The 56,452-nt window shown below is 40.3% G+C and overlaps 2 protein-coding genes across 3 annotated transcripts; both read right to left on the bottom strand.

The window, feature by feature from the left end:
* Window positions 1-20,097: 20,097 nt before the first annotated feature.
* Window positions 20,098-25,206, bottom strand: en2a (engrailed homeobox 2a). The gene is made up of 2 exons (XM_029457342.1): window positions 24,682-25,206; window positions 20,098-22,777 (listed from the first exon to the last, which is right to left on the bottom strand). The coding sequence occupies exons 1-2, from the start codon at window positions 25,166-25,168 to the stop codon at window positions 22,455-22,457; spliced, it is 810 nt and encodes a 269-aa protein (XP_029313202.1). The 5' UTR covers window positions 25,169-25,206; the 3' UTR covers window positions 20,098-22,454.
* A 13,619-nt stretch (window positions 25,207-38,825) lies between these two features.
* On the bottom strand, window positions 38,826-44,241 carry insig1 (insulin induced gene 1). Of its 2 annotated transcripts, XR_003834191.1 has the most exons (7): window positions 43,984-44,241; window positions 43,476-43,823; window positions 42,117-42,241; window positions 41,750-41,916; window positions 41,067-41,166; window positions 39,376-39,545; window positions 38,826-39,287 (listed from the first exon to the last, which is right to left on the bottom strand). XR_003834191.1 is itself a non-coding variant. In XM_029457343.1 (6 exons), the coding sequence occupies exons 2-6, from the start codon at window positions 43,807-43,809 to the stop codon at window positions 39,258-39,260; spliced, it is 756 nt and encodes a 251-aa protein (XP_029313203.1). In that variant the 5' UTR covers window positions 43,810-43,823; window positions 43,984-44,227; the 3' UTR covers window positions 38,827-39,257. The 2 variants fall into 2 exon arrangements, 1 of the variants encoding a protein (XP_029313203.1); XM_029457343.1 differs by lacking the exon at window positions 39,376-39,545 and having other exon boundaries at window positions 38,827-39,287; window positions 43,984-44,227.
* Window positions 44,242-56,452: the final 12,211 nt, after the last annotated feature.

Genomic DNA, 56,452 nt, shown 5'->3' with positions numbered 1-56,452 from the left:
GGCCATTGTGATTGGATGCTAGATTCTGCTCCTCTTCGCCATTGGCTGCTCGCGCTGCCACTCTGGATCTGTTATCACCGCTTTGCTTTCCGCGCCATTCGGCGTGCACGCGCAAGACAAGCAGGCACGTGCCCGCTTGGAGACTGTCTGGAGTCTGTCTGAAATTGATAAAATTGGAGATGGAGTTTTACATCTGTTTGCACATGTACAAGGAACTCGCCTGGTGGAAATGGATTTTGTTGCTCTCCTCCTCGCCCAAGAGTCGCCACGTTTAGCCAAAAATATTTTTTAGATAAACGCTGTGAAAGTTTTTTTCTTCTGCAGTCTATCAGCAGACTGTCCTTTATGCACAGGTATGTAAGACAAGCTACTGAGTGCAAGTTGGCACAAAAAAAACCAGTGGATATTGCAGCATTATATATTCCTCAAAAATGTTTATTTGTGAACGCTAGCTGTGCGTTTTTGTTGAAAAAAAAAAACGATTGGCTAGCTAAAAAAATGTAATTACAGTGTTCTACCGTAACAAATTGGAAGTGACCTGATTATTTTTTGCCATTAAAACACGGCGTTTACTTATTTCTTACGAGTTTCACACTGTAGGCTAGCTATTTTGTTTTGGAGACTTGACTGCATTCACACTACTTCAGGAGGATGCGCAGGTGACGCACCTTTGCTGACGTGAGGTTGTTGATGAACCCCACGCGCACTTAAGCTCCGTGTAACTCAGCACCTGATGGGGGGACACCTGTCTTCTGTGGACTCATCAATTCTCCTTTTAACCCTTTCAGCAATACCACCTTAATTTATGATGAATAAGCAACGAACAATGGCGATCTATTTCAGTCACAGGTGCAGACAGCCTAACTAATCTAAACTAATCTATGTGGCCCCGACGTGAGGTAATATGAATCCTGTATGACATGTTTCTTTCCCCCCCCCCTGCTCTTGTTTATGCTCTGCAGGGGATCAGCCATCAGCCCTGGAGTTCAAGAGGAGTGCACCATCCAAAAGGCAGCCTGTACAGGCTCAGAAAGGTTGGTTGAGACTGGGGTCACTTTAAAGGGTTAGAGTGATGTGACTGCATAGATCTAATAGAGTTGATCAGACCATCACATTTATTCATTTGTCATGATTACAACACTTTTAAAAAACATTCTTGGACTCCAAATGCTTTCAGTTTTGCCTTAAACTTCCCACAAGTAGCTTCAAAGTACAATAGCATCACATGAAGTAGGCTATATTTGTCTTTCACACTATATTCAAATCTATAGCTATGACACAAATACATCTGGCTGCATCATCTCTTTAAATACACAATTCTACGTGTTTGTATTTGTTTTTACACATTCTCTCTGATTGAGCCTGGCATATTTGATATATTTTGAAATGCTGCGATGTTCACCAGAATTCAGTTCGAACAAGGCTTGTTCACACTATTTCCTCCCCAAATTTCGGAGCTTTTGTATCTCGTTGTGCAGAAATGAAAAGAGGGTAAATATGCGTTTAACTTGTGTAAGTAAGTTGTGTGTGACACATGCATGTGTGTCTGTTCTGATGCGGCCTCAGACTTGTCTAGAGGCTTTTGCTCTGTCACTGCAGTTGACAGAATACAGTGCAGTCATATGACTTGGGAGCCTTCCTCCCTCCTCCCTGTGTCTGCTATTTTAGGGCAAGATGGCTGCTATAGCATTGTTGTTATCTATGACGTATATGAATTGGTGCGAGCAGAAAAAACATGGGAAACATGGTGGTACATTATAATTCAATGAAACCGAACACGGCTGCTCGAACATATATATTAACATGAATGTTAACTCTTTAAGGTTTTTTTAACCTACATGTTTTGCGTTTAGTCGATTTTAGATGATTATTTAATTACCAGATTTCATCCTTGCATCAAAGCAGCCCAGTAACTGGACAATTCCAATATTTTTATGTAATTCTCGACTTGATGGACGTTTATTCCTTACTTGCTATTTACCACAGCGTATCGGTCTGTTATTGAGACGCTTGGTAGCCATTTTGTCTGATTCATCTCTGCCAATTGGTGCCAAAGGCTTCCAGGGTATCCAACATGTGTTGTGAGCAACCATAATGTCTCAGCATATTACATAAATGTCAGTGGTTGCTTCTGATTTTGAAATATTTGCATGCTGTTGAATACAGTATCTTACAACTAAACATACTTACCATAGAAATCTCTAACATGCTAACAACAGGATCTCACAGGCGGTTTGAAAAAAAAATATATATATATATATTACCCGTAATTACTGCATTTTTAAACACGTGTCTCTGGCGAAGCAAATTGTAAAAATCACAAGTATCATTTTATGCAATGTGAAATAATGTATGAATGTTGTTGATAATGAATTAGCAACTGTAAAAAGATTTTATTTATTTATTTTTGAATAAATGATCCTATTCGGTGGATTTTGGACTTATTACTGGCAGTCACTGAATCTAGGTTGCATATCTCAAAAGATAGAAGGGAAACATTTTAGGTATTAATATAGTTATAGTTGTTGCTTTAGACTTAATGAACCGCTATAATAATAGCCAGTGAAACTTATCTTTAATGTCATCATTTCTATGGTGTGCACGATGATAGAAGATAAGCCTCCATTGTTCACGGTTGCGTTTTATGGACATCAACCTGCCCTTTAGTGGATTTGTTGAAGCACTTCTTCACTTTTTTAGAAACATTTTTACAGCTTTTTAAAGTCATATACTGCACCAAGCACAGTTTGTGTTTTTAAAAAGTACTTTTTTTCCACAGTCCACTTCTTCAGTGAGGGTTAGGGTACAGGCAGTATTCACTTTGACTTCTGAAAGTGCTCCTAGCAGTGTGCCATTACATGTTACTTTCACTCAGTGAGCCTTGTGATGTTTATCTGTTTGTCAGTGACCAGCCTGGACAGATCTCTTCATTAACAACTGCATACTCGTCTGCTGTCAGGCAGCTCCCTTCGTCTCGTCTTGTCATATTCCTTAATGGTTTTTAAGTGCTTGTTGATTATGTTTGCACTGGAGAGTAGAGAAACATTTAAAGCATGCAGTGTCTTCGCAGGCCTGTCCCAAACCTGATCCAGGGTCTGACAAAAATGATTGGAATTGCAATTAGGAAGGTAAGAAAATGTGGGAAGCTGAGTTTTAGATATGCCTTTTTAACGTAGGCTTTTAATATTGTTTTATATGTTTTATACTGTTGGTGATCATTTGTTGCAGTGACCACAATACTGAGTGGATGAGGGTTTGTGCACTTCCTGTATGCACATTATACATTAAGTGATGCATCGCTTAATAAATTCCTATTCCTAATATATACGGCTTGAATTAAATATCTACTACAGCTCATGCTTTTATTATATTATACTGTTATTATTTGCTTTAAAATCGTTTAATCATTCTTGTGACCTCTGCAACATAGTATTTATTTATATGTATTTTTAACTTTGTGACTGCACATTTAGCTTGAATGTGTTTCAAACCAAATCTACAAAACAACAAATTAAAAAGTTTTAATTTAATGAGTGTCCTTTAGTTTCCTGTCTGAGCTTCCTTCACCCCGTCTGTGATAACATAATGTGCATCTCGACTATTGCCACGCCACAGTTGTTTGATGATGTTTTCTCTTTCGTTCTTCGCAGGAGCTCCATGGTTTCTTGCAGCCTGTCATGCCTTCCTGCCTTCCACGCTGCAGCGTGACCACCCAAATGGTAAGATCTGTGTTGACCTGTTCATTAAAGCACATTTGGGCACGCTAAAAGTTGAGAAAAGCTATTCCGGGAATGCTTTAAGAATGCGAGTGTGAGTGAATGTGATTGCCTGAGGGAAATCAGTCAGCTGCACAGACCAGTATTTACCGAGGTGGAGCTCTGGCTTGCAATGCCAATTCTACATGATATGATGATGAGAAATGTCCAATCAAATTCAGTGCTGTCATTCACTCGTCAGCAGCAATCATTTTTTATGAACACTGATTTGTGATCTCTTCATAAGATAATCATGGATATGGATTTCGTAACTTTCACTTGAGGCTTAGCCAGAAAATGCTGATGCAAGAAGGGCTCTGATTCTCCATCCTGTTTTTCTATTGGCTCATTGTCTCCACCCACAGTGCAGTCACGAGGTCTAACATCATGATGATGTCTGGAGAAAACAGGCTTTCATCTAGGCTCTAATGCTGCCTCTGAGCTATAATGAAAAGATTTCTTGGGTTATTTCTGTGCACATACAGAGTACAATTTGAGCTTGTTTCAAAGCATTGCTCTGTGCGACAGCAGCACCTGCCATTGTCTGTTGTAAAAACGGTGGGTTGTTTATCTCACCAGCCTCTGCTGCGTAATGACGCAGTTTCCTTTGACATTGGTGTGGCATATTTTAAATTAAGGCCTTCACTGTATTTTAAGGAGTCTCCTGGCAGCCTGCCAAAACATGGATCAATTTGCCTGTTCCCTCCTAAGAGCACAACTGCACAGCTGTGACTCTTAGCTGGTCCTAGCCATCGATAACTCAAAGCCAGCGGCGTCCATTTTAGATTTAGGCAGTGGCGAAAGAGATGAAGTATAATGTGGCTTTTAGAAAAAGACAATCTGAACTCGCAGCAGAAATCCAGTTAGGAAACGGCACGACTTTTGTGGAGTAAACTAACTTTTCTGTGGAACAGATCTGAAAATGAACAAACGGGTACCTGTGGAAAAATACTTGCACTGAATTGCGTTTTATGATTTATAGATTTACTTTTTGCCAAGTGCTGCGCGAGTCATTTTTATTTGGATAATTTAGATTTTGGCATCAAATTTCTTATTTTATTTTCATTCTTTTTAAACTATCATACAAAAATCTTTAGATGGAATATTTACAATTGCTAAAAATGCACGTTGGTAAAGACTCAAATTAAAGCCGTAATAAAATGTATTATAATATTCAACTGATACCTAATATTAACAGTATAAAGTCAAATTATTTTCTCTGAAAATGTTGTGTGCGATTTACAGTTTGTGTTGCTTATTTATATTTTTCATTGCAAAAATGATGTAAGCTTCATATGAAACACAAGGTGACGAGTAAGACATGCAATGCATCTGAATAAAAAAGTATTTTCTAAAGCAATCAAAAGATAATTAATTTCATACGTTGGATGAATTGATCTTGTGAGTTGATATTTTCACCATCTGAATATTACAGGCATTAGTGCTAAATGTTGTTAAATTGTGTATTACAGAATTTAGACAAAGCTCACATCAATATATACGCATTAAATAAAATGCTGTTTTATTTAAGCAAGTCGGGCATCGTCAACATTATTTATTGCAAAGTATAATTTTCCGGTACTGGGTTATAAACAACATTAAACTGTTAAGGAGCTATTTTGTGTGTGATTTGTACGATCACATTATGCATTTATTATGAAATTATTTCAGTTTGCAAATATTGCGATGCCATTTTTGTTGTATTAACCTAGCTTTATGCATATATATTAAATTACATTTCACTTTTTATGTATATTACGCTAACATTTTTTTTAAGCGACGCATAAAGCTGTTTTATTTGTATGTTATTTTGCCTTAGTTGAAAATTCTTAGTCCTAAAAGTATCTTTATTATAAAGTTGTATATGCAAACATCAAATTTAAAATCAGCCCATTGCAACATTTATTTAGAAGTACTGTACATTGTGGTGCAGAGCTGCTAACCTGACTCTCTAAAAGGTTTAGGTGACCTTTAGCCTCTTGAATACTTGTTTTCGTCCAGTGTTAAGACCTCGTGTGAAAGCCAGACTGTGTCCTGATGCCACGTAGCACAACAGTGACTGTCAGTAACATATTAAGCTGGGCCTCTGCTCTGTTTCCATCAACACAGAGAGAGGAAAGGCACTTTGGGTTAATGCAGGCAGGTCGGAATTAACAAACCTATAAATTATTGTCAGATTAAATTTTTTAAATTGTATTTATTGTTTTGCACACTCAGACCTGTTGGCCTTCTTAGAGTCACCATACAAGCAGGCAGCTTAGACACTCAAACTATTTCAGCTGTTGTCCGACAGAATAATATCCTGATTGTATTAAATAGTTACTCATATGAATACTTCAGCTCACCACAAATCCTTTTAATAATATGCTATATTTCTGCTGATAATTTACAGTTGATTTGTTTCCTTCTTACTGTATTAATGATTCCCTAATATTGGAATAACAACTTGTTTTATAGAGTGGATTTAGCTAACTCTCTTGTTCTCCGCTCAAACACACTGTGCTTCAGCAATGTTGCAATCCGTGTTTTAATTTGACTGCAAATCCAAGAGTGACTTTGAAATGGAGTGTGCTCATCTATAACACCCTCATAAACGGCACAAAGAAGGCTGTAGGCCTGGGTGATCACTGTTTGACTACGGTGCAAGGCTGCATGCCTGCTTAAACTGAACAGCAGTCTGAACAAGTACTTACTTTCTGGGAGGAAACCTTTGGCCTGAGATGAACTTCTGCTTTTTTACTTAACTCTTAACTTTCACTAAGTTCTCCACACACACACACACACACACACACACACACACACACACACACACACACACACACACACACACACACCGCTGGATGGAGGCCATGCATACAAAGAGACGTGGTTCAAGTTGCCATTTTCTTACAAAACAGATGCATATAAGCATTTAACATATGCATGTTACTAAATTGTGAACTAAAAGATTTTAATGTGTTTATTTATTTATTTTATTTTGACCATTTTTACACAATGGCTGGTTGCCTTTGGTGAGAATGGGTTTTATCACTGTCAGTTATCCAACACTACCTTTCTCTCAGCCGGGGCTTCATGCAGGCCAGACCCTGTTCAGCTCTGCTATGAACCGTTGAATGTAAAGAACATAGTGTCCTTGTAATCCTATAGATTACTATATAGAGCTTGACCAATGCTGGATTTTAGAGCCTGATATCGATATTTAGGAGTATAAAAACAACATAAATCAGAAGATATTTGGTTACTTTCTACACATTTCTATCAAGGATCAATCCAATCCAGTTATCAAAGTCATGGTACTTCATGAACTCAAGTGTTACATGTTGAATTAACTTTTATATACTGAATTAAGAGAGAAACTATAACACGACGCATGTTTTTTCTAAGCTCTCGGTTGCATCTCAGGTTTAAAAATATATATATTGATGCCAGAACCCTGTTTACCTGGTACAATCTAAAAGTTGTGCACTTGGTCTTGTGTAAAAGCAGATCCCCCACTATTAATGTGACCGTATTCGTACAAGGGGATTCTGTGTAAAAGTTATTTCTATCGTTCTAATTTTTCTCTCTATGCAACAAATATGTAAAAAAAAAGTGCCACAGCAGTATAATTGCCTCAGTTTAGGAGCTTTGCTGAAACTTTCCTTCCATGTTGGATATGTGAGACTTGAGGGTGTGCTTGCATTTTTCCCTAATTGGGGCTTATTTTAACACACCTGGACACACCTTCCACTTTGCCATTTGACCTTTGTGATTAGACGGACAAAGCAGAGTTTGAGTTCGTCAACCCTGCGGTACATCACAGCGAGGGCAGGCTGCACCATGACTAATTAGTAAATCTCACTTCTCTCTAAGGTGAACAAAAAATAAAAAGATTTCCTTTGCAGGCTTGATGAGTAAATACCCACCTGCTCTAAGTTGCAGAAACCTAATAGGTCTCCCTGGACTTTGAAAGTGAATATTTCATATTTCCACTGATCTCTAACAGCTTTTCTGCATGTGTCATATTTGACTCTCCTTAAGTCATTTAAGATGGGTAAAGGGGAAACACAGACTGCAGGGTCTCTTCCCTGCCACACAATGGTGTGCAAAGGTCAGGCCTAATGAAGTCGGGGGTGTGACCTCTAGTATTCAGTGACTTTGCATGGGCCTCCATCCTACCGCTGCAACCATGCCGGTTAATCCCTTTTTGATCCTAATTGATAGGCATTAACATGATCCTTATCCAGGAGCTGTGTTTTGTCTTCCACAGCCCTACTCTCTTGGTGTCAGTGACACAAAGTGTGAAAGCGTTAAACCAAATGTGAAATTGATATTTTTCATGTTTGTGTGCTTAAAATCTGGCTGTGTTTCTAAACACTCACACAAAAGTGCCCGACGTTCAGCGTTTGCCCTTTGAGGCTCTTAACAGGACTTAGCACATGACCCCTAGAATCCGGCTGTGATGTGAATGGTACCAGCCCATTTCCAGTTTGTTTTTCCTTTGAGTCCTTTTTATCTTCATCACAAGGTGATTACCGCCTTGAACTGTTAACTAATTACCCTCTTCAAAATGCCACATCACTTTTATGAAAGCGCTGACACTGCATGATCTATAGAGCAGGAGCTATATTAGTTCCCAAGAGCTTTATCTGAGGAACTTCTTCTGTTTACATTCTGCAAACCCCAATAAAGCCGTATTCGAATGAGCTATTTATATTAATTATCTGTGTTTACCGGTAGTCACTAGACCCTGAGGAAACGGTTTCATTGCTTCTTTATGAAAGTATATCTTTCATGTTGCACTAATGTTTTAAATTATTCTCACACTTTTGTTTGAAATGCACATTGTAGCCAGCAATTGTGGTAATTTTTCACTTGGATCTCTATCAAAAGAAATTGTTCTTTTATTGACTTTAACATTATTTCAGTATGAAACGCCTGAAACTGAAGTCTGAGTGATTGAAAAATAATGCAAGAGATAAATAATGAATAAATGTGATGTACTTTTTGCAAACCAGTGACATATAAATCGTTAGATTTGTTAGCACATGACTTCTGCTTCTTTTGGTACAAGATGAAGGACTCTCGAGATAAACACAATGAGGTTTTTTGAGCAGTGCTGGAGTTTGATTCTCTGATCAGTTTGTTTGATCTATCAGTTTTGTAAAGTAAAGTGTGAAAGTGTTTCGTGCCTCAGTACACCTTCAACCAGTTTTCATTCATTTACAAAGAAAGTAACAGTGACTTGCTGACACCCTGCACCGGATGGCAGCTTGTTGAGATTTCTCCCCATACTTCCAAGATCCCATGCAGGCAGGTTGTTTGTAGTAAGAATACAGTATTAGAAAGTGTTGCCTCAAATAGATAAAAATAATCTTCTTATAAAGCAAGCATATGAGAGAAAAAGTAAAATTGTAACCTTTATATTCTTTACTTTTCTCAACGTGACTGAGCACACTAATTGACCCTGAATGGCTTTTACAATGACCTGTTCATTCTGTGGATGCGTTCCAAGAGCGGTTCACCATCTTTTAAACCTTTCGTTGCATCTGAGATTTCTGTTTAATTCTTCCTTTTTTCCTGATTTGATTTTTTTTCAGATGTTTTGAAAATATTTTCCTGCCATTGCATGCGGTGGGGGCATAACCTTAAAATGAGTAAATACTGTAGACAAACACTGGGGAGAGGAATAGGAATGATCCACACGGATGCTAAGCCACAGTAACGTTTGGTAAAAAGAAATTATGCCCAAAACATCGGTCATGTCAATTTCCTCATTAACACAGGTTTATAGAAAAAAAGCAGGTTTGTAAGTCTCTATATGGCCGACCATATGTGATCTTTTTTTCTCAGCACTCTCAAACCTGCACAATTAAGAAGCATGTCTTTCCATTGTGCTCAGCAGTGTGCAACAGCCCACTTTAGCTGGAAAATGCCAGGTGTCGTGTTGGTTCTTGTTGGTTTCACACAGCGACTCGAGTCCCTCCCTGGAACGCAGTTCTCAGGTCTCCATAGGATTGAATGTTATTTCCAGCTTGTTTGTTGCAATGAATAATGAGTACTGTGTAAGGCCTGATGATATAATTTGGCGACTGCTATGGAAAAATAACTAATTATGGAGCTAAGAAACTACAGATTGGGACTACGCTCGTGTACTTCACTTGACTGGCACCACCTGCCCTCTATATGTCACACTCACTTCACTTATCCCACAGTTGGGAAACCGAGCTGATGTCTGTCACTTATGTGCAACCCCCAGCAGACACATATGCAATGAATCAGAAGTGGGTTGGACTTGATGATGCCTTCTTCTATTTCGATTATATTTACCCGTAAACAAAAGAGTAGAAGTAGATGACGGTTTGGTGGAAGTAGGATTCAGTGATAGCGATAGAAAGAGAACTCCCTCCAGTGTTGCTGTCTTTACTGAGATCGGAGGAAAGTTGAGAAAAGTCAGCGCATTGGAGGGGAAGTTCTGAAGTTTCTCAGCAAGTAGCCGTACATATGGTTCACTGGACAGTATTTGTCAGATGTTGTGGATTGACCTTCTGCTGGAAGAGCTCTGGTTTTCTTAAATTATGTCTAAAATATTTCCATAAAATGTTGTGTGAATAGACATTGAGCAGGGCAGGAACATGGTGTATGATAATGCAGCACTGTGTGAGGAGTTGCTTCAGTTCTGGCTGTGGCTGTGAAATGTTTCCCACAGCATAATTATTTCCCCACACAACCTGCTTGACAAGTGTTGAAAGTAGTTCATGTATGAGCATTTATGCTAGCGTTGCACTGATATAACAAGTTCAAATACATTAAGTGATTTTCTAAATACAATTCAGATGTGTGTGTGTGTGTGTGTGTGTGTGTATAACAACAGATACCAACAGTGTGCGTCTTGGCTGCTGCACATTTAAAATCATATTAGATTTTTGCACAATTTACCAGTAATGTTTAATCTTGCAGCACGCTCACATATAGTCTGGCTTCAACTGCACTCAGATTGTGTATTCTCTTCTGGTTTACAAACCTTTTCTTTTTGCCTGACAGTTTTTTATCAATAATTGCAAGGCCAAAAAAGTACTTCTTGAGAAAACAAAGGAAAGAGAAAAGCAACATTGGCCACGTCACGTTGGAGTGTGCGAGTGTTAGAGGTTTGACTTTCTTTGCTGAAGGAACCAAAGCAAGTGCAACATCATTACAAAGAACAAGCAGTATGGTTGACAACTGACTGTCCAAACCCTGTTTATTCATGTCAAGTCTTGAGTGTACAGAGCAGTTATTTGTCTCATCTCTAAAGTTTGGAACTTGGTATTGAAAAAAAAAGCCTCTTATTTTCCTCTTGAGCTTCATCCCAAAAACAACAGACACAGCCTCACCTCACCTGCCTCCCTTTAATTTCCCCATATTGTTTTTATATGAACTGCTCTCTGAGAAATATGACACAGATGAAGAAATCAGATGTAAAGCACTTGAAGGATGTTGCTACATCTCAGCAGGGATGAGAACAGCTTGTTGGCATGTGTGAAGTAGGTCTTTTAAGACATTGAAGTCTACAGCAATTTCCACTCTTCTCAGGATGTAGCCTAGCTGTCAAAGATCATACCCATAGGCTGTCATTCAGTTCATTTTTTAAGAATGGGCTTATTTATCTGTGTCATTTGACCATTTTCAGCTACTTAGACGTGCATCCTTTAGTGTGTAACCACAGCTCGTTCGCTTATTTGTGTAGTTATTTGCTTTTATTTTAAGTTATTTATATTATGGATTAAAAACAGACAACTGAACGTTTCGGGCCTGGCTGTGATTTTATAATTAAGAATGAAGCAAGAGAAGTAGGTAAATAATTAGGACCTGTAGATAAAGTTAGAAGGTAAACGATTTCACTGAATTGTTGTACATAGAAAACGTGTCAGACCTGGGATATTCACATTTATGAAGATATTAAACTTGCATGAAAGTTCAGTACTTGAAATCAGATTTAAATAATGTCTCTGCAGTTTAAAGCTAATGAGAGGAAAATTGTCTTTAGGTGTATGAGTTTTTCCTTGGATATTTTCTTTTACCTAGTTCTACCAGTAATATGCATACATCTCATGATTCATTCAGAAATCAATTTGCTCTGGCAATACTTTTAGTTTGGGATTTCATAAACCCACCATATCTACAGGTCTATCTGGAACCTTGAACACGTGCATTCATTTACAGCCGGAGTTTGTGCTTTCCAAAGCTGTCCTAAAGAATTCACCACCGTTTGAGTAAAACGTTTCCGATTTCATCAGATTTGTTTGTTTTTGAGAATCGATACAGTGTCACGAAACATAATAACACGATACGATACACTGTTTCTGGGGTAGTTTTGTACTTGTTTCCACATTATCGCATCTAAAACTAGTTTTCAGAACAAAGATGGTCCCTCATGGGCAGGCTATTCAAACTGACTTAACTTCTCAATGCTGCACATTCACCTTCCTCCTGACAAAACCATTCAAGATCAAGGGCATCATCACCTTTGCTACTAATGAGGTTGTTTATTTCCCAAATTTCCTTGTGGACTGTGAGAGAAAGACAAGCCATGCATAGCAGAGCATATAATCAGCGTCAGCACAACAGATCTCCAAAAGCTCAGTTCTACGTTTGGTGACAGTGTAACGCCGTGTAGCTTACCTGAAGTACCTGCATGTTAAACATGCAAACCTTTCAAAGAGGCTGCTGAGGTGAACAGACCACATTATTATACCCTGACGTCGTGCTGGATTTTAAATTGGACATAATCTTCAAAAGAAAGAAATACAGACTTCCAGACTGGAGATTAGCACTTTAAGGGCTTTACTTAAAAATGTGCTTAATACCCATTTTGATAACGTTTACTACTTTTATGTTAGGGTTTCAAAAACCAAGATTGTGTCAAAATACCACAATAAAGATGTGCAGTCTTTTAAAACCAAGACTCTTCATTTGATGGGCTATTATTCTATAACGTCTCTCCACTAGTTACACAGAAGAGACACAAAACAGCGATAAACACAGGAGGCAAATCATCTCACCTCCTTGAAGTAACTCCATCACAATTGCAAACAATGTTAGAAATGCTAGTAATATTATGTGGAATGCCAGTTGGCAGCGTTTTGCGGTCTACTAATCAGCATTTGGATTTCTGGGAGTGTTCATGGCAACATGAGCTGCAATTAGGCCAAATAATTTGTGCCCAAACAGCAGCTGCATCGGTTGAAAAAAAAGAAAACAAAATTATTGGATTTGTGAAAGGACCAGTCAAAAGTCATGACACCATGTGCAAAACATTGCCACCCAGCTCTGACAAAGTGGACTGGTTACCAGGTGAAACTAACCGATAGGGATATGTATACTTGCTATTTGAGGTTGCCAATTGTGCTAATTGACAATCAACCTAATGTAACCGACACACCTGTGTAGCAGCAACGCGGATTTACTCAATTTAAAGTAAAAGAATCCTTTTGGCCACCACATACATTGGCTTTTTTAGCTGCGGTAATGCCTAATGTCAATTATTTACCTGTTTCTATCAACGGTATTGCATTAAAAACTCAAAACTATCACATTAAATTTGTGTTTTTCTTCTTATTTCCATCACAAATCTATCCACGGAGCCCACGATGCTACGACATATTATTGGTTTAATCTGATGAAGAACCTCAGGGCATTGATAGTTTGCAATAATAATGATGTGTGGCACAGTTCTCTATTTGGTTCACAGCGGAATTCCATTTCTGCTTAAATCCGTCAATGATTTGCAGACCTGCTCATCAGAGCCCATGTACACTGCTTTATTTGCTGATTTAGATTGGCTTCCAATCTCTGCAGAAATGTGCGAGGCTTTACTGTATGTTTGCTTATCTGTCCAGCCATCCCATCTATTCAAACAGCGTTCCTTTCATTTAAAGGCTGCGTGCTGGCTGGGCTTTTTCTTTTTTCTTTTTCTGGGACCTTTTCTGTTATTTTGGGACCAGATGGCGAGGGGCACGGAAGCGCCTCTTTTGTCCAGGCGCCCCAGTGAAAAGAGGCTGTCCTCCCTAATGTAATCAGCGGCACCGGAAGGGTCCATTTTGGGCTGTGAAAGAAGACAATTGGGTCTGGACACGTCTCGATTACAGAAACGCAGAGTTCATCTCCCGACCCTGCCCCCTTTGACCAAGGCCCTGGCATGGAGGATCCTCATCTTTGATCAGTGGAGGGTGGAGGTGCTGATCCGACCTCCGCCACCCCCTCCCTCTCCGCCCTGTTTACCCTGCACTTGGCTGCTGCTGACACCTCCTTCCGGAAAGAGCCAGGGGGTGGTGGGTTGGTTTGGGCATAGGGGGGGGGGGGATACCATGACCTGTCTAGACACCGTTGCTTGTTGCCCTGGTGTTGCTAAGGGGACATAATGAACTTTGACCTCAAATGTAGTTGGTTAGGAGCCACTCTGGTCATCCAAGGAAGACATTTTTCTTACATTCTTTTTAATTGTCAGGGTTGGGGGTGGGGAAATGAGGCGGGGGTACGGATGTGACCCACACAATACACAATCTGCTTTGAGGGACCACAAGCATGAATTTGTTGGCAAAACTTCCTTTTTTTAATTGTAATTATTGGGTGACATTTTCAGTTAGGTCACAGGACTTCAGGACAGCGAGAACAATATAGCTGACAAGTTCCTTCGTCTTTCAACTCGATCATATTACTTTCCTGAGAATGTTGTGTTAGTTTGCTTCAGTTCATCTGATCCCACAGTGATACACTTGGAAGGAGGACTGATTTAGATTTTTATTTTTTTATTTTATTTGTGACGTGTAAAGGAAGTCGTGCTGTTTTTGACAGCATTTAGATTTTGATACATTTTTGGGACATTTTATTTCACATGCGCAGTAAGTAATCTCTGAAATTCATATCTGTTTGATCTTAAACATTATGCTCAACAGGCAGTTTGTAGGTAAAACAAATACCAATATTATTACAGTTACATGTATTTCTTTTTTAACATTGCTGAGTAATGCTCGTCTCCCTGAGCTGTTTGTACGTTGTGGCTTGTTGAGCCAAGACAGTTCTCTACCTTGGGCAGACACAGTATTTTTGCGTTCTGATTTATTCTGTGTTATCTTTATGAAATTGTGATTTTATTTTTCAGTAGATAAAAGTAATGTGCAGCTCTGCTCAACAATGAATGTTCTCCTAATGTGTACTCCAACATGCATGATTTATTGAAAAAAAGATGAGAAAATATTGTACATTATAAATATAAGCTCAAAAGGTGCAGTGCAATAAACACAGAGTCTATTGTGCTATATGCTGTACTGCCCTACTGTTGATGTAGCATCTCATTTTGAACATATCCAAATGTCACAAATCAGATTAGTGTACAAGTTCGTGCAAATAATGAGGATGATATGTTCTCTAATTGTTTTCAGAATAACATAATTAGTATGTTTATTCTGTGATGGAAATGTTTCGCCGTGGATGGAGTTAGATGTTGGTATTATTCTTATTTATCACGTCATAAAGCTACTATACCTAGAGTCCCTGGTTTGGCCTTTGATGTTGAGCCTGTTCCTCAGGAGTGGGTGTAGTGATTCCACCATCATGGCCGCCACTACCAACCCCGCCTTCTTGCCTGCCACTCAGGAACAGTTAAAATGGCAGCATGCAGCAAAATGAGTGAGAGGGAGAAAGAGAGAGAGACGCCCACTGCTGTGAGCTAAGACACGGTCGACTGGGCCGCAGCTCGCCTTGTATGCCAACTCAAACTGAGATGATTATTTTTGGTGTATTTGGCCGTCTTGAGAACAATGTAGAATCTAAAGAAGTCTAGACAGGTAGATTGGGCGGAAATCAGCGAAGGGTTAACCTCTTTTGTCACCGCTTTATCCAAAAACAATAGTTCACAATAGTGCTCGATTTCCAGCCACAATTTGTCAGGATATAGAACCAAATGTTGCAATATATTCCTCTTTTGAATGTTTCAAAATGAAATCCATCCAAACACAATTGGCGAAACCCTGGCCACCCTTTTCATCGTACAAATGCAGCTAAATATAAAACCATTTATGCTCAATATGTTTGTTTTTTTTGGATCAAGTCCACCATAATAGCAAAATAATGGAAAGTGTTCACATTTTTTAACTCTTCACCCAGGTCTTTGGCCGGCTGCCATTTTATTCTCCAAATGATCGGTTGCATCCTGGCACGGGGAATGGGCACTCGCTGATTATCACAGGACTCCTGCTCTGTAGCATCTAATGTAAACACAAGCTATATTATTCATATAATGTCTTTAGTTTGGGTTGTCAGCGTTGGCCATAGCATCATTTGTATTCTGAACAGTACAGTATTTCAGTGACTATATTCATTTTTAATGTAGAAAGAACAAAGTGCTATCATCAGGGATCATCGAAACCCTTTGCTCTTATTCAAACCGCTCTATGCATGTGCTTATTATGTCATCTACTTAATACCAATTAAAGGCTATACGCTACACCAACCCAACGCTGTTTCAATGAGCTAGAGACCCATTTAGAATGGATCACGGAGCGTAGATGTGTGTGCCCAATAAACCTTCTTAAATTAAGTATTGCACCCAATCAATTGAAACCTTTGCAGGTCGAGCTGCCACTTCATAACAACTCCATTGCAAGACATCCAAACTGCAGTGTGGAGAATTTTAAGGTAAATGTCCAAATGTTTTATTTTTAGGTCTCCCTACTCACACTGAATGACATTCTATTATTGGCTCTTGGTGTGAATATGTTTTTTCCCCCCTTTCCTCCACAGTGTAGAGAGCTGGTGGAGGACTGCGAGGAAGATGTCATGCTAAGGATGGGTTTTGGTGATGATGTTGCTGCTGTTGATGCAGCGTCGAGCTCTCACTTTGTGCCTCTGTCAGTTATGATGCGTAACCACAAAGTGAGTGACAGGCCAGTCCCCGGGGGGAGCAGGGGGCCTGAGGTGAGTCAGATGTATCCTTGACCCTGTCTAGCTGTGTCAGCAAGCAACACAAACTCAGTAACAAAAGGCAGAAATGGCATGACTGTACATTGTACATCTTAATTTAGTATATAGAAGAAGAATGTAAGAAACAAAAACCAGCTTTCCGCTCAAGACGTCTTGTTTTCATTGCATAAACGCCCACTCATCTTATGAATTATAAAAAGAGAAAGAAGCATATCACTTTACAGCTTTTAGAATCCGTCTCTAACGTGAACGTGATTCTGCTTCTGGTAGATATTCAACATTGTTTACTTCAGTGCATTACGTAAGCACCCAATGCCACTTCAAGACAAACCATTGGCCAGAGAAAGGTCAGAACTTTCTTTTTAAAGCTTTATTCTGAAGGTTTTGTTTTGTCGCATATCTATCTTAGCTAAAGTTTAACTTACATTTTAAGTTGGAAGGCTTTCAGAGTTTCCAGTAGCAGGAAAGTAGTCGTCTAAAACTTCAAGTTCTAAGTTTACTTTGAGAAAACCTTCATGGCAAACAGCCAATGAACCTTTAGTGTTCAACTGCAAATCAACTGCAACCCTCGGTGTTACGATACCTGCAGATGTACCTTTATAGATAGTGCATTGTGACATTAGAATGAGAAACGTTTAGGAACACCTTATCTACGGCTGGAAATTGCTTTTTAAATGAATGGCTAATCAATGTTTAATAAAAACGTTCTTTCAATCGTAATGACAAAGACATTTGCAAAGAAACATCCGTTGTACTCATGCGTTACTCGTCTTGTTTTGGATTTAACATGTCGCTCATAATATCTGGGAAAGAACATGGATTAAGTGTGACGTCATTTACTTGTACCGGTTTACGGGTTCTAAAATGAGGATTTGCTGCTTTTCTCTGTTTTATTTCATCATAAATAAAATATCTTTGGATTTTTGACAAAGCAAGCAGTTTGAATATGCTCTGAAGATTTCTGATCGTCGTTTGAAAAAGAAATGTTTGTCAAACTAATCTGTAATGAGAATAATGGTTGCAGCCATTATTATGTTAAACATTCGGTTCTGTGTCATTTAAACAGAAAGTTATTCTGAACATCTGAAATGTAACATAAGATTTTTATATAAACAAATATCAGCTCTTTAATGTTATCTATTTATGAACAAATATTTCCAATAGTGTTCTCTCATTACTGTTTCCCCCCCCCAAAAAAAGAAAGAAGAGTCAGTGTCGACCAGAAGTACTGCTGGTCAAACCACATTATAAACAACTTTGTGAAATTAAATGCAAGATTTGGTGTTTTAATTCATTCCCCTGAGCAGAAAGCATCCCCTCCAGAAGCCACATCTGGTAGCTACATGGGAAAAAAGGAACATGGAGAGTGTGTTTTTTTTTCTGAATTTCGTTAAGTGAACAAAAAGAATCTTTATTGAAAAGTCTTGCATCTCTTTACAAGGGTCGCTCAAACACGGTGTGTGAAATGAGAGTTGCCTGGGTGTGACTTTTCCAGAAAGCATCCGCTTGCCATTGTCTGCCTAGTCAACTTCTGCAGGCCCCAGTGCCCTGACTGCCATACATGAGAGATCAAGGGTTACCAAGGTGCTTTTGAGAAAGAAGGGCTCAATGTGGGAGAGGACAAACCAGTCCACAAAATACTCATTTCCTCTGCATGTTAGATGCCCTAGTGGGGATTCAGACGGGGTCACTGACACGGCCACTGGGGTTGAATTTCTTCTCTCCGTTGTTCTTAATGAAAACTGTTGCTTGCCTTTTTATTGGCTTGCGACTGCGATCTGCTGCCCGTACAGTATGTGGCTTTATAATGTGCCGAGTTTGCCCTAAAGAAAGTTTGTTCAGACTCGGGCTGTTTATCCCGTGCCAGACAGAGGCACCTCCATGTAGAAAAGGTAAAAGTAATTCTGTCCACCTCTCATTCTTGCCAGAAAGTTCAGTCACTGAGCCACGGCATTAACTTGTATTCTAACAAGATTAAAATATATTCGTCCTGGGGATTAGCATAGTTAGGTGTCCTTTTGCCTCTTTTTTTCCAGCACTGGTGCGGTGACAGTGGGCTTTGATCTGTGTTGCGAGGCAAGAGTCCTGGCTTGGACCTAGCCATTCGAGTGCCAAGTGTGAAATTGGCCTGATGTCATCCCCATTCTTCACCTTTTACATCTTTCACCACTTTAATTATGTTTCCGCCACAAAGCCTAGGCACCTCTGAGCAGATTCCACTCTGGCCATAGGAAGCATTTAGAAACTGGGTAAATGACACAGTAGGGGAGGGGGAGGATGGTAGGAGAGGTCATAGCAGGATGGGGCCCTTTTGTGTTTAGAGGTAGACATTGATACTTTCCTGATGTATCCTGTGCTCACTTCCATTTTTTTTTCCAGCATGAGAACTTTGTGATCTTGTCAGCAGTACTCCAGAAAACAACTTTTTATTCCAGGCATTTTTTTTTTTTTTTTTTACAACTTCTGCATCCTCTTCCAAAAGAGATGTTTATTTCTCAGCGTGGATTATGGATGATTCACGCTGCCAAGTGTTATGTTTTCACAGCAATGTAAGACGTTTCTGTTTTGTGGAGCAGTTAGAGGCCAAAACAAAGACCACCTCTGGTCACTTGACCACCTGAGTCTCACTTTTGGTGATGAGAACAATTATTCTCAGATAAATGCTTTTTTTCCCCCCCCCAGGAGAATGTGCCCATGCAGCCTTACAGCTTCAGCTATTGTTCATGCATTGGTGTCCCTATCTGAACTTCAGGGAGTTTTTCTGCCGGGGAATATTTTGATGAAGGTTCCTATTGATGCGCTGAATGAAGGACCAGAACAACAGGGGTATGAGTGCATGTGAGGAGGAACAGAAAATGAATCAAGTGTATGGGGATGTGTGCGTGCCAGGCAAGAATAAAATAAAACCAAATGATAGTGATGCGTGTGCGTGTGTGTGTGTGTGTGTGTGTGTGCGTGTGTGTGTGTGTGTGTGTGTGTGCGTGTGTGTGTGTGCGTGTGTGTGTGTGTGCGTGTATGAGCTAGAGAGTATGAGTTAGTGAGAAAGCTGTGTGTGGAGAATGGGTTACTGAGGGGCGGGAGGAGGGGGGGGGAACCAGCCACCTGCAGCCATGACAGGCTTTGACCTTCATTGCTCTCTCTCTCTTTCTAGTGTGTGTCTCTCCTGCTCTCACCCCCTCCCTCCCCTCTCTCACTCTCTCCTTTCGACTCTCATTTCTGCCCTGTGATAGAAGCACAGGCTCTTTTCAGAAGCGGCGAGGAGGACTGACCGTCAAGAAGACAGTGCTGGGAGCAGTCCTATCTGCTCTAATGCTAGTCACTGGCCGTTAGACATGGCGTTCAAAGACTAGCGGTGCGAGCATGGAAATGCAGATAAGGCATTGTTGAGGAAACATGCCTGGGAATTGTTCAAGGCTTTCCCTTGCATAATGTTTGGATGCTTTCGCAAATGTTTTAATCTCAAAACCCGTGAATTTGATCCTCTATGAATGTGATGCAGAACCGCCCATTGAATGTGTGGGTGTTTGCATGGAAAGGATTGTCATGCTATAAGAAATTAATAATATTTGTGATTACATTTGTGAATATCTGTCATCTGGAAACATTTATTTATAACTATTTCTGTATGTATATTGTCTTTTAAACACAATTTAAGCTATACATGCATTTGTTTGTTTCTAGATTACAATGGCTGCAGAAGCTCAGCATTGATTGGAGGTCACACGTATTGCTTCAGCCAGGCCTCAGTTATTTATTTTTCTGTGTTTTAATGGCAATATTTATCCCATAAAGATGCTAGAAACTTGTTTGTGTATAATCTTCAAGGTTTATTTACTCTTCTTTTGCAGTTTTCGGGAGGCAGTTAATCACACAATTAATACATGATACAAATTATGTACATTTATACCAAAGAATACTTCCAACATAAAATAAAAAATAGCATTGTATTCTACAACTCTGTGTTGTAATTTTATTTAAACATGTTCATATATAGATAGATATACGCTGATGAGTAAATTCATAATGTCGTACCAGCAGTTTTCATAAAGGCATTAAACTTGAATAGTCTGCATTTGAAGTAATACTGCTTCTCTGATTCGGCACAGTTCTGTTTCATAAAAAGTTCACACTTGAACTTTAAGGCAAAGTGTGTTTCTGTTTGGTGGATTTTAATTCACACACACTTTTTGCAGATACACAACAAAAACACTTTGAAAGGCAAAAAGTCCACAATTTGGTATGGATACAGTCTAAAACTTAGCTCGATCATACTTCTGTCGATGAAGACCAAAGTTTATAAACACAGTTATTTGCCCAAGTACAACAAATTGCAGCTTTCATGCAAAAGGCCCCATAAACTATTTTCATTCACAAAAAAGGGAAACAAAAAGAAGTTATTGCAAGATAAACAAGCAGTGTAAACACCTCAGATATCTACTCTAAAGCAACACTGGTCATTGGATAGATTTTTTTTCTCAATATAATCTATATAAATACACATATGAAGTCCTTTCAACAACGATAAGAGATTTCCAACATTTGCAATACAGTCAATGACGGATTTGCCTTTTTATGATAAATGAATATGTAATAAAACTGTATATAGAGAAAGATTTAACAAGAACATCCAATAACCTGCTTGTATAGTCTATACTCAAGAGTGCGCAGAATGGTTGTCATCATTGTCTTTATGCTACAGAGTTGTTCTGTGACTTTATAGGCAGCATTATAGCCTTCAAATCAGTTAGCTACAAAAAAATGATTTATATTGCTGGTTAAAAACTATAATAGCTGCACTGATGCATTGGTATAACGAAGGGAATACGCACATACTATGTGTTTAAAGGCTATGAGACGACCACACACATATAGCCTAAGCAAGGCCTAACTTAGCATTTTAGTTAAGTGGCGTGTTAGAAAAGACTCGCTACCTTTCAGTCACTGATAATAATAAACTGTTCCTGTGATTTTTTTTTCTTTCTTTTAAAAAACGTATCAAAATTCATTGTCTGCCCAATTAGGTCTGCAACTGACACTCAAAAAACACCTTCCTCCTGTCCGTTTTTACATTAAAACACAACCAAGGAAACCCAACAAGCATGGAAATAAAACTCGTGTTAGCATTTATTTAAATTCACAGTAGCCTGGATGCAGCAGAAAAATATTCTTTGGACTTCAGTTTGCTCACTTCACTGACAGATCGAAACGTCAAGTGCCAGTTAGTTCAATGTAAAATGACGACAATCATGGATAGCAGTAGGCCTATAGAAAAATGATGGGTGTAAGCATGTGTACCTCCTGGGGGGGGGGGGGCGGGGACGACAAACAATGAAAACATACCTTTATACAACATCTTTTATAGACGTGATATTGCAGAAATATCTCTCTTCTTTTTTTTTTAAACAATTTATGCTGGTATACTCTACACTGGCCCTTTATTCGATGAAATTATTGCATTGTAGGCTTGACAAAACCTCCCATATAACGAAAAATCACTATAATATTCCTATAGGAACCTATAGAGACTTATGGTATCATTCAATAATCCTGTAGGGACTCTGAGTAGTCCAATCCTTATTATAATTATTTTTCCTGTAGTGGGTCAGCGTTATAGTGATAGAACTTTGTGGTATTTTATCTGCTGTGGTATCTTTAAATATTCCTGTAGGTAGAGTTTTGCAGTGATATCTCTATACAAATCTATCATAGGATTACTATAGGTTCTTTTTCGTCAGGAGGCTGCTGTGACTTCTCTGGAAATCAATCGCTGTCTGATTTTTCGTCTTTCGACGTGACGGTGGCGTGATTGTACAGTCCCTGTGCCATCAGGTGCAAGGCCAGAGAGTTTTTAGCGCCGGTGGCCTTCTTGATTTTGGCCCTCTTGTTCTGAAACCAGATCTTGATCTGGGACTCGTTCAAGCCCAGCTCCTGGGCCAAGTGCTGCCGCCTCTGCTCGGTCAGATAGCGATTTGTCTGAAACTCCGATTTTAGTCTTTGCAGCTGTTCTGCTGTGAAGGCCGTCCGTGGTCGCTTGTCCTCTTTGCTGCTGGTCATTTTCTTCTTTGGTTTGCGAGATCTTGGCCCTGTAGAGCGGGTAATAAAGGAGTGTGGGGGGTCACAGACACACACACATATTAGTTTGTCAGTATCCAAAACATGATCAGGAATTTGGGCAAAAAATAAAACGTGGACAATAATCAAGCAAACGGCTTAATAACAACATCAGAAATGATTATTTAAATTATTTTTAAAGGTTTTCTCATTAAATACTCAACCCATGTCTAATGAGTGTAGTAATTTACTACTTTACATGCAGGGTAGATGATGCACGTGCATCTAAAACAGGTGCGTAAAGTCTATCTTAAAAGAAAATGTGGATTTTTAAAACTTATTTTAATCTCTAAAATAGAGAAATAAGTAATGTCCAGGCATCTGTCGTCATTAGGAGTGTTTTCTTCTTCTCTAAAACAAATCCCAAAATAAGTTTTATTGATTCCCATTGTGGCAGACTTGTAGACAATGAGGAGGACTAGATTGTAAAATGTTGACATGTCCACTGAAAAAAAACACCCAAGAAGCAAAACCTCCCCTCCCTCCCTGTTTCTATCTCTCTTCTTCGCTTACACACATATACGTATACACACACACACACACACACACACACACACACACACACACACACACACACACACACACACACCATCACATACGCTGACACTGTCTGTAGTAATAAGGAATTATTAACCAATAGGAAAACACTATGAAAACATCACTTATACATATCAGCCACTGCTTACAGGATACAGTTCAATGCAGCTACTTTGCATTTTTTGTTTTTGTGGGCCACTTGAAAAGCTCCTCAATGGGCAAACGTGAATAGAATTTGAGCAGCACAAACTAGATACACGTTAATTTTCCATCTGGATAGAGGCCTATTTGGTGGAGCTTAGCACTTCGTGTTTGGTTCCCTCCTCCAAACTGTGGAAAACATTAATGAGACGACATAGTACAGGCCGAACCTTCATACTGATGAATCAGCGTGTGTGTGTGTGTGTGTGTGTGTGTGTCTTTTTATTCAAGCAGCCCATATACAAACTGTGCAGCTCTACAACTCGTAGTAGTCGCCTACGCTACTCCATACAGCGTTACATAATGCATGAGAACAAGTTGTACTCCACTTTTCATAGACGCTAAGAAAAATACACTACATATTAACTTTTCTGCAGGCTGACAAGTTGTATCCTGTGTTTTCTTGTAAATAAAGATTAGAAATAATACCAAGAAACTCACTACTGGCCAACATATACATGAGCTATGGGAGCGTCCATTGTGAAGAGATGCATATTTAATTCATCCCAAACACAACTCGTCTCACGCTTCTAAGGAGCAAAACAGCGAGAACAGGAGAAACACACATTATTTTGCAGAACTGCAGATTCTCTGGAAGACATGCAGCCTGTCAGCGCGCTAATGTTTAGTATTTGTAGGACCTCGGTATTATCATATTCATAACCCGAGGAAATATACAAGAGGACTGCCTACATGGGAACATTTAGTGAACAAAAAAATCTGTGCGTAATGGCTGAAAAGGCAGTTTCTTATGTTTTTATGTACTTTGGCGAGTAGTTAAAATATGAGGATTTAAGTTCAGTTTTACTGTTTAAAATAAATATTTTTGCATTTAAAACTGGCCTCCTCTCACCGAAAAGCACCATTTTTTATTTGTTTTTAATGTGGTAACATTTCCCCACATTTTCCCAGGGCATGTTGTTCGTGCAGTTTACCACGGGATTTTTGTTTCACATTAAATAATATCCCTAAAAATTCTAAATGGATTTATGTTTAGTAAATTCTCAGCTTGCGCTGCTCAGCGCGGTTCGCTACTCTACTCGGGAGAAGTCGGTCAAGGCATCCGGGGTCAGTGTTACGGGGTATTTCAGGTTGCCGAGAATACGGTATAGTAAAATGCATGCACGGTGCCACCAACCTGAAGAAGGCCTGTCCGAGTATCTGGTGCAGTAGACCCAGGCTGGCCACAGCATGGGTTTAGACTGGGATGGGGTTGAGCTGGCTTCGGAACTGTCAGAGTCTGAGCTTAGGCACTGGTCTTCACTCTCCCTGCGGGGTTTCAGGGGCTCCTCGGCGGCTATAGCGGGCTTCTTGCTCCCGGTAACTGTGTGTGGAGTGGAGGTCCCCTCCGCCGGCACCGTGTTCCCCACCGGCTCGGTCTGAGGGGCGTCGGGGCTGTTGTGGCTCTCCCGCAATGCCAGGCTACTCTCTTCGTGGTTTTCGCCCCCATCCTTTTTCCGTCCGAAATCCGGCCGCAGGATGTTGTCGATGAAGAAATTGGTGACCCGGTGAGGGATCTGCAGGTTCCCCGGCGCCTGTAACAGGGGAAGGATGGCTCTGTTTGATTCATCCGCCGACTCCTGCCGCTCCACCACGTCTCTGTTGCCGTGATCATTTTCTTCCATACTGATTCACTTTCCCCGCTTTACTCTCTTTAACCCCTTTATCGCTCTCTCCGCTGCAATACAATTCGCAAAGAACTTCGGGGAAATTAAATTGCAAAAAAAAAATTGCACGCGTGAAATATATAAAAAAATAAAACTCAAATTTTAGTGAGTGCCTTGGACACCATGCAAAGTCTTGCAGTAGTGTCCTCTGATAAAAGCATACTTTTTTGACATATATTCCCTCTATCTCGGGTTACAACTGATATTGCAGAGCTAAATGTGCCATTTGCGCACCATCCAATTTAGTGTTATCCGATTTCTGTGTGCTCAGGTAATGCCTACACCTAAACTAAACTAAGGGTAAATAAAGAGGCTCCTAAACTGATGCTCTAATACTCTCACTCTGGAGTTTTGTTCTTATTTTCAATACGAGCCCCCCGAGTGACGTTTTCCCACCGTCCTCCCAGACACGTGCCTTTGACCAATAGGACGGCAGAAACTAGGCCACGTGACGCAGACTCCAGAGCAGTCCACAAACGCCCATCCTCGCCTTAGTAAAGGGAAAGAGTCCTGGATTGACGAAGGAGGAAAACTAATTTAAATCCAGTGCATGCTCAGAGATACTCCCAATAATTAATCTGTTTATGAACCTGTATCTTATTTTTCTTGTTAGTTTGCAAAGGAAAACATGATGCACATCACATTGTTTGTGTTTATTAAAACAATGGGAGATTGAAGGGGGTTGTGGGGACCCCCGGGGTTTCTTGCTTGCAGGGCAGAAAGGGATTCCCAATAAAACGAGGAATAGAAAATGTTTACATATTCTAATGCACTATATCACATTTTAGGTGCAAATACATTTCATGATCGACACTTTTAGATACCCACAGTTCAATACAGGTTCATTTAAAAACAAAAACAACTAAAAATCTGCTCATTTGAAGGCAAATGAGAAATAATACTATTATCTAGGGTAAAATGGCCTAATGTGGATGTATTAGAGGATCCGTGACATGAACATCTTTGAGGCAACATGTGGTAAATTATCCGAAAGTACACGTATAAAACATTGAAAAGACTATAACCTGTTGGAAATATAATATTTATAAAAGGCTATTTCTGCAGTAAAGGTTATTATAACACCTGTAAGGTCAATTGGAGTAACTTAAAGTCGGATTGTCCTGGCCAAGGTTAGAGGCGGAAAACAATAGCTGCATGTCTGTATGCTCCCATTTGGAATTGAGGGTGTAGTAACGGTATTCTCTTGACATTTTAATGTAATTTCAAAAACATGTATCTCTTTTAAACATAAAGCAACAACACATTCTTGGTTATATCGTGAAATTTAACCACTTTATTTTTTTTTAGCTGAATGTGTCTATGGGACATGTTGCTTTCAGTCGCCTCATAATTGGCCACAAAATGCATCAAAACAGGAATTTTGACAGCCAAAGAGTGTCCCCCCTGTCTGATGGCAAAAGGCGCAGAGATGTGTGTTAAGTATTTTTGATGTTCTCATGTTCGCCTGTCGTGACGCTGCGGTCGACCAAGAACTGGGTCCATATCCCTTTAACAGAAATCAGTGATGCAAACAAACTGTTTTGTGCACGGTGCTCGGGATACTGAGTCGCGCCAAAGACAAAACTTTGAGTAACTTTGCTGACCGGCGTTAAGTTTGTGTTTCTCCTCCCAGGACGCCACCGGCCTGCAGGGATGGAGCAGCCGGTTCTCCGCTGGCGATTGAACCAGGGCTGCGCGTAAAAGAAAGGGGGCATCGAGGAGGACCAGAGGAGCAGCAAGACTGAGACTGAGTGAGGAGCCTTTGAACAATTCGGTTAGAAAGTCAGGCAGCTGCTTTCTTTCTTTTTTGTCTGTTCCTCTAGTTTTTTGCGAGTGTGAGTAACTTGGACCCACATTTCTAAAATGAACACAGGACGCACACTTTGTTGTAGCATATAATGTCAGTATTTGTAATCAGTCTGTCATTTGATTATTCAGGTTTATTTAAACTGTGGTGACGTCTTTCATAAAATATGTACTGTTATGTGAAGGTTATACAAATAACCTGCGGCTCGACACTGTTTTAATTTGTATTTGTACGTTGAACTCTGTAATTTAAACTCGAGTTTAAGCCTGGTATTGTCCTGCGGGAAACATGCTATCCTTGACTTTTCACTTGTTAAACACAGGCTGTGTGCTCATTGGAAAGCAATCAAGGTGAAGTCTTATTACCTAAAACATTTCTTTGGGTTTGGGTTAATCTGGGGTTTGCGTATTGACAGCACACACGTTCACAAAATGCCACGTCACAGGCTTTAGGGTGATCTTTTGATAGTATTTTTCTTGCCTTCTGATATTGCTTGCATTTTTAAAATTATTATCCCAAAAAAGACCTGCTCCCATCTCACATGGCCCATCCAAGCTCTCACGTCGGCTTCTGAAGTGAAAGTTGGGAGTGAAAGATGTAATTAGACAGGCCACTCTCATGCTGCGATTGTTTCTCACTTGTGAGGGGAAGCACAGATTATTGTTGAGCGCTAAATAAGCAGCAGACAATGGAGGCACAGACAGGCCGCTACCGCCTGGGCTTGGCCTCTAACCTCACAGCAAAACAGGGATGTCTGGAGGAAATGACACCATATCAAGGCTCTGAATTATAATAAGAGCCTGTGTGCCAACCAGGCTTTTAATAAGCCATAGAATCTCATTTTTCTTTATAAAAGTGCTATATATGGTACTTATTCCACTTGTTTCCATTCTGAAGCGGCGTTTTAATTGGGAATTGTGATTTTTACGCACAGGAACTACCTTTATATATATATATATATATATATATATATATATATATATATATATATATATATATATATATATATATATATATATATATATATATTAAAATATGAAATAGGTAAAATACTAGTGTGCAGAAGTCACCTGTATTGCAGTATTTAGAAGGAACATAAGCTTTTACTACTTAAAACTAGACTATATGTGTGTTTTTTGCAGTGTATATCGTACAAGCACATAATCCCACTATTGTGAAATTTTGATTCAGTATTGTCTGTTCAGTTTTGACTGGCTTCTTTTGGTCTGTGGTGATTAAAAAAGATAAAAATGTGTCCTGTTTGAGCTGATAATCAGGCATCATCGCTATGTTTGCTTTGCTTACTGAGGATTTCTATATTTTGACATATAATATTTTACTTTTCTGGTTGGGAATGAAAATTCTAGGACATCTTATCCTGGAGGATTAAGGGTTAAAATAGTGCTGCAGCATCCAATTGATTTGCATATTACGGTATTGTTGTTTTTAAGTGTTTTATTTCCAAGTTAAGTCGGGCATTGAACTACTGCTATATGAAGCTGTTAGTAATTCTGTTTGTCAAACCTGCTTTATGATTAGGCCATGTTAGGCTGTTTTGGTACCATGCTTGCTTTGTGGTTTTATTGTCGGCTATTGTGTTGCTTTAGAAAGTAAAGTCCCTTTATATTCAGTCTCTAGGGTGTTTGTTGTTTCTTCAAATATTGATTAATACAGTTAGAAAAACACACGTTTAAAAAGGAAGCTTATATGATGGTAGCTCACCCTTGAAATGTTTATTTGTTTATCTGTTGGTCTGTCTAAACGCGGTGAAAAGACATGAGTCCAAAGAAATAAATGTAATACTAGCGTTAACACGCGCATACACGAGTTTGTCCGTCGTTTGTATTATAGGCGCGTGTAGTTTTTATTTAATTTAAGACGTGCATGAGCACTTTTCCACATTTTGGTAAAACACTATCCTACAGCCTTTGCAGTCAGAGGCAGATAATCCTGAAATATTATCAAGCAGTTTCTAATGAACTCAAATGTGTGCAACAACCGCTCTTCACATGTTGAACACAAATGCACGTTTCAAGCGTTATTTGTTATAATTTGCTCCACAGCAGTCTGTCACACAACGTTCAAAAAGCCCAAGTCAAATCACGAGTCGGTGATGTGAAATTCTGCAACATTCTTGTTACCATTAGGCCTATTTTTGTAATTCACCAACATACGGTCATATTATCATATACGCAGCCTGTTGTTTTGACCCTTTTAAACGCTTATATTGCCTTATGGTAACAGCAGAGGTTGGATACAATTATTATTTAGCATGAATATATTCTGTTTTTGTTCAGGGAAGCAGGAAATATTGATTATGTACATGTCATGTCTGTCAGGTTCTACTAAATAAGTGAATGCCTCAGTGTTCTCTCTTTTCTCTTGTTTGTTTCAAAATCTTTTCTGCTTTGCATTGAATGGTTAACATTCACAGTTTTTAAAGGGAGGGGGGGGGGGGGGGGGACAAATCTGGTAGTTTGAACGTCTGATTTTGTTTCCATGCAGCAACTGAGTCTATTTCATATTCACTTATAGCTCTACACCCCCACTCCCTCCTCCTCCTCGCGCTCACACATATATACACACCCCTCCTACTACTATAATAAATCGCATGCATTGTGCGCATGTGCCCTGTCCTTGAGTTCCTATAACCTATTTTTTTTTTCCTCAGTATTTTCCTTGGTAGGATTGTCTCACACGTCACCAGCGCTCAGTACTATGGAGTACTACAAAAGGTGACGCGCAGAAGGAGGATTTGTGAATGGACGCCGTGATGTGTGCCAGCTCACAGATCAGAGGGTGGTGGGACCTCTGCAGATGCACCCTGAGCCCCCTCCACCCCACCCCTACCCCAGCACCCCCTCCCTCCCCCGGTCACCATCCCTCCCTCCAGATGAATGGGGGTCTCTAATATCAGCTCTGTCACCATGCAGGGGTCGGACCAAATCCTCCAGCTTCCTGCGCCTTTCAAAACCTGAAAGCAAGTCTCTCCTATTTGATGATCCTGTATGATTTTTTTTGTTGTGCTTTTGTGGGCCTGGAAGCTCCTTGCCCCGTTTTTCATCCCGGGTCAGCCAAGAGCATGGCAGCCAAATTAGAGAAGATTAGGAACGGGCCTAATTGCGTAAAGTCCACACTGCAAAAAGTCAATCAGTTTAGAGAGAAAATGAATTTAAAATACATTTGAAGGTTTTTGGAGGAATAGTTCCGCCTGTTTCAAATGCCCCATTGTTTCCCAGGAATGTTCCAGAACGTGTAGTGTGTCTAATATGGGAGAAATGGGAACATCAAAAATTAATTTATGTGGAAAAAAAAGATAAATTTAGATTAAAAACAGATGCAAATATTTGAATGCATTGGTACATTTTGTCACAAAATATGGATATTTTCTCATTGTAATACACGAACCTCTTTCTGCTTAGCGGGCTACTTTTTATTTCTAAAATAGGCTACTATAGCCTGGATATGTTAAGCTAATTTTTCAACTTCTACTAATTAAATTACGTATTGTTCTAAAAGTCATAACGTGACATAAAACTTAAGTTTCGCTTTGTTTTATTAGGGATAACAAGTAAGATAGTGCTTCTTAAAGTCTAATGTATTTATTTATTTTTCATCCTTTACTCCTATTTATTCCTCATACATCACAGTATGTCGATGATGTCTATATAATTTCCTATTGTGTGAACGTGTTTACAGAGAAATCCTCTGGAGTCGCCACGCAGCGGACTTTGGGGGCTGCTGGATCTTCATGGTTTCAGCCCTTTATAGGTTTTAATAACTCTTAATCCGTCTGATCGGTCTGGCGTAGATAAGTCTCATTTGAATTGGGATTGTTCTTAAGGAGCGGCTCGTATTTCTCCACAGAAGTCTCAAACAGAGCTTAGCACAAACAACTGCACCACCCTGAGCGCAATTAAGGCCTCAGCTAAATTGGATGAAGGCTAATTGAATGCAGCTGAGCTCCCATCAGCAGGCTCCTGAACGCCTCACTAATATGAGGAAAACGTTCGGGTGAGTAGTCAGATTTCTAAATATTTCTTAAAATGTCAAAGAAGTGAAGCAAAGCACTCCTGTCTGAATGTGCATCCTCCTCGAAGGTGAAATAAGATTTGATTTTTTTTTTTACATAGTTTTCTCATTTCTTATAAGAGACACACAAATGAAGTGAGGAAAAAGTTTGTGTAGCTGCGGATAATGAAGCTGTTGGATGCAGAGTGGCAGGGAACTTGTAGGCTAGACCAATATATAACTGTGGCAAGTTCATTTAATATTGATTTCTGGTCTTGGCCAAGTGAAAAAAATATAGTTACTTTTTTATGAAGCTAGTGATTAGTGTGTAAATCCTAAACAGGCTTATTGCGAGCCCACGTTTGGTGCCTGTGAGGCTAACATAGAAGATCACGAGGAGTCAGTTTTGTTCAATATTTTGAATCATTTATTGACAAATACGGAATTTTTAAATCGAACTTCAGGGAGAGCCCAGACTACAATAACACACCAGCTCTGACTTCAAAATAAAACCAAATATACTACATACCACAGAATAAATAAAAGTTACCGTAACACAAAAACTGACGGACATATTTGAATTTAATTTAAATTTTTGACAGAAACTACTGCTGATCCATTCACTTTTATACCCAAAGTTAAAGGAAATAAAGGGTTGAAAAAGAATTAGTTCAGGGAAGAGGAGACATTAGGTTGGTTCAGAATGAGGGGCAATACATTATGTTTCCTCTCTCTGACCACTAAAACATTAAAACTAGTACTTCACTATTATTTTCATGTCAGAATAAACGTGTAAAGCTCGTTTAATGAGTTGTTTCCTCAATAATTTCATCATAACTATTGTTAAAGTCCCCTACATGCATCAGGTAGTTGTAGTGATATCTGCTTGATGCAGGCCCACAGCCTGTTTTTCACATACTGTAGTTCTCCAGCTGGTCTGCAGGACTTTTCACGTCTTACTTGTGACAGCAAAGAATGAACTGCACGTGGGGGCTATTTCCGTAAGGTTAATGGGTTTACATTCTCTGTCATACAGAACAAATAGGCTACCATGAAACAGGAGGGGGGGGGGAGAGTGGGGGAAGTCGAGAGGAACAAGTGGGGGGGCATTTATGAATGAAAATGTGCCGCTAAACAGATCTCAAAGAAGAAAGAATGTAATGTAAAAACTACCTGATGTTCAGCGACCCCCAGCTCGGTGGGCCCCTGAAGTTTGTGGTCCTCGGTGCTCCAGGATGCTTTACGGGCTTTGGATCGTCCAAATGCCTCGTGCACCTGTCTCGAGGTCCTGCGTGCGTTTTATGAGCAGGGAGGAACAAGTGGGAGAGAGAGACAAGTGGGAGAGAGACAGGTGGAAAGCACTTGCTGCACAACAGCATGTGTTATCTGAGAGCAGGTTAAAGCATGCAGGCAGGGGCAGTGAAGTATCTGGGATTTTCTTTTTGTCTGGTCACTATACCAAAATATGGATTTGTATACTTCTTAGTGTTATTTCTTTTAAAGATCTTGCAAATCAAAGGAACGAACATGTGCACTCACTACATCTCTGCAAGGTGCATTTGTGCTGAACATGCATGTTAAAATAGACTTAGGGTATATTTTCCAAGTCGTCTTCAGTTTTAGTTGAAGCACATCTTAAAGTGGAGTCCTGCTGCCCTACAACCTGTAGCATGTCTCAGTGGGTGTTATGTACAGTGACACATATCAACCCTGTACATCACAGCTTAAAGTTTTGAAAGTTACACATTTAAAGAAAGGGGTAAAAAAACAATACAGCGTACACTTTTCTTTTCCCACGTTTATTTCCGTTTTCAGATCGGAGTTCATTCTAAATGTGAGAAACAATTCGTGTTATGTCTCAGTGTCCAGCTTGCCACTTTAATTATAGTGGAAGGAGGTCAGTCATGAGCTCTTTTTCGACCCCTCTCCCTGTGTGGCATCGCGCCCTGCGCCGTTTAACTCGCCAAAATAGTGCTGGACTCCCATGAAAGCGCCATGTGCGCCGGAGTCCCTTTCACCCCCGTGCGTGCACCTGAGTTGTTTTTACCCCCCAGCCGCGGATATGTTGTGAATTTGTCACTTATCAGGGGGCGGGCTGCCAAAGGCCATTTTAGGCGCAATAACTTTCCCAGATGGATTTAGCCTGCCAACTTTGTGCATCTCTCAGCAGCGAGATGAATAGACTGCGTGCCTGTTGCTTCCCAGAAATGTCTCTTACGCCTACTAATGAAGACTAATTAAAACATGACAAACATCGACCTTTAGTGCATCCTAAACAGGGCTGCGAGCATGACTTGGATTATGCAAATTAAGTTTGTATTTGACAATATTTAAGGAGGTGTGTGTGTGTGTGTGTGTGTGTGTGTGTGTGTGTGTGTGTGTGTGTGTGTGTGTGTGTGTGTGTGTGTGTGTGTGTGTGTGTGTCTTTTTTAGTTTGATATTTTGATAAATGTGTTGTTGTTTTTTTAACCCAATATAAAGCTCACACCCAGGCCTACAGAGCTAATCTTAAAACCAGTAAGTACATTTGTTGAATCCATATTGACAGAGCATCTCCTGATGTTTTATTATTTATTTATTAAGGAATAAGCGTGGTTATTTACCTGCAGTGTACCTTTTTTTAGCCATCTGCCTGTGAGTTTTCAACCAAAAAGTGGCGACTTTTTGCCTCTCAGGGTTTGATCATGCAGTGGAAATGCTCAGCTTGATTTATTCCATTACCTTTTATTCAGTTATTATTATTATTATTATTATTACCCTGGTCGATTTACAGACTCTGATCTGGGCTGTAAGATGCACTCAGTGTGTTTTTAATTTACACTGGGAAGGATTTGTTTGGATGGCGTGCATAATGTGGCATCACATGAGGTTTAGGCTGTCATTTTATTATTGTCCCGCGGAAGAAGAGGAGGAATCAACAGGAATGGCACACAAGGCTGAGCATGCTGACTGAACTGATACATCCCACTGAGACATGAACTGTTGTTTACTGTTAAAGATGATTCTGTATCTGTAGTCCATGCCCTGTATTTAGATGTTTTTACTTTTGATTCAAGCACTGGAAGAATGCCCCCCCCACCCCAAAAAAAAAAAAAATCTGGCTACTTAAATGAGTAAATGAAGAAAAGGTGTGAACGGATAATTAAACCCTCAGATAGGAATACGCAGGGAAGGCAGAGAGCAGCCTGAGACTGCCATTTGAATGGGATCTGAGAAGTAATTTGAGCTAAAATGGAGTCCACTCCACTCAGCCCCCCCATGGCATCCACTGTAATTCATTATGCCTGGCCGGCACTGGGAGAGGCAATGAGCGAGGGCAGAGGACAGGAGTGGACCCAGCTCTGGTGTAATGAAGACTCAGTAGACCTAAACCACTCTCACACACTCGCACACACACACACACACACACACACACACACACACACACACACACACACACACACACACACACACACACACATATAATCTTTCATTATATATCACAGAGGGCAGGACATTAATGCCACTGAAGACCTTTTTGGCAGAGAAATAAGAGTGTGCAATGATTTTCTCCACTCAATCCATTTCATTGACCTTTTCTATCATGCATGGGACTCTACCCCGCTCACTGCAGTGTGAGATAAATATTCCGAGAATAATCTCCCTGCCACTGTTTAATAAATGATCTTTTTGAATCTGAATTTTTATGTTCTGGTGGGTTTGAGGAAAATCTGTATTTAAAAAAACAAAGCAAAACATTTACTAGTATGACCGTCTAAAGTTTTCTCTCTTTCGTGTGCAACATTTTCATACATGAAGATACATTTTTAAACGTTCCGCTTGGCATCTCGGATCAATTCCATCTGTGTTCTGTCTTTAGACTCAGGAGATTTATAAATGTAGTCTTCAGAAAACGAGTTGGATGAATAGGTTTAACCTTCTGCATTGTGAGATCAGGCCCTGCAAGACCTTCGCTGTTCCTTGTCCCTCCACTAGGGGTGCATAGAGGTCATGGTAATAATGTCCAGACAAGCTAAGAGGATAAATACTGTCATCTGGTGGTAACAAAAGCCATCACTACTGAGTCACTGTAGTCTCATAGTATACTTTATATCTCCCCAACCCTCGGCTCTGCAACACGTCTGAATGCCACCTGCATGCCTGAAACACTTGATGTGAAACACCTGAGAGACTTTTAAATGTGTGTGTGTGACAGGCACAGTGAAGGGACAGGAGCCAAGACGTTCTCAGCAGAGACTTGTGTTCAGAGGGAGTCAGGCCACCTGCATCCACAGTCTGAAGCTGCAGAGGCCTGGAGGTGAGAAGGGATGAAACCAAATAAAAAGTAACTTAGAGTCAGAAACAGCTCGTATGAATGTATGACAGCTGGGTTTTAAGTGTTTGAGGTCTGGTACCATTTTTAATGTGGGGCTTTCAAGGTGAAGTGTGTTTGATTTTATTTGACCCAGATCATTTAAATGTTTTTGTGTTTACCGTTCCTCACTTTAATGTTATTTTTCTAAACCTATGAGCCATGAAATCTAAAGAGATTTCTTTACTTGTTTACCCGAGGTAACGCTGTCACATGGCTGTACAGGAATACTGACTTTGCATTGATGCGCTGAGGTTTTTTCTCCAGCTGTGTGAAATTGTAAATGTAAATGAAACTACAAAGAAAAAGTAACAACATATTTAAATCAGACAAAAAGTATTTTAGTCTGTTTTCCTCGTTTTATGAACAGCATACTTCTGAACCACAGAAATCAATAATGTATGCTCTTGTGGCATCAGCTTACGGTAAATCGTGTGATGTCCCCCTTCTTTGAGATATCGCCACATCAAGGACATTCTCAAAACATAATCCATCGGGAAACAAGCTGGAAAGAGACACAATTTTCCACTTATTTCATGAAAGACATGATTTCCCTTAAGTATCACATACACAATGTTCTGCCTCAGCCCACTCCATCCCTTCATTAAAGCTACACGACCTTCAAACCCAATACTTCATGTTTTTATGGCTGTGCCATCGCTTCAAATGGAAATAGTAGAGATGTTTTTTTACTAGAATTTACTACTAAAACAATGTTTGACTTTATACCGACTGACCCACTTTGGCCTCTGCTTGTTATCTTGGAGTGTCTTTTATATTGCAGCGCCTGTTTACATTTGAAGAGTTGTTAAACGTGAACGTCCCTGTCTTCATGTTTACTGGCAGTTGACTTGCTGCAACGAGTTAGAGACATAATCAAAACACAAAAGGTGCTGCAAGGAGATGAAATTGAACAGTCTAGCAGGAGAATCTATAGATGGTACAGATCGATAGATCAGATGGGCCCGGGCCTGTCTTCTGGCCTTGAAGGAAGGACAGAGACGGTAATATAATAGGGAGAGGAGGAGGAGGTGGGAGGGGGGGGTTATTTGGCAATAAGGAGGCGCTCTAATGGAGTCTTTGAGTTTGCTGTGGCTGGAAATGAAAGGAGGTTGAAGCCCGGCCAATTATTCTGCCTGAGAAGAGGAGCAGGCCGAAAGAGGAAGGGGAGAGAAGAAGTGGCGTGTGGCGCTGGATCGTTGGCGTGTCAGAGAGAGAGAGAGAGATAGATGGATAGATAAATAGATAGAGAACAGATACATAGATGTATAGAGAACCTCCCAGAACGAGGGGTTCATTCAGAATAGCCCACAGATATTGGCCCCACTCCCAGAAATTTCCCCCCAGAGCAAAAGGTTAACTGTCAGTCCCCCGCTAGGTATAAATAGAAGTCTGCCCTCCAGAAAGGCGTGTTCAGAGAGGGGGTAGACAGAGGAGGGAGGGAGAGGGGGGGGCAGTTACTGGTGATCCCACTGACACACAGGGGTGGGGGGTAGTTTCAGGGATTCTTCGGGGGGCAGGGAGTGGAGAGGAGAGGAAGAGGGAAGATGCAGCAGAAGACATTATAATGGCTCTGGAGACTGACGGAGACCCCGGAAACAAAAGAGTGTCCTCATCTATTCAATTTGGCCATGACAGCAGACACAACAAATGCCATCATCAGCACCCCAGAAAGCTCCGGTGCAATTGAGCTGCGGCTGCATTTGACACCCAGACAAAAAAAACTAAAAAATCAGAGCTCCATTGTTTTACTGAAGCTGCTGAGACTGAAATTAGTGTCTAGCAATCAAAGGCTGGAGCTCTGCTACATCATGTGTGTTGGTAGCAGGTTTATATCACTATACACCTCTTATAATAAACTCAATGCCTAATGCAGTCCCGTGTGTGAGTAATGATGCCCGGATATCCTTATCAGGTGTTTTTATTTGTCACTTAAATCCATGGTAGCAAAAAATGATACATCGCTGAAATATCAGACACACAGAAACGTCTAAAACATCAAAACAAAAAGGTGCTTCACCACCTCCAAAAAAATAAAGCTTCCTCTTCAGTTCAACACACCTGAATGTGAGCAGATTCAACCTGAAGTGATCTGCCACAAAAAAAAGTATTTAAAAAAATAAATCAGGTTTCCTTCGACGATGCATCTCAATGAGATTTTTTACAACAGTTTGACACTATATATATTTTTAATGTCGTCTCTGGTATTGACTCTGAAGGCATGTAATCTGACACAAATCTGGAAAAAACAAAGATGTTATTGCTTTTTTTTTTTAAGTATCCACACTGCATATACTTAAGTTATAATTTATTTATTTTTGCCAGTCAGAAATAATAAATAAGGAAAAGAAATAATCGGCTCATGTATACTCTGATTGCACTTAATCCTCTAGACCCCCAAACACTAACTAACATACTGTAGGTCTAGTATGGTAATACCTGTCTGATCACATAGGAAAGCCATTATACATAAGCAATAATGTCATGTTTGTACAAATGATGAAACTAAATGCTTATAGTGACAAAAGCACTACATTCTATAATAGACGGGCAATCACAGATTGCAAATCCTAAGTAATAAAGTCCTGCCCTGCCCTGTGCATGTTCCCAAACTATTATCGCTTCTTTGAATCCGAGTGGGAAAATGTGTATTTATCACAAAGACATTTAACACCCGCTCGCAAATTAAACAAAATCACTGGAAAGTGTTATAAACCTGTTTAACGGTGATGCTGGCAAAAGTAGTTGTACTGTACTCCTGGTACATTCTTTCAAAAAACACGGTCCACCACAGTGGCCTTCCTCGCTCCGCTGATTTAAAAAAAAAAAACCAACACACAAAATGTGCACATACTGGTATTTGTTTTCTACTGCTTTGACGTCTTACTCATCTCGTCTTCCTCACTTAACAATCTTATGTCTGATGTTGTACTGGCAGACGGCCGTGAATATGATGCCATTCACGTTTAAATGCCACTCATGTCCATCGAGGAGCTTAAATCGTGAGCATTTCCACTTGTAGTACGTCTCGTGTCGTCCTATGCACAAGGGAATATGGGCCAGTACAAACTAATTGGCACTCCTGTCCATATTTCTATCTTCCTCCCGTTTTCCAATGTATTTCATAGTCACTTTAAAAAAAGGAATAGTTTGACTTAGATGAGAAAATCGATACCAGAGAAATTTCCCAACTATTCCTTTCAAAACGGAAACATCATTCAATGTCAATCACACATTTGGTTTGGGGTCATTCAAAAACGTACAAAAATACTTAATTTGGTTTGAGTGGGAACATACATCTCCCCTGTGCCTTAGTGGTGCAACTGAGGCCGCTGAATACATTTCTATGTGAGAGTGAGGACATTTGGTTTGCCCACTCGTACAACATTTCCCTTTTTATGATTTTTATATATTTATATATATATATATATATATATATATATATATATATATATATATATATATTCAGGCTAAAAAACTAAACAAAACAAGTCTTCTCTGCTAAGACCAATACGCATCCACACTCGGGCACACGCTTCCACTCCATAAACGGCAGGAAGATCCTTCCGGCGTGGAAATAAAACCAGTTCACTTTAAAAAAAAAAGAAAGAAAAAAAGGCAAACACTGTCCTCCTGTCTATTGTGGAGGAAGCCTTAATGCTAATGGAGTAGAACAGAGGTGGGAGGGAGAAGTGGTTTGGCCACAAGGAGGTGCAGAGGACATGGCACGTTAGATGAGGGGCTCTTCTGACCCGCACTTTGTTATGAGAACAAAGGATGAAGTCAAAACAACGAGTCTTTTTTCTCCTGTTATTCTCCTCGTTCTTCACATAACTTGTCCATCTTTACTTCGGCTGTCCTTCGCCGGGGTTTTCTGTTCAGTCCATGTGGGGTTTCTCGACGCCGCCCTGAGGGGAGACAGAAGAATCCTGCTGTTAATAACATTACATCAAAGAAATGAAAAAAAATAACTTTAGAATATCTGGTGATGCTTACAGCTGGAAGAAAGGGGGTTCAGATTGAGCGTCTTTATTGTAGATTTATGATCCTTGCAATGATAAAAGTCTGTTTTGATGACAGGGAAGCTGATTGGTGGAAACTTAACAGCCTCAGGTGACTCAGTAGTTTCAGTTTCCTGTGAAATCGCAACTGCAGCCTGATCCCAACTGTGGAACATTCACAGCTTTTTAAAAAGCGGTTAGCAACTACTAGCTTTGAAGTAAATATGGACTTGTTGCTACTTCATATATACATAGAAAAAAAACTAAAACAAAGCTTTAAATGTCAAGAATCTGTTAAAAGATTGTAACGTTCGTCTTTCAGTTCCTCTTTTTATGGGGATGTTTTTTCCTTTCCTGTACAATAAAAAAGGGAAGAAAGGACGGCTAGCTCAACACAAGGAAACTCCATACTGCTTTTGTCATTGCATATTTTACACGTGCAAATCATTCTCAGACACAAGACCGTGAACTGCACTTTGTGCTCACAGATTCCAAAACTAAACGTCCGACTGTAACGTCAAATAAGATGGTCAAATGTAAAAGTAACTAAGAAGTAGGTCTTTACTCTGCACGCTTAATGCTGCAAAACTGTAACTGGCTTTAAACCAAAAGGAAGGGGGGGGGAAGCCCCAAAATCACTTCCGAGAAACAAAGTCCCATGTTCCTCCTGATCCGTCTCATAAATGACCCACTGGAGCGAAAGAGAGAAAAACAAAACCACGAGTGCCGACTTGTGCCAACATTCTTCAAGCCTGATCACAAACAAAAACAACAAGAAGCAAATGACCCTCTGGTCAGCCGAGTCCTGACTGGCTCTGTGTGTTGCCACGACTGTGAAAAACAACAGCCCTTAATCTGCTTTCACGCTTTCACTTGAGTCAAACTGAGGGAGTGACGGGACTCTTACTTTACAGACAGAATGAGGTGAGGCTTCTGGGCACAAGCTTAATGAAGACATCAAAGCTGACTTGATGGGATAATTATGAAAGAAGGGGGGGGGAGGGGGGCGTCCGATGCACTTTGCACAACTTTAAACCATTTTGACAATGTTATCAGCTGCCGTGGTTCAGCGTAACAGCCGAACCTTAAAAGCGCGTGCAGCGCAGAGGAGTCTTTTGAAGTCTGTTCCACAGTTTAAACCGAGTGCAGAGGAGTTCAACAGATTTTTGAAGGCGGACGCTGATTGAAAGGATATTTTTGTGCAAACATTCAAAACAGGTGTTTACTCAACAATTATAATCTTTGCATGAACATGAAAAGCCTCTATTAGTATTTTGTGACTGGAAAGAACCAAAGGAATAAATGCCAAAATGTGAAAGTGTCACCGTTTAAGCTAATATAACGTAGTGAAATACCAAATGCATAATGAATGCAAATGTTCTTCTTTTGCACATGGAGGGCAACACAATAAAAAAAGACAAAGTAGCAGCTGTGCTCACTCACTCACTCAGCTATACTCGTATGCAAAGTTGAGCAATGTCTCAAGTGTCTGACTGTAGAGGTCAAAACCACGATTAATATTTGAGTAGTAAAAAAAGTCCGATGTCATATAGGCTGATTGTGACCAAGATATGTACGGGGGATATTTAACAGTGATTGATTTTCACTTATAATAATGGAATCAGCTTTCAAGTTAGATCTCAAATATATATATTTGACCCTTAAGTGAATAGTCGCAGTCTTTACCATGGCAAGTTGCCGTCCGATGTTTCCCACAGTAACTCCACCGGAGAAGAATATGCACGGGAGCCAGGAGCGTACATACAGGAAGTCTGGAGACGTATACCTAAAGAGAGAGAAGAAACTATTTATTACAGTCATTCTGAGTAATGTAGAGCTGCTCTTCAGATGATCCCAATCTCATAAACCACATAAGATGTATGATAATCAAAGCACAGTGTCACAGAATAAAAAAGCACAAACACTTACGAACATAAAAGGCATCTTTAAAAGACACATCTGTGAAAACCTGTCATGCTCATTCTTTCCTCTGTCTTGTAAAGTCAGCATGAGCTGCAGTCCTTTTTTCCTTTTGTGTATTTTTGACGATTATGCCACTGAACCCGGTAGGGGGGGCCTGTTAATTGGGTTTCCAGACCTTCCAGAATATAACTTTGTACTTCAAGCGTTATCTGTCACGTCTTTTTGGATGGAATCATACAGGTGGGACTTTCAGACACTTGATCTTCTTCATTCCCTCCAGGGTGGGGTTCCCTCTCACAGCTATGTAATTAACACTTAAGCCAGCAGAGTTTGTGGTGTGAGTGTAACATGAAACCAGAAGGCAGCATCAGTTTTGTTTCCTCTAAAAGGGAATAAAGATAGTTCCTCTTGTTGCAATGAAAGCTAATGGCTAACTGGTTACTTACTGGTAGACTCCGTTGTAGACCAGCAGCTGTGTAAACACGGTAGCCAGGACAGCAGTGGTGATGCCCAAACCAAAGCCGCTCCTGGACCGGTCGAATGTCCACCACAGGCCCAAGGACAAGGCCGCCAGCGTTAGTGAGAGCTGCACGTTGTTGTCGAAGTCTAGTTTCTGTGTTACGGGACAGTTAAGGACAAAACCGAACCATATGACTCTAGCTCCCACTCAAATATTTACATGATCTGCAGAAGTTGCAGAATTCTTGATGGTAAAGCAGGACTTCCTGTTGCTTTAGTACTGTCCAAACTAGAGATGAAACATTGTTCTCACATTTTGACAAAACTCTACAAGGTGAGTCCTTGAAAGGATACAACACTGGCGTGATTGATGCCGACGAACACCGCGATGCACCTCATGACGCTGGCCCACTCCCGCTTGAATTTATGAGGCTCTCCCAAATGGCTGTCGAGGCAGGGATACAGCAGGCCGACAACAGCTGTGAAAATGAGCAAACAGACCCAAATTACACAAGATAAGCAGAAATTCTGTGAAACGCCGGTGGGAAAATCCTGTCATGGATCTGCTGTGTGGGATTATTTTATTTGCTGAACATGCACTTCCATAATTAGTCTCATTTAGATACCTGCATACACTTAAAAACATTTTGTTTTTAATTTAGTCTCCTGAACTTTTTCTTATATGTAAAGTCGAGCTCCTGTTTTCTTTTCCACACCCTATTCTTCATTGTCAATTAAGTAAAAAGCCCAAAGTAATGTCTTAAAATTGCTTGTTTTGTGCAGACGCCAATCCAAAACCCAAAGATATTAAGTTTACCATCACATAAGACAAAGGCAAGCAGCAAGTCCACACAATTTAGAAGATATAATGGTATTGTTTTGCATTTTTTCTTTTCAAATAACTAGATCAATGGGAAGGAAACATAATGTAGTTTATTCTAAACTAAGCACTGAAAGCCCATTGTTTACATTGTGCATACCATAATCAAGTTCTTACATGACAGAGATGCATTTATTTGGCGCAGACTAATGTCAACAGATTGTAAAAACAACCAGCTACACTTCTACTTTCATTTGTGTTCTGCCCTGCAGCACATGGGAGGAGGAGCCGACGATGTTTTTTTCTTCTTTCCCCCCACTTCCTGGTTCTTGGCTCTAAAAGTACCTCCCCCTCAGCTCACCCGTTATGACACAAGCCAATGAGCGCGCAGCTCACCTTGTATCCGGCAGTTGCAGCCAATCAGAGTTCGAGAATCCTTACCATCTGAACCAAGTCATTTATTTTTGTTTTTTTTTACAACTGACGGGCAGACATATCCACGTAGACCAGCATAGCATTAGAGAGGAAGGCTTGAATAATAGCCAACAATAACAAAGCCGAATGGTGATTTATTACCACATGATCATACAGTATACTGATAGCAGTGGTAATAATAGAAACGTAGTGTCTTATATTGTTTAAAACTGCACTAGTTCCAGACTTTCAGCACCCATAAATCATTCGTTAAGTACATTTTAATGGCTTTATTTTTCCTCTATCAGTTCTCTTTATATGGCAAAAGCTACTGCACTGTAGCCCCTCCCCTCTTGGCAATAATTTGTCTCAAATTTAGCAGCATACTGATAACCTATAGGTCAAACTGCTCGCCACATCTATTTATAACCCACTGAACATGTTTTTGCTCCAAAAAAAGCGTGCTTAGGCTTACTCACCGGCTCCTGTGCCGCAGCAAGGTGGGATCCACCAGGCAGACGAAAACAAAGTTGTCATCACCTCCTCGGGAAACAGGGTGACATTTCTTTGAATCTGCAATAAGTTGAGCACCAGGGCGAGGAACGCTCCGACGGTGAAGAGGACTAGACCCCGGCGGATGAGGTTGGCCGTCCGGACGTCATGCAGAGAGCCGTATGCATTGCTGAGCACCGAAGTGATGATGGACATCATCTCTTCAGCTTTGGATGCTAACCAGTTAGCTCCAGACGAGTGCTTAGTTTCAACGCTTGATGCACAGGAGCAGCTCCAGCAGTGGTCCTCTAGTCTGGGCATTTGGCACTTTTAAGCTGGAGGAGAATTGCATACACGTTTGTGACAACATGTATACATTTAGCTCACAACTAGAGGTATGTATTGTTGCAAGATGAAAGATACATTAAGTAACGGTTTTCCGGATTCTGCAACAACTGAATAAGTTAAGACTTGTAAGAAAATGCTGGTCCTTACCTTGATCTTCAGTGTCTGGTTCAAAGAGAAACCACTCCTGATCATTCGCGCCTCGGCAAATTATTGAGCCAGGGTCCCTTCGTTGTTTTCCTGCTCGTTACAACAAGGACTGCAATCACGTTGCTTGTTCACATTATCGTTAGCAGACACACGGAGAGAGAAAAAAAAACACAGCTCTCCATTCCACAGCACAGAGCTCATACCAGGGACAAGAGCTTCCTCTGCACAAAACAATCACAGCTGTGTCGGGTGAGAATCGGCAGCCAATCAGAGCGCGGCGGCTGATATGACGTGGCGCCACCCCACCGCCCCCTCGTCCGGGACAGACGCACAAACTAGCAGGCTGGAGAGCAAGTGAAAGTGGAAACAGAACTACTTCAAATGTCAGCCAAACATATGCAGCTCGTACTGTAAAGAGCATTTGAAGAGCTTCAACATAAAGCAGGGATGGTTATATATTACAAGATCAAAATTGCAAACATACAGTAAAGCTAGCCCAATAAATCATGATACTACTGCAATAGAGATCCATGATGAACTGTTGTGAGAGTAGGCTACTAGTTTTTATTTTTATTTATTATATATATATATATATATATATATATATATATATATATATATATATATATATATATATATATATATATTTACCAGGCCAAACTTTCCCAAATGTTTTTTCTGCACTTCCACAAACTAGTTCGAATCTTCTGCACAAGCACATTTTTATATAGGCAACATTTTTTCTGTTGTTGATAGAAAAGTTTTTGAACTTTGGGTGAGGTTAAAAGAGGTGTGGCTTGCAAGGAGTAGTGTGTAGGGAAGTGCAAGCAAGTTGACTGCACCTCAGTTAGAGATAATGTGAATGGAAAAGGTTCAGTGCCCACAGTCTTTCAAGGACTGACAGCAACATGAAAACATGTTTTGTAAGAGCCTGTGTGACCCAGCCGGATGTTTATAGGGCAGTGCGATAACACACCTCCACCCATTGCCTACGTGAAGCAAATAGCATACATCTACAGGGTCACGCTTTCTCTCTCTCACTGTGTCTGAGGACATGCATACATGCATACAAGTGCAAACATGTAAAAACATTTTTATGAGACACATTTTTGCAGGACACATCTACAGCAAGATTATAAAATGTATTTTATTTTAATTTAACTCTTAAATCCCAGACTAAGTCATATTTACTTAACATCAGCTGCTGGCACTTTGTACAAAGTAATACCATGGATGAATCATCTTTTTTTCTTGTAAATTGGCTTGCAAAATTAAGCGATGCTTCATGACCTACAGCAAATCTGGTAAACAAAAACAGAAAGCATATCAATAAGATAACATTTCTTTTCAATTAAGTTGAATTAAAAACCTTTTTTGGTGTAATTATGCCCCTGATGTCTCAGGGTATTATATTCATTGTTTGTTTGTTTGGCAGTTATGTGGTGCTAAAATGCAGAACCAAAAATGAGTTCTGCACCAAATGAGGGGACTAGTTGTCACCCAGTGTTCAGCTTCAAAGCCTTAACCCAACAGCTGAATTTATCTCTTCTTTTTAAGGATGATTCGATGTGCCATGTGAAGGAAAATTATGCCCCAATTACTGGGAATATTTTCAAAAAACATCCTGTAACTATGAAAACAGACAGGGACACATTGCAGGCACACCAGAGACTTTTCAGCCATGCTTGCATCAATGCTTTGGTCCAGGCTGAAAAATCTCAACAACCATTCAATGGATTGCCATGACATTTTACACAGACACTCATGTTTGATGATGTATCCTAATCCTAATGACTTTCGTGATCCCCGACTTTTCCTTCAGTGGCACCATGAGGTTCAAATGTGTGCTTTTGGGTGAATAGCTCTACAACTATGATTGCCATGAAATTTGGTGCGCATGTTAATGTACTATACTTTACTAAACATCCTGTGGGCCCACCACTCATGGGAAAAACTGCTGGGGTCGGGTGCGCTGGATCTGGTGGGGCTTACATCTATGCACAGTCTTGGCTCTGGAACCGTACTCCTGGATAGGGGTTGGACTCTATTCTTCTCCAGAGTTGCCCAAGGTGTGAGGCGTCGGGCGGGTGTGGGGATACTCACAAGTCCCCGGCTGAGTGCCGCTACATTGGAGTTCACCCCGGTGGACGAGAGCGTCGCCTCCCTACGCCTTCGGGTTATGGGGGGAAAAACTCTAACTGTTGTTTGTGCCTATGCCCCAAACCGCAGTTCGGAGTATTCAGCCTTCTTGGAGACCCTGAACGGAGCCCTGCAGGGGGCTCCAGTAGGGGACTCGTAGTCTCGCTGGGAGACTTCAACGCACACGTGGGAAATGATGGAGACACCTGGAGAGGCGTGATTGGGAGGAATGGCCTCCCTGATCTAAACCCGAGCGGTCGTTTGTTGTTGGACTTCTGTGCAAGTCATGGAATGGCCATAACAAACACCATGTTTGAACATAAGGATGCTCATAAGTGTACGTGGTACCAGAGCACCCTAGGCCAAAGGTCAATGATTGATTTTGCAATCGTATCATCTGATCTGAGGCCGCATGTTTTGGACACTCGGGTGAAGAGAGGAGTGGAGCTGTCAGCTGATCACCATCTGGTGGTGAGTTGGATCAAGGAGTGGGGTAAGACTCTGGACAGACCTGGTAAGCCCAAACGGGTAGTGCGGGTGAACTGGGAACGTCTGGAGGAAGCCCCTGTCCTGGAGATCTTCAACTCACACCTGAGTGGGTGATGTTCAAAACCTCTATTGCTGAAGCTGCAGTGATGAGCTGTGGTCTCAAGGTCTTAGGTGCCTCAAGGGGCGGTAACCCTCGAACACCGTGGTGGACCCCGGTGGTCAGGGAAGCTGTCCGACTGAAGAAGGAGTCCTTCAGGGTTATGTTATCCAGGAGGACTCCGGAAACAGTTGCAGGGTACCGAAGGACTAGAATGGCGGCAATGGTGTCAGAGGCAAAGCAGCGGGTGTGGGAGAAGTTCGGAGAAGCTATGGAGCTTTCGGTCGGTACCAAGGTGCTTCTGGAAAACCATCCGGCACCTCAGGAGGGGGAAGCGGGGAACCATCCAAGCTGTGTACAGCAAGGGTGGGACCCTGCTGACTTTGACTGAGAAGGTTATCAGGCGGTGGAGGCAGAGCTGGAAGCTGATGGGGGATCATCGTCAATTTCCCTGACGGAAGTCACTGAGGTAGTCAAACAACTCCACAGTGGCAAAGCCGCAGGGGTTGATGAGACCCGTCCAGAAATGCTGAAGGCTTTGGGTGTTGAGGGGCTCGCTCCCAGTGAATGTTGGCCTCCGCCAGGGCTGCGCTTTATCACCAATCCTGTTCGTGATTTTCATGGACAGGATATTGAGGCATAGTCGTGGAGGAGAGGGGTTGCAGTTTGGTGGCCTGAGGATCTCATCGCTGCTCTTTGCAGATGATGTGGTCCTTATGGCGTCATCAGTTTGTGACCTTCAGCAGTCACTGGATCGGTTCTCAGCCGAGTGTGAAGGGGTTGGGATGAGGATCAGCACCTCAAAATCTTAGGCCATGGCTCTCAGCAGGAAACTGGTGGATTGCCTACTCCGGGTAAGGAATGAGCCCTTACCCCAAGTGAAGGAGTTCAAGTACCTTGGGGTCTTGTTCGCGAGTGAGGGGACGATGGAGCGAGAGCTTGGCCGGAGAATCGGAGGGGCGGGGGCGGGACTGCAGTCGCTTTACCGCACCGTTGTGACGAAAAGAGAGCTGAGCCAAAAGGCAAAGCTCTCAATCTAATGGTCGATCTTCATTCCTACCCTCACCTATGGTCATGAAGGCTGGGTCATGACCGAAAGAACGAGATCACGGGTACAAGTGGCCAAAATGGGTTTTCTCAGACAGGTGGCTGGCGTCTCCCTTAGAGATAGGGTGAGTAGCTCAGCCATCCGTGAGAGACTCGGAGTAGAGCCGCTGCTCCTTTACATTGAAAGGAGCCAGTTGAGGTGGTTCGGGCATCTAGTAAGGATGCCACCTGGGCGCCTCCCTAGGGAGGTATTCCATGCACATCCAGCTGGGAGGAGACCCCGGGGAAGACCCAGGACTCGGTGGAGAGATTAAATCTCCTCACTGGCCTGGGAACGCCTCGGGATCCCCCATTCGGAGCTGGAGGATGTGGCCCGGAGAAGGGAAGATTGGGGTTCCTTACTGGAGCTGCTGCCCCCGCGACCTGACCCCAGATAAGCGGTAGACGATGGATGGACGGACTTTACTAAACACTTTGTCTTTAGTGCTAATTAGCTAATGCTAGCATGCTGACATGCCAAACTGAGATGGTGAACATAGTAAGCATCAAACCTGCTTAGCATGTTAACATTGTTATTGTGAGAAAGTTAGCATGCTAATGTGAACATTTAGCTTAAAGTACTGCTGTGTAATACAGTCTCACAGAGCCGCTAGCATGACCATAGACTTGAACCCACAAACAGTGATGGCAAATGAAGCAGAGGGGAAGCTACTTTCTCCCAGAGACTTTCATATTTTAGGTTATTAACCATATCATCACACAATTTAAAAGATAAAAGAGCTGTTTTAGTCCCACAAGAGCAGTTTCAGAATGAGTTTTTGAACGTTAGTATTTCATATGGATATATAAGTCATCTTAGGTATTACAGTTTCCAGACAGCGCATTCAAATTGGTCGAGTTCAAATTGGTTCCACTTGAATAGAATGTGAAAAATGCCATTTCTAAAATGCCAGTGATAACTGAATGGTTAAATATAAATGTCACAGCTGCACTCCACTGGAGCTGTTTCACTATTTTGTACCAAACAAGTCAAGCATGAAAGTATATCGAGGGTTGAAAAGTTTGCATTTGTCCCCATCGAGTGCAACAAAAACAGCATGTCTTATTGGATGAGGAGACTGTTAAAGAGGACATTCTGCTTTTCAACCATCTGAATAGGTTTCTGTTTCTCTTTCTCATTTCACAGCCTTTGAAAGGACACTTTGATATAATGTCATACACGCGCACTCGTGAACCTCTTTACAAACACGCTGTTGTGGTCCTAAACCAACATTCAGAGACATTCACTTTGCTGCAATCCATAGATAATGACATCAGTCATATTCACTCTACTCTAATTTCACTGGTCCATGTGGTTAACACAGATAAATCGCCAGAGCGTCACAGTTTCACAAAAGAGGAAAGGAGGTCAAAATGAGAAGGGTGCACCTACGGGGAGCTCTCCAGGGCCCCAAACTACTGCACCCCCCCAGTAATCCAGCAATGGTATTATTCTCTGCATCAGGACTAAATGAGTGTGTTGAAGGTCTATGGGAAGCAGTGTGTGTACATTCCTCAAATTAATAAATTTCTCTCTCTTTAATTCTCGGCAATCCCGGTGCCTGAGGAAGAAAAGCCTATAGCAGCGAGTGTGTGTGTGTGTGTGTGTGTGTGTGTGTGTAATCTACAAAAAAGAAAAGTGTATTGTTGGATATGTGTGACCTGAGATGACTTCTACACCAGATAACACATCTTATTATATTAATAAAGGAAGGAAAACAAGGTAACAAATAGTGATAGTAGTTGTGAGATCCTGCCGGAATTAAGGTCCTTTATTTATCTTCTGGTGCTTCTACCCACAGTAACGTGCATTAATGTGGAGGCTGAAAGTACCAATCGTATGTTGGCGAATGCGGCGCCATAATAACCATGAAAATGACTCGGCATATAGCAAATAGCTCCCAGCAACCGGCAGAGCTGGCGGTGGAGTAGAAAAGGTCTCAGCCACATCAGAAGATAAAGCAGGATGCTACGACACTTCAAATGAATAGCAGATCAAGCGTGTCATAGATTATGCTGTTAGACTAGGAGGGATTGAATTATAGCTAAAGGAGCAGCATGCTGGTAAATTGATCTATCAAACTCAAGCTTGACAATTTCTCTCCTCAATCCTGTGTGAAATTATGAAGGGAAACATCCTAATCCGTCCCCTCGGAGAGTTGATTAAGACGAAAGCGGTTTTTGGCTTTATCCTGTTTATTCCTTCTCATTCAGGTGTCAAAAATCATTCAAATTTCGAGAGCCTTTGAAATTGTTTAACGCATTAATAAAGAGAGTATTTTCATGTAAATGCACCATAGGTAATTGCAGCATCCATCCCTTTTTTATAACTAGGTTATTAATCCATAGTTTTCTCAAAAGTCTCCAACCCTTTCTTCAATACCACTGCTTCAATGCATTCTGGGTACTCTGGATACATGGTTCTAGCTTTTCAGTATCTCTCACTCTGTGCCATGAAAGATGAAAGAGGATTCTGGGGTATAGAGTGCATCAAGCAGCTTAACAAAGGGTGCCATAAAGGCCCTGACTCCACAGCCCGAGGGCGTGGCACCAGGATGCAATCTCCCGACCCCTTTGTTCTTCAGCGTTAAGCTCCAGAATTGTTTCAGAGCAGCTCACCTTTTTTCATAGCGAGATCCTCCCCATATTCCTGCACAGCATGCCTATTTTCTTGGTGTATCACGGCAAAACAAAAAGAATGCGTTGGGGTTTAGGGTTTGATAAACACATTCGGAATCAGAACTACAAGCCAAAACAAACTCTGCTATTCAGTCAATAAAAAAATGCTTCTATCCCACAGGCATTCAATGTGTTTCTATAAAGGCATAGTTCAACATTTTAGGACATAAGCTTATCAACATTTGCAGCTGAGGGGTAAATGAGAAGATTGATACCACTTTCTATAGCCTTATATTTAATGCACAGATGCGGAAAATGTATCACTCTCATCTAACTCTCTGAAAAAAAGCACAGAAGCGAATTTCTCGAATTGTCGAACTACTCCTTTAAGTTGACACACAGCCTTCAATATGCGTCTGTTATGATTAACTGCCTGTTGCTCTTATCATCTGTAAGCATCCCAGTGCGTTGACCTTTTAATAGCTACTTCCCTTTAAAGGAACACACTTGAGTTTGTTGTCTTTCTCCCAACAAACTTGCACCAAGGTGATAAGTACTGTATATGAACAGGGCTGCTGACTGTACTTTATATTACTTTATGGTTTTTGTGCAACAGTTGACTCAACACCACAAACTTAAACCTTACCACAATGTTGAATCAACACTTCTTTGACAATCTCACAAAAACTTTAAATGACAAGCTCTACAAAGGTATTGTGTTGTTGGACTATTGTGTATACGTGATCCTGCCCCCCCCCCCCTGGCTGTATATGTGGCATATTTACACAAAAGCTCTATTCCAGTCAGCTACACTAGAAGTGCCCATGAACAGCACGGTCGCAACAGCCAATCAGCCTCCTAAATGATCCCTGTCCGTCTGCTCAGGTGTCATTCTCGACCAATCGCACGCCGCTCCCTCAGTGGGTACACTCGTGTGAGAGAGAGACACTAAAGAGAGATATTGAGAGCAATAGAGATACTTTGTGTAAAGTTGCACAATGCTTCTTAAATACACCTCACATGATCTTTCTGCAGTATTGCATAGTGTTGTTTCATTTGGTAAATTTACAAAAGGTTTCTCCTCAGGCAGAACAACACAGAGAGTTTATTGGTGATGTAATCCTGAGACAGATCCAAACCCTATTTCACAGACAGTGACTAATAGGAGAACTCACTATGACAGCCACCACCCATGTGACCTGACTGGTATTTGGGCACATGATTAATAACAAAATACAATTTGCCGGAAATGTCTTCAACAAAAACTCAGTGAGTCATTAACTCCAAAACTGCACTAAGTGTCACCTTTGTTTATCATCATTAAATAAAGAGAGATTGACTTTACTGTCCAAAATCAATGCAATTAAATCATTACAATACATTTAATATAAAGGAATAGTTCAACATTTTGTGACCCAAATTAAACAGATCCACGATGTGATGTAAACATGTGCTTTCTAGCTAATTACTCAATTCTAAAATGAAAATGGTGGAAGCAGTGACATCTGTGTTCACTGAGGAACTTCTACCTTCAGTGAGGTATGTGAGGCCTTTCTTTTGTTTTCTTTTTAATAATATCCCTAATGTGACTGCAGAGCCTCATTCAATTCCATTTTTTTTTTAATTTGAGGAGCTTAGGGGGACAAAGAGGTTTAATGGACTGGATATAGTTGGACAAAGAGGATTGGTTATATTGTTCTAATTGAACCTGGAGCAGATTGAGGAAGAAATCACGGTGCTCAAGACTCGCAGAAGTCAGGTGAGTAACGTCACACAACAAATGCTCACTGAACTCACCGTCCACATGAGAACATCAAGTACTGCGTTGTATAACACTGTAGCATTGTGTGTGCACTATGTAGTGTGTAAAAACAGTCTGTCCTTACATGAGTTTATATGGTTATTTATTGTCCTTCATTTTAGTTTAATTGTCTGAGTTTTGTCTCTTTTCTGGTTGATTCTGACTTTTTTAAAGCACATTTTTACACAAATACTTTTACTATACAAGTACAATATGCTAGAACTATTTCCACCCCCGGTTATAGGTATATTTGATCAGTAAAGTTACATAAAAAGCTAATGATGGTAGTAATAATCATCTGATAGGCTCTGATAGTTTAAAACATTTACAAGAATGGTGTGATGAATGTGGTTTCCCGGCAGGAGGGTCGTTAAGTACGGCACAGATACAGAAACTAGGCATGATTTCTAATGTTATTTAATATTATTTTAATTCTGCTATTTTATATTATTTTAATTCTGCTATTTTATATTATTTTAATTCTGCTATTTTATATTATTTTAGTTCTGCTGTTTTATATTATTTTAATTCTGCTATTTTATATTATTTTAATTCTGCTGTTTTATATTATTTTAATTCTGCTGTTTTATATTATTTTAATTCTGCTATTTTATATTATTTTAATTCTGCTGTTTTATATTATTTTAATTCTGATATTTTATATTATTTTAATTCTGATATTTTATATTATTTTTAAAGCTACTTCACACTCATTTATATCAACACTGTGATTATTGTACTGTAAATGCTTTGTCTAATCTTGTACTATGTTTTTGCTGTGAAGCACTTTGGGCTGCAATTCTTGTCTGAAAGGTGCTATTATTATTATTATTATTATTATTATTATTATTATTATTATTATTATTATTATTATTATTATTATATTATTATTATTATTTCACCTAATTTTCTGCCAGAAAACGAATAAACACATATCTCAAAATGTCATATCATTCTTTAACTGTCCAAAATGATTAGAATTGCTGAATGTTGTTTCCATTTAAGGCTTAGTGTCTTCTTTAAGAACCTTTTTTTTAACAATAGTCCTGACCTCTGTGGAAGCTGTTAGACAGGTTATATTAAACAAGCATAACATGTTTACAGCCATTGTCTTATGCCAAGTGTATAACTTTGGATCACACCACCTTTTCCTTGACTCAACCTCTTCCTGGACTCTCTCTGGATAGCTTAATGTTTAACATAATGGCCTCATATCACAGCAGGTGAAACACCCTGTTTCAGAGGGTGTGGGAACAAAATATAAAAGAATGAATGAGTAAAATTGCCTCGTGATCTGTTCTCAGACGATTCACACTCGCCCCCTGTTATTTGCAGAAAAACCTTTCTGAACATTTTTCTTAAAATGTTAAAGTAAAAGTCAACAGAGAAAAGTTCACCCCGAAGATGAATTCAAACAGATTGCACCCCTGCTATTTCAGAGTCCAAAACCTTGACTTTACTATTTGATTATGCCTCATCTGACAGCCAAAGACTCACTGACATCATGTGATTATCAAAGTCACATGATTGGTCGGAGATTTGAACATTGTGTCCCCTACAACTGTCCCACCATTGTCCTTGTTGGCCTGCGCTGCACTTGACACAGATGAAGCCTTGATGCATTGTAAGCATGTGATTTTCTTTTGTTTTGAATGGTGTCTTCAGCCTTGCATCAGGCCACTGCTTTTCAAGTTAGTCCACACTGAGGAGAAGAATTTGAAGTGATCATATTGTAAGGTTTATCACAAAGCATAAAAGATATTTCATGTTTTTCTATTCCCTTCCAAGGACATTTCTAAACCAAAATAAATCTTATATATTATATATAACACTAATGTAACACTACGTTCTGGCGGATGGGCCTTTTGTTTGAACAGAAAGGGTTAAATGTAGTTCAAACTCGTCAGCTATTGAATAGATGTAAACAAAGATGAATGAGTAATATGCTTTATTATAGAGGAGAATCATATCTTAATTGACTGTCTATAAAACACTGTGATGAAAGAAAATTAACCAGCTTCAATATTCTTTAAGATAGCTTATAATTAAACACACACAGTACATTATCAACATGCAGCATAATGCATACAGTCATTAGTCACACAATGTCCTCTTAAGGCATTTAATGCATAATAAAAGCTACTAATGTAATAAGCTCCTGGATAATATGACACGGTCTTCCCCATATGAGGTGACAATATTATTCTACTTTATGCAGGAATGTATTGCATTTATAGGTTTTAATAAATGATTAACCCATTTACTTATTATTATTATTTATATAATAGCTGCAGATATTGCGGGATCACTGTAGGACAGAGGCAGGCTGCCTTTATGGCTGATCTATTATCTCTGATAAGTTAGAATAGTGATAGTGCTGCAGCATGCGAGGCTTTATCTGTGACGTAAAAGGAAAAACACACACAACTTTATCTGGAAAACACAGCTACACACACTGCAGGTGTATATATGGCTTTTTATGCTCGAGTTTTGATCACGTAATGGTGTTTGAAGTCCAAATGTCTTCTGTTTGACACCCTACACTGCTGTAGTGCAGGATCCTCCTAGTGGTAGAATCGAGTAAAGCACAACATTAGCTTTTTGCACAAGAATAACCAGCAGATGGCAGCCACATAATACAGGAGTATTTGAAACAGGATTTTCTCTCTTTCACTCTTTTATGCATTCAGTAACCAACCACACAATAAGTAAGATGACATGTTTCCCACCAGGGTGGAGATGAGAAAGTACATCACCTTCTTAACATTTGAGTTAGTTAGTAGTTAGTCTCATTGGAGATCTAATTCAGGTGAAGTACTTCTCATCATTTCCACAAAAGAGAAATGACTTTGTTGCTATGGCACCAGGAAGAAAAACACACATGTCCTTCAGCTTTTAGTCATTTAAAAATAATAATCTAAACTTTGACAGTAATTTAAATTTAACACAAACTGCAACCTCTCTGAGACTCCCGGCTATCTAACACACACACACACTCACACACACACACACGGTAATTAAACATTAGAATGCTCGCTGCTGTACCATGAATTGGAAATTAGAGAGGCAAAGAAGGTCACTTCAGGACATTCATTGTCCAAAGGTTGTTTATTTCTTCAGTGTAAGTGAATGCAGATACTTTCAATTTTGAGCCGACATCTCCCTCCGCTCATTTGAAAGATTCCAGCAGGGTCCACTGAGGCGACAGACGTTTTTGTCGATAGCAGCTCGTCTGGTAGCCAGGGGGGTCAGCGCTGGCTCCAGAGTGTATATTACCTGTGAATGATTTAACCTGAAAGGGAAACCATGTTTTAAAAGCACACAATGTAGACTGCTGTTATTGTTACAGTCTAACCTTTTCCTTCACTATTGCTTTGTCGATACAAGTTAATGTTCTGTCACACAAATCCTACATTATTTATTATGTGCCACAGTGGAAAATAACATGTGTCCTTGTTTCCCTCTTGAAGCTATGCAGCAACTGTGCTGTTCCTCGCATAAGCAGGTAAATTGTTTTCTACTTAGTCCGTCATTATCATCCTTTTTAAAGGTAATTGTTCCTCCTAGATCTATTACAGTTGGAGCTTTAAAGAGCACTTTTGAATCATGAAACAAGCAACATGCTAATAGGCGCTGGCTATCCAATAATTGCAGGCAATTATTACAAAAGTTCTCTTTTCATCTAATTGCAGCTAATGAAATCACGAGATAGTGAAACAAAGATGATGAATTCAGTGAATATACATATCAAAAACCCTACTTTGAGTGTCAAGTGGGCATGTTTGACGTCACCGCTTTGAGTAGGAAAACATCCCATTTTATTGGGCCGCTGAATATCGCTCGTGAGCCAAATAAATCCACATGTGACATCTATAGAAGCTCATCTACATTTCCACGCTGGGAAAAAAAATATTACATTTCATAACCAAGAGCTTTTCATTTTTCTTTATATTTCATTAATAACTTTGTTCAGTCACACCGTGCCGCACCGCTGCGAGACTCTGTAAGGGGCACGACTTTCATCAACGCCTGAGTGCTTGTGAGTCGAGCCGAGTCGAGAATCTCTTCTGGTTGGTGAAGCCCTGAAGGTGGAACTGAATCTAAGTCAAATAGAGTCTCAGATGTGTTGAGTTTGACGCTCACTGGAGGCATCTGAATGTACATGAGGAGAAATGTAGCAACCTAGGCTCAAAGGGTAGTTACGTTGTGTGTGTAAATAATCATCCATAGCAAACAGA

The sequence above is a fragment of the Cottoperca gobio genome, chromosome 20 (genome assembly GCF_900634415.1).
Source record: "Cottoperca gobio chromosome 20, fCotGob3.1, whole genome shotgun sequence".
Classification (NCBI taxonomy): domain Eukaryota; kingdom Metazoa; phylum Chordata; class Actinopteri; order Perciformes; family Bovichtidae; genus Cottoperca; species Cottoperca gobio.
The sequence above is the reverse complement of the archived record's forward strand: the minus strand, read 5'-3'. Positions and strand labels throughout refer to the sequence as shown.

What these genes read in the sequence shown, in the direction of transcription:
- en2a (XM_029457342.1), bottom strand. Translation starts at nt 25,168, where the DNA reads ATGGAAGAAAATGATCACGGCAACAGAGACGTGGTGGAGCGGCAGGAG. An exon ending in CTCGGACAGGCCTTCTTCAG is followed by an intron (nt 22,778 to 24,681) that starts GTTGGTGGCACC and finishes CCCGCTCTACAG; the next exon opens with GGCCAAGATCTCGCAAACCA.
- insig1 (XM_029457343.1), bottom strand. Translation starts at nt 43,809, where the DNA reads ATGCCCAGACTAGAGGACCACTGCTGGAGCTGCTCCTGTGCATCAAGC. An exon ending in TTGCTGCGGCACAGGAGCCG is followed by an intron (nt 42,242 to 43,475) that starts GTGAGTAAGCCT and finishes TCATTTTCACAG; the next exon opens with CTGTTGTCGGCCTGCTGTAT. An exon ending in GCATCAATCACGCCAGTGTT is followed by an intron (nt 41,917 to 42,116) that starts GTATCCTTTCAA and finishes CCCGTAACACAG; the next exon opens with AAACTAGACTTCGACAACAA.